At 44.9% G+C, this 71328-nt stretch overlaps 2 protein-coding genes across 4 annotated transcripts; one reads left to right on the top strand and one right to left on the bottom strand.

The window, feature by feature from the left end:
* Positions 1–11872: 11872 nt before the first annotated feature.
* Positions 11873–12565, bottom strand: LOC136051871 (tetraspanin-7-like). The gene has a single exon (XM_065741522.1). The coding sequence runs from the start codon at positions 12560–12562 to the stop codon at positions 11873–11875; it is 690 nt and encodes a 229-aa protein (XP_065597594.1). The 5' UTR covers positions 12563–12565.
* Positions 12566–24228: 11663 nt separating this feature from the next.
* TRABD (TraB domain containing) lies at positions 24229–55545 on the top strand. 3 transcript variants are annotated; one of them, XM_065743537.1, is made up of 10 exons: positions 24229–24360; positions 33713–33775; positions 36388–36466; positions 38963–39129; positions 40043–40183; positions 45996–46106; positions 47116–47255; positions 49422–49594; positions 50982–51093; positions 55311–55545. In XM_065743537.1, the coding sequence occupies exons 2-10, from the start codon at positions 33752–33754 to the stop codon at positions 55327–55329; spliced, it is 966 nt and encodes a 321-aa protein (XP_065599609.1). In that variant the 5' UTR covers positions 24229–24360; positions 33713–33751; the 3' UTR covers positions 55330–55545. The 3 variants fall into 3 exon arrangements, with proteins under 3 accessions (XP_065599609.1, XP_065599607.1, XP_065599608.1); XM_065743535.1 differs by lacking the exon at positions 55311–55545 and adding an exon at positions 52506–53355; XM_065743536.1 differs by lacking the exons at positions 24229–24360; positions 33713–33775; positions 36388–36466; positions 55311–55545 and adding exons at positions 38595–38831; positions 52506–53355.
* The last annotated feature ends 15783 nt before the right edge of the window (positions 55546–71328 follow it).

Here is a 71328-nt window from a genome sequence, read left to right as displayed (position 1 = left end):
TGATAGGTGGAGGCCTGATGGAGTTTGGTGGGACGCAGGGATTTCCCCCAATCTGGGTTTATTATGAATGATTCTGTTGCCAAGGGGCTGCTTTGGGACTCCCAAAGAAGGATGGAAGCAGGCACATGTCTCACCTGCAGTTTGCTCCAGCAGTGCTCTGATGGCTGAGGCTGCTTAAAGATAAACCACATCTCCTCCCCAGAGACCTGTAGGGTGGAACATGAGAGCACAGGCTATTATACTGACATTCAGTGGTACAAAGGTTGCAGCGATTCCACTTCTTTTTTTCCAATAGCTGACAAGAAATGTAGACTTCAGCTCAGCCCTTTCATTTCCTAGAAAAATATACACAAATAAAATGTAGTTGGATGTTTTTTATCAGTGGACAAAAGCTTTGAAGAGATATTTCCCCCTTTTCTTATGGCTCAGTATTTTGAGGTAGAGTGGGCTCTCTTTTCTCAGCAGCATCTTCGCTTTTCCATCATCTGGCATGAGCCTTGAAATGAGAAGAACTGTAGCCTCTTATTCTGATGCTTTTATTAAGACAGAGAACAAATTCAGAACCTGCATCTGAATTCCTTAGAGCTAAAATGCGCTGCTCAATGTTCACACGTTTCCTGATGGGAGTTGGACAGGTCTGCTCAGTCAGCAGTGCTGTGTGCATGTGCTAAGAACACACAGTGTGCCATTCCTACAAACAGTACACAATGAGTGTTTCTAACCAGCTCGTAGCAGCTCCTCTGTCTCTCCCCTGGAGACTTTAATACTGTAAATGGGGGCTACATGTGGAAATGTCTCCATTAACTTCAAAATTGCATTTGATCACAGTCAGTGCACTGAAGTAGAACTGAAAGAGCAGAAAGGAGCAACCATCTATTTCCTCTGATAAATTAATCTGAACGCAGACATTTCGTTTGTGACTTCACTGAACATGAACCAATCCTAACTATACTCATATCCATACTATAAGTCCAATTTTGTTGGTTAATGTTCCTACAGAATCCATTACTAATGTCATTATAAGAGATAAAATATTGCTGTTTGTTAACTCCGTCTAGCCTTGTTTTAATAAAGGTATTTGTTACAATCTCAGCTGTCCTCCAGGTAACTAGTATCAATAACAGGCTTCCTAAATGAGCTACAAGAGCAATCAATTAGGCGTGACCTTAATTGCATATTGCATTAATTATACATTCACCCAATGACAGCAATTAATATTCAAGCCTTGCCTGAAGGTAGATTTAAGAATCAGCAAATACATTCTCGACAGCTGAAAGCTGTATCACCTTCTACGCAACTTCAAAACTAAATCCAAATCTATCTTAACTGCAGATGACAAAAACAAGGAATTATGTTCCCACAGAGCTCTTGTAATAGGATCGAAATTCGTGTCAGGAACAGACAGGCAGACATTCCTTTACAAAGGCTGCTGCAAAAGACACTCCCCTGGTGGTGAGCAGCCGCGGTTCTTGGGCTAATGCAAGCTGTGTGTGGCTGTAAGCACTCAGCCCCGACAGGTGAGGAAGCTTTCCAGCTTTGATAAATAGTATATTAATTGTGCACAGAAAGAGCTTGCAATTATTTTCCATATATCTGCAGAGTGTGCTTTGTGTTTCCTTCATGGATTTAGAGTGCTCCCAGTGGCACTGCAATGAAATCAGTGCGGTTAACGTAATTGGATTTACCTTGCTGGGGGAACGGCTTGGCTTTCAGAAAAGGAAGGATTACTTTCCTTTCTGTAATCAACCAGACTCCTCTCAGCTGCGTGCATGGCAAAGCTTCAGCTTCCACCTCCTTTGCTGACCAACACATCCGCTGCACTCTGCCTGAAAACAGGCAGAAGCAACCCTCAGCTGAATGCATTTTCACACCATGTTCAGAAATCACTTCACCCTCGTGTGAAGCACAGTCACCTTGAGTGAAGTGAAATGGCTTTCCTGGTAAGAAGCAGAAAGAGAATTTCCAAGTGTGGTTACAGCAACAGTGGAGGTAATTACACCCAGTGGAAATTAGCTGGGAATGAAGGCCAGCAGAGCAGCTCAGTTAAGTCCCAGCAGAATGCATTCCCATCACAGGGCAGGAGTGAATGATGGAGAACAGATGGAAAAGGGCGTGGGGAGCAGCACGGCTGGGGCTGGCTTTGCACAAGCTGCACCTCTGGGTGGCATCAGGGCACCTGTCTGCACCCAGCAGCTCAGCCCTGCACTTCCTCAGGGGGCTCTGCATCTCCGTGCAGTCTGTCACATTTCTCTGCTCTAAAGTAGCACAGTGTGTGTGTAGACACACAGGGATCCCAGCAGCCCCCAGGGAAATTAAACAGCTTTTTCTAGGTGACTTCTTGTTGAAGATCAGTCTGAAGTTAAACAACAATACTTGATTCTGTACAAATCTTATTGATAGAGATGTGCAATGGGACCAGTTTTTCAACTAGTATGAATAGACAAAATTGAGCAGAGGTAACAGCCCATGTACAGCACGTGTCTGCAGCATTGCTGCGGGCAGGGCTTCTCACCTCTCTGTGCCTCTAGCTGCAAGAAAGGTGGAATTCCTTTTAACTGTATGTTTTCAGGTGAGCAAGGTCAGTCACTGAAGAGATGGGTATTTGATTGTGTCATGCCTGAACACCAGTGTAAGTGATCCATGAAATTAAAGGACATTTGGAAGGGCTGACCAATGTCTGCAACAAGCAAAATACTTATGTCAGCTCTATAATATCCAATAGAATTATATCACATTAATGTTCCTCTGCTGTGAGAAAAGGGCCCTCTGTGAAGATGCACCTGTGCACCATTTTAAACTGAATGGCAAACAACACTGGCGGGCACTGCAGTGACCTCTCCAACTGACCATGGCTGTCTGCTGTTTGGAGCCTTTGGTTGTATTCATGGAATCATCATGGAACACAAGACAGTGGTTTGCAAAAGAAGAAAAATACAGCTTAACTGTACTATAGTTCCATGCTCTTACTGCCAGAAATAATGATGTGCTCTGTCAAAGCAGAAATGTTTTCTTACAGTCATTTACTATACATGTTCTATGCAAAACATGTCAGATGCTGCCCCAGAGTGGGAGTTAAATGAGTAACTAACTTCTTGCCTGGTCTTTACCTAAGGGGCTTTATGTTCCCTGCTTATTTCAACAAGAGATGGATTTTGAAGCTGGCAATTGCATGTTCTACATGGAGAAGTTTGTTTAAAATACAGAACAATAAGGCAGGAAATCATTATAAATGGGCACTATAGAAAAGTTCCTGGGGTTGAAGAGCTGAACTTAAGTTACACAATTTCACACAATATTGATGTTTTCTCTTTGCTGAGTTTTCTTTATCGTCATGTTTTCACAGAGATGGTCTACTAACCTACTGAATTACTTTATTTCTTCCAAAATTTAAATAATGAGCTAAAATATTTATCTTCTCCTACTTCTTATTTCCTACTCTAAAAATTACTAATCTGCTTTCATGATTTAGCTTTACTCCTGCTGAGAATGTAACAGGGCACCATGACAGCAAAGAAAAGGGATAAGTGATGCCTTTTACTCTGAGATGGTTTCATTTTTTGGCACCCCAGATTTCCAAGATCCGTGTCAACCTTCTGGTTGTGTCTGCAGAAGTCCTGCTTCCAGAAGAGCATCGTCTCAGCAAGCAGTATTGTACAGCAGTGTGCCTAAGGGTACCTCCTGAGTTGACACCTGCTTTCTAAAATGCGCCCAAACAAAAATACTCAACTGTAGCCTCAAGGCACTCTGCTTAGTAAGTGATGAGGCGATGCATCACGGCATCACTTTGCAACTTTCTAGCCATTCTACTGAAGCTTAATGTAAATAAAATGTAACTGAAAGGTGCCAGAAAGTATCATAGCATATTTGCAATATCAAGTTTTCTCTTACCAGGTTTGGATTTGTAACACATTTGTAACTCACATTTATCCTGGACTCTTCAGAGTGTGTAACACGTTCCCACAACACAGAAAATAAGGCAGAACTGTGCTTAGTTCTATGCTGAACCAAAAGCAGCTGCGTGCTGAGGCGAGGCATCCAGAACACTTGACTGGTGTAGCCACATCTGTTACTATTCAGTGGCTATTGTTCAGCATTTGGTTATGTTTCTCCCGAAGTGTGATGCAGTCCTTCCATGAACCACTCTGTACACAATGAGCACAGACTCATCCGGGCTGGTGACCACAGTGAGTAAGTGCCAGAAGTGGCATGCAGAGACACTTCAGTGAGCTCCGCGGGAGCCAGCGCTGCAGCCAGAGCAGGGTTAGCAATGCCAGAGTGTGCTCTGCCCCAGCTAGACAGGAAGCTTTGCGGCCCAGGCTGGCAGATTTACACAGCACTTTGCTGAGCCATGGAGACTCACCAGCTGGGATGTCTGTCCTCAGCTCCTCTGGGCCTCTGCTCCTGGCTAAGCCATGCTTCTTCAGTCCCTTCTAAATGGAAAACCTCCACAAGAGCGGGTGAGGGAAGGACAACAGCACAATGGGGACTTGGAGCCCTCATCCGGAGTGCCTCCTCTTGGAGTGCCCCGACTCAGCCAGCCTGCCTTGAGAATAGGAAGAGGAAGGTGATGAATGATGTAAAAAATCTCCGGACATAAATATTAACCAAATTGTCCTGAAGTGGCTGGATAAGGTAGTGAAACAATCACTGCTTCTTGTCCTTGACATAGTGGGACTGAAATTAAACATTCATCTTCCTTGTGAGTAATGATGGGTTGCCAGGATCTCTATCTGGTGGAGTGGTGCTGTGACTGCCCAGTGGTACATCCTGCAGACTGTTTGCTCATCTAAGGGCTGTTTTTTCCCATTCCTCAGCCCTGATGTGTGACTATCGTGTCTCATTTCCTGTGAGCAACCACTGTGTGACCAAACAGAGTGCAGGATCTGCCAATGTACAGTTCTGATATTCAGAGAACTCCATGCTGGGTATCCTAAAATGGTGCCACAGACAGGTGAGGACAGCAACATGACCGGCTGCCAAGTTTTCTCCTCTTCAGGCTGAACAAACCCAGCTCCCTCAGCATCTCCTCATCTGTCAAGCTCCCCAGTTCCCACACTGTCTTGGTGGCCCCCATTCAGATAAGTTCCAGCTGGTCAGACACAGCACTCTAGATGCAACCTCACAAATCCCATCAACCGCTGATCCGAACCTGCTGGCTACACTTGAAAACAGACCAGGATGTGGTTAGCCACCTTTGCTGCAAGGCCATACTGACAACTCTTGTTTGATTCATATTCCACTGCTGCCCAGTTCTCTTCTGCAAAACTACAACTGGAACAAAATTCTAATGCTATGGACTTTGAAAGAAATCCTAAGGAGACTTATTTTATATTTCCTTTAAACTTCTAATGTCTACTCTGATGAACTGACAGACATCCGCAGTCAACATTCCCATTTCAGAACAGCTTCTTATTTCAGAACACATGCTCACCCACATCAGTTAACTGCCTTTACACCAGCTATGATCTCTCATGGCATCAGCATGACACAGACATCAACCTGCTCCATGTGGAGTTTTCTGTTTATCCAGACCATAATGATACAGCACCAAAAAATCACAACTCTTATAAGCCCTGCATAAATGAACGTGGATCTGGGGGGCTGTGGTGGGATGGGCAGTGATGTCTGATTTCTCTTTGCAGATGAGGACGCATTCTTCACGTAAGGTGTCTGTCCATCCAATACATTTGCTCTGTGGAAAGACAAATGCAAATACTTCATTTTTTTCCTGTTGTCACTTGTACTGCACCTCACTGATTAAATTCAGGGAGAATCACTGAAGAGGAACACTGCTGTGAGCAGCACCGGCAGCAATAGGATAAGGATTCTCACGCTACTACATGGTACTGCAGCCGGTTACCTTCAGAGACACCAGCTGCACATCAGAGCACATTTATTGGAGGAGGTCTCAGAAAGCATGTAGGACAACTGCCCCCACTTTTAACTGTAGACTAACACCGAGTCAATCATTCTGACATCTGCTCTCATAGGTAGATTGCTTGGAGTCCACATCCCAGGCAACACCATGTGTCACAACCAGAAAAGTCACCTGTCCTGAGCACACGCATGGCCATTCAAGGCTGGTGCAGCTCTGACAGACTGCTGCTGCCACATGCTTAGATCCTTCTGACTTACCTGGAATGCACCACTGAATGAAACCAGTCTCTGATAACATCTTGACTATAGGGACTCCCACTGTACAACCTGATCAGAACCAGGAACCTTAATGCAGCTAGGCAGCAAATGCCACAGAAAGACTCCGCTTTCCATAACAAGGCTTCTGTCTGAGCAAGGAGAGCCCAAAGCAAGCTGTGCAGGCACACGTACTCACAGCAATGCCATCTTCGCCATTCCCAGAACCTAGTTCATATCCTACTTTATAGTACTGCACAATCAGACTTCTTACAATCATGAACATAGGTCTCTATCAATAGTACTAGAAACCAGAAGAACCTATAGAACCTGCTTCTGAAATTCGATTTTAAGTTCCCAGTGGCTTCCAGCTTTGTGCCAACCTGCTCTGGAAGAGTTCCAAGTTAAATAAAAGATAACCTATCTGAGATGTAGAGTCAAATGTATTTTAAGTCCTATTTGAAATAGAATAGTCCTGTCCTGAAACCACGTAAACACCAGACAGTTAGAAATAATCAATACAATAAAAGCTGTGGTGAAGAACAAAGGAAATGCTGCCCCCAAAAATGTCACAGCTAAGGAGCTGACCAGCAGTGTGCTGGCTGTACTCGTAGTTTCATAATTAAAAACTGGGGAGGAAGCAGCACCAGGGGAATTACACTCATAAAGCTTAGATGAGCAAGTTAAAAAAAAAGGCTTCAAGGCAAGCAATTTTTTATATGGCAGAAGGCTCTGTGGGCAAGATTAATTTGTGCTTTATACTACAAATTTGATTCAAACAAGATATTGTACAGTGTAAGTTTGATGTAAAACAGTACTGCCTTTTTTTTTTTTTTTAAGGGTGACATATACAGTAAGAACTGGAGAAATTTTATTGTATCAACTTGCATGGAAAGAATGGTGTTTCAACACTGCTGCTACACCTCCTCCAAAAGGAAATCTTGAGCTAAAAATTGAGTCACAAATAAATGTGAACATCACAGGGACAAAAAGAACATCATACAGGATGGAAATAAAGCATGATGTCCTGACTGGAAGCACAACATATACAATGCATGATAGGAAGCTTCAAAACAGCACTCCCATCACCATTTCTACTTGTTAGGGAGAGCTGTAGTAAGCAGTTAATTTAGTAGTGGGCATACATTCCAATGACTTCAATCAGGTGATTTAAAACTAAGCTCTACGCTGTTTTCAAGCCATGAAGATCAACTTCTATGAGCCTGGAATATATCTGGATGAAAGATCTTAATTCTATCTCCATATTCTCTGGAAAACATCTCCTGACAAATTTATTTCACTCAATGGTACCTTTGAAACATAATGACCTACATTTATTAATCACGTGAGCTGCTCCAAGTCCACTTACTTTCCTTAAATTTAGCTTCTACCCAAATTTCCCAAAGTACAGTCATTTCAACAAACCATCAGCAACAACAAACTTGACCAACAAGCCAACAAATGGCACTCTTTTCCTTTGGTAAGAAACAAATATTATCTAAAAGAAAAATAGCGCTCTGAAAATATGCTGGTGCAACTTTCTGCCAGACTTTTCTGATGATTAAAAAACATAAAGGTGACTACCATGGCTAGAAAGGTGCTGCAACTCAAAGCCAGCAAAGAGGTTTCTTTTTTAAAACCAGTCCAACCAGCACCTCAGACCTGGGAGGACTGCCTGACTCATGGGGTGGGAAGCTGTACGAAAGAAAGAGGAGTTGCTTCGAGGGACCTAGAGGGCTGCTGAAACCTAACTCAGACATCATTATAGATAAAAACACTCTCTGAATAAGAAAAGGAGCAGTAGAAATGTGGAAAGGCAAAATAGACAGGAAAGCATGAACATGATGCATTAGTGGGATGTTTTGCGATATCTTCATGGGTTTCCAAAATGGGACAGGACTTGAAGACAAAGTCAATCAGCTCCAGAAACAAGTTATTGAGACAACAGCATCACAGAGAAATTGTGCCCAGAACTACAAACAAATGTCTTTGTGAAGAGGTAGAGCAGTCGCTTTCAGAATTCTGCTTATTACCTAGTCAGCCTGCTGTTTTGTTTCCCACCTTCAGTGAATAGATCTGTTTCCAGTCATGAGATAAGTATATTCAGTTGTGGATTCATGTTTTCCTTTCATGATTATCTGTCTGAACCCTGCACCAAAACTCCCAGTGCAGATGCAGACAGCCTCCACCTCCTCCAGCAGAAAGTTAAGGTTGCTTTGCAGAAATCATTAAGACTACTGTTGCTGACATGGATATTATGGGCAAGATCTCATTAATCCCATGTCCCTAGTCAGCCCTAGAACTGAGCAGGGATACTCCCAGCCCTCCATGCCTTGCGAGCTCGAAGAGCTACCAGAAATTATTAACTCTAAATATGAAAGATTCCCTTCCTGAGGTTTTATTACGGAGCACAACTTCCCACTTTAAAATGCTGCTACCGTAAGAGGAATGCATCTCAAGATTTGAGCTCCTAACTACTGTACTCTAAAGCTGGCTGCATGAATCCAGCCTAAGAACAACTCCAGACATTAGCACAATGGCAGAAAGGGAGAAGCAAGGCTTCACAAAACCTGCTCCATGAACAGAAATCTTTGTAGAATAATCAGAACATTTGAAATAATAATAAATAATGCTTACTTTGACCATTTGAATCCTGTAGCCCAGATAAGATTCTATTACATGGATTAAAATCATTAACAATGGGCAGTAGTGAGCATTCACTGCGAATGTGAAGGACAGAACATTATGATGCTTCAGCAGCTCCTATTTTTTTCTGTTGATGTTTTATGTGCAAATTTACACATCCCATCAGTAACTGCAAAGCTCCTGAAAATGCATGCTTACATCTTGCTTGATATGTGCAGACACTGTATGAGTATTTACTGCCTCATAAGGTTTCACTGGTTTCTCAGCAAATTTCAGTGGCCTCTTTCAGCTTTTCTTTTTTCAGCTGTCTGAGACACAAACTAGGATGCGATGAGGAAGCAACCCAGGGATGCCATCTCTTCTCAAGGTTCACCATCCATTAAGAATGCTCATTTTGAACTATGGTTATCTGTAACATGAAATTCAGTACACAAGTACACTGAATAACTGATGTAAAAACACTCCTGAAATTTGCAAGAGTCATATTCTTGATCATTGTTATGAAATAGTCCTAGTTTTATAACAGGGGTCTAATCTTATCACTGCTAATCCTAAATCTCAGTTTGCCCAAACAACAGCACTGTTGTTCCTCAATTGCAACGCAGCTTGCCCCCATTTTGGTATGCTTTTTAATTGATCAAATCACACCTAACATAGTTGTGAAAGATGGAATCAGGCTTTCTTAAAGTGGAAGTGACTTTGTCCAGAGGAGGATGACAGAAGACCAACTACATATTCCAGCAAAGGCTGAACGGTGCCATCCGCTTTAACATTTCCCAGTCACAGCTGTTCTGACCATTCAGAACAAAAATGAGATTGAATTTAAAACATTTTTTTAATTAAAATTTGGTTGCTGAACACAAAGACATTGAGACAACTGTAACAGCTTCTGGGAATCTGCTCATCTGGGAGTTAATTAGAAAAGAATGGCATTTCTCCCATTCATCTACAAAAGTGAACATTGTGAGTGATTGTTCTTCAACTAGCACCGAACAGCCAAGGAGACCTCACAGCCAGTCTGTGAAGTGCTCAGTGTTACAAGGATACATAACCTTTTTGTGAACATGTGCCAAGGTTTATCCTCCTCCAGTGAGCGTAGACCATGTGCAGAGCAGTTTCCATTTTCAGCTGTTGATCACATCAATGTGATGCCCTGAGACTCAGGCCTGGCCGCCACACAGGCACGCAGTGGTATGCTTAAAGCTGGGTCCTATCACTGCTGTGTGTTTAAAACTTCCTTAAACAGATTAAAACAAAGCACGCACCGAAGTGAATATGAACACGAGGCTGTAGACCAAGCAGGCTTCAGCCAGCATTCTTCGTTCCAACGGACAGCTGCCTGTCATACAATACAGTCTGAATCAATATCAGAAATAACTGAGCTACCCGTGGAGCTGAAGAAGAGCTGAGCAATATTCTTGTAGGCTTTCTAAGCTTATTGATCCAGGCGAAGACAGCTCTCATAAATACAGGGCAACTCCACATTCCTTTCCAATGCTCCCCACAATCTTTGCTTCACTGTTTATTTTTCTAAAGAAATAAATAAAAGCACTTCTGTCTTCACATTTCAATGTACACTTCATTTTGCTTGCACTTGAACCATGCGGAGACATACACAAATACAAGAATTGAGTTGAACTCAAGCAGTGGCTCGCGCTGCTTGTATTGCTACTTTATTTCTGCAGTACCATTTCCCATACAAATTACACTTTTTGCACACAACAGTGTTAAGACTGTACAAAATGACAGCGATTTTCAGAAAACAGCTGAGTTCCATTTGTGCACAGCTCCAAAAAAAAAAACATCAAAAACATGTTTGTACAGGGACATCCACAAACAACAATAAAATTAAATTATTTAATACAAGAAACAATAAAAAATATCAGTACTAAAAAAATGAAACATTTGCTCTAGAAAGAGATATTCCTAACACATATCCAGAGTTCATCTGGGCAGATGAATCGTCAAATGGCTAAGAAACCTGTTCACATTACAAGAGCAGTTCATGTGGTCAGGGGCTGTCATTAACAAGCCAAATTGCAGTACTGTCCCCACTTCAGAAACAGTTATAGTTTTACAGGTTGGACAAATTCACCACAGAACTGACCAATCCATTCCTCGCTCAAAAGGAAACTGGCAGAGAACAATTGGGTTTCACTACCGCAAAAGACAGTAGTGGCATTTCCAGGTATTTTCAAATTGCACAATTACAAGCAGTGAAAATACCTGAAATCAGAATCTTTGGGGGTTAAATACAAGTTTTGTCTTGGCTTCACCCCAGGAACACTGTCATAAAATCCCAGACGGCTACTTCTAAGAAGTCTAGGAGCTTTCCTCACTCTTCATCTCGTGCATTCTTTACTGGGGCCCTACTGCTAATGCCCTTTGCCCTGGGAAACTTCACTCTTCCCTCCCATCCCAGAGTCTCCTCCACCACTAAAGATTTCCTGTCCTGTTCCTACTTGCTGGCATTTACCTATTCTCTACAGGTTTGCTAGCGACATTCCTAATTCCTGTGGTGCAAATGTCTACAGCCGGACATCTTTGCAAGGAATTCACCAGAGTGAAGCACAGTGGCGGGGTGCATGCTGCAGGGCAGCTCCTCAAGCAGCCCTCATTGGCTGTTCCCAGAACCACCCAGACCCCACTCATGCACTGTAGTATTGCAGTGACACCGATCTTCCAGCAGCTCCCGATCTCAGAACACGCGCCCGACAAAATGCCCTGCTCCCACAGACCTTCTCCACTTTCCGGCTTCCATTTCAGTACCTCTGCCTGTTCACATCACCCAGCTCAGCTGTCACCCAGCTGTCTGTCCGGCCCAGGAGGGTGACGTTTGTCCATGCTGCTGCTCTCTGCCCTGTGCCCAAAGGCTTTGCCGTGCAATGGAGACCTGCTGACACTCAGGGGACACAGCCACGACGGGAAGCAGCTCCAAGAGGCTGTGTTGGTGGCATACCTGACACAGTCTCCAGCAGAGGAGCCGACAGCGGAGGAAGGGTGAAATGGGGGCGATGTTTTCCAGACGGGGGGCACCCAGATCTCCCAGATGCATGGAAGGGAGCAGGTGACAGGGCTCAGACCCTGCGAGGTCTCAGTGCGGGGCAGCAGCGCGAGCAGGGACGCGGGCAGCCATCAGGCAAGCCAGCACGACGCCGACGACCTGCAGCACCGCCAGCCCCAGGGCAGCAGTGGCGACGCAGAACATGTTGCTGCTGACAAAGGCCGACACCTTGCCGAAGCAGCCCTCCCGGTGCAGGCCGTGCTCGCCGGCCGAGCTGAGCCAGCAGCCCCGCCGCGCCCGGCAGCAGCTGAGCGGCACCGAGCCGTTATAGTGCAGCCAGTCCCGGTAGCTCTCCACGCCGCAGCAGCCCAAGGAGCGCTGCAGGGCGTCCAGGGCGTCCGCCCTCCCGTCGTCCTCGCCATAGGCGCTCAGGGCGCGGCGCAGCCCCACACGAAAGCCCCGCGCGATGTCCTGGCGGTACAGGAGCGCCGAGAGCCCCGCGGCCATCGCGGCCAACAGCACGGCCGCCAGGAAAGCGCCGTACGAGCGCAGGAGGCCGCGGTGCTCGGTGGCGGCGCCGAAGCAGCCCAGGAAGGCCCAGACGATGACGGCGGTGCCGGTGGCCAAGAGGATGGCGGGGGCTCCGGGGGAGTCGCTGGCAGACAGCGCCAGGTAACTCCCCAGCCGCACCTTGGCCCACAGGCCGACCATGAGCATGGTCAGCCCCGCCGCCCAGAAGACGAAGCTGAAAGCCATGAGAGACAGCTTCAGCACGGTCATGGCGTCGCTGAGGGGCTGCGAGCCGAAGACTTCCAGCGCCGTGCTGTGCCGTGAGCGGGGCAGCTCTCCGCCCCGGCCCTTTTCTGCGCCTGGTGCGGGGGCGCGGCCGCCGCCGGCGTTTGGCGGCACTGCGGGGCTCGACCTTCCCCTCAGCCACGGCCCTTCCCCTCAGTGAAGTGCTGAGGTGTTCCTGCGTTCACCTGCTCTGTGAGGAGGCTTGGAAGAAATAAGCCTCAAAACGTGCAGCTGAACGTTCTCTGTCGATGTGTCTGCAGGCCTTAGTCTGCCCGGTTGGGAACTGTTTTCCAGCCTGCCTGGCTCTGTTAAATACTCGCCTGATTTTCCCCACTGTTAAACTGAGCACCAGGAAAGGCATAAAATGCTCTGTGTTACAAATGGCCCATGGAAAGTCTGGCATGAGGGTTTCCTTTATGCATACCGGCTCTGCAGTGCAGCCTCATGGCTAAAGAAAATCTCCTACGTGCCACATAAGAAACAGATAAACTGTAAAGGAGGCAGGATGGCTGGCAGTGATAGCAGTCACCTCCCCGCTGGTATTTGTACTCAGTGACCAATTTCTCTTCAGTGCTTCTAGTCAGCACCGCAAGAGCTATGTAGTGCTCCTCAGTGTAAGATTTCATACCACCTCCTGCAAACAGAAATGACTCAAAGCCACCGCAAGACACAAAGCTGACCTTCATCTGTCTTCAGCAGCTCAAAAGATCAGTTTTGTTACATGCTGATGTGCTATCAGACTGCCATAAAATGTTTGCATTAAATTAAACATAAAAAAACAGTTTCTAATAAAGTATTTATTACAGTTTCATAAGCTATTGAGGGATCTTTAACCTGTGCAGTTTGCTGGACCACTACACACTTCAAGCTCTCAGTCTCTTTTTTTCCTTCTAAGGTCTCGTCCTGAGACAGTTCTTTTCTCATATAACTTGAAGTGAAACTGAGGTTTTTTTTCATTGGTGTATACTATAATCACATCAAGAATTTAGGTCCAAGAACCCTGTTGCTCATATCTTTATCAACTCCTTCAGTACTGTCTTCTTGGGTTTGTGTTCTGACTGTAATCTTTGTGTGGAAGTTTGGGAAAAGCTTTTTGTTAGTTTCTTTCTGTTACAGAACAGAAGAAAAGTAGTGCCACTTATATCAGTTTACCACATTCCATCAGAATCTTACATTTGTCAAGGCATTAATGCAGCAGAATCATCACTGAGGCATAATCTATTCTTAATTAGTGGCCTCAGTAATTTAAGTAGCAGGGAGTATATGATTCCTGCATTTACAGATTCCCCTCTTGCTTTTTCACAAGAGTGAGCTCTCCATCAGTTACTTGGCAGATCTGCACTAAGCTACTTCCTTTGATTCTCAGATCTTCTCAGCAGTATCCAAGATCTTTACATCAAGATGATTCAGAAATGATGATTTCCTGCTCTGGAAGTACTCCACAGTATATTGCATTTCTTTACCCATTTTAGCTCTAAATCATGTGCCTAAATAAAAGCTCACTTCAAAGATGAGGTTTGCTGGTCTGGCATTTGATAATCAATAGCTGGAAGTTCATGGTTTTCACAGTTTCACACCTAAAGGAAACCTATAAAGTTGGATATTAGGAAAAAATTCTTGTCAGAAGAAGTGGTCTTACACTGGCACAGGCTGCCCAGTGAGGTGGTGGAGTCACCATCACTGGAGGTGTTCAAGAAAAAGTAGATGTGGCACTAAGGGACATGGTTAGTGGGCATGGTGGTCAATGATTGGACTTGATGATCTTTCCCAACCTTAATGATTCTGTGACTTCATAATACTAATTTATAATTCTAGTTGTGAGGCTCTGAAGGTGACATTTCATGAAGAAGCTGTTTCCTCTGAAGCAGCAGGTCTCTGTTGGCCCACCAGGTGCGAGTCATGCTGGGAAGTCTTTGCCACCCTTGGAATGGGCTGGTTGTTGCAGAGTTGCCATCCACCAGCCACTTGTTTTATTCTCTTAGGATTTTACACATTTTAATATCAGCATTTTTCCTTTTGAATCCTTGAATTGCTAGCTATCCACATCCCAGCATTACCCACTGCAGTTTTTTTCTTTTTATCTCACACAGTTCTGTGTACTTTCTCTCAGTTGTTTCTCACAGCTTAGTATTTTTCTTCAGAAGTTTCTCAGAGCTGGTGTTATCAGAAGTAGGTCTTGCCCTGCAGACAGCTGAAACCTGTAGGAGGGCTGCACTAGCTATGTTGGACAGTCCTAGTAAGGGGCTACAGCCCTTTCTCTACGGAGCAAACTAGAGAGTTTGTCTTGGATTTCAAGACCTGAAGATTAGAGATCCACATTAGAGAAAGGAGATAAAACGCTTTTGTTATTAATTTTCCTTACAGTGAAAGCAGCTAGGCAGGGTGGGATATCTCAGGGTGTATTGTACCATGTAGGAGCAGTCAAGTACAGGACATGTGAGCAGCTCCTCTTGGAAGTCTAAAAGTGACTCCTTAAAGAAGTGTTGTGATCTACTGGTGCTATTATGAATATTTAATACATACTGACTATTAGTTTCACAGGCAGTTAAGTGCTGAACTTCCTCTAGAAATCATGTTAAGCATTCCAGGTTGGAAGATGCCAGGTGTCAATCCTTTTTTTAAATTAGGGTTAAATGGGTACATGGGGCCAAATTCTTCCCATTCTCATTAGCTGTGCCACTGGAGCTGTTTGGGTAAGTTAAAAAGCAGGACTGAGCTCCTTGAGTGTATGTGAAACAGCTTCAGCTCTAAAAAATAATGATGATAGAATTGCTTGATTTTTCAGGCTGACAGAATCTTAAAATAAAACATTGGCATCTCAGTAAGAAAACTTGAAGAATCTCATAAAAGTTAACTTGTGGTCAAATGTTCGTGATATTGCATTTGATATATGGGCTTATGGTTTGACGAAAGAGAAGTGATATTCCTTTACATGGCATCTTGGAAGGCAAAGTGCTGTGGGCTCAGAGATGCCCCACCAAACAGTGAGAGCAGCAGTACCAGTTATCCAAGAGGGCTTACAAACGAAGGCAGCAAATTTGGTGAGATTGACCTTGGACAACGCAAACTAGTATATCTTAGAGAAAACTGTTATGTAAAACAGTCTGAGGGGTATGTGGGTGATAGCAGAGATCTAATAAGGCTGCACTTTGCAATACTATTTGGCACAGAAAAGCAGACTGCTCAAAGCATAGATTGTCCTTTTTACTGCAGGATCAGGCAGTTGAGACTTCTACCATTGTGGTATGGGCAGTAGCTTCAGAAACAAACAAACAAAGAAACATCTCTATCACTTCACAGTTTACTTTTGGTGTTTGAGAGTTATCATTCTCTTTTGAAAATCAGAATTGTTGTGGAAAATGAGTTCCCTTGTTTTAGGTCTGTCTCAAGTGCTGTAAATCATGACAAAGACCAAAGATACCCTACTTGACTGAAGATACCTGCTTGACTCTATTTCTCTCCCAGCCCTTACTTCTCTTAATAGTGTCCTCCATGATTTTCTGTTTGAGTTCCTTCCTCAGGAGAGAGAATTAGTCTGAAGGTGAATGCATAGATTTCCCTTGAAAAATGAAGATTGCTGGTGATAAATCAGATTTGAAATTATATGGGTAGCTACCAATACCAGCTTAATTCACATAAGAGATGAAACTATCAGCTCCTGAACTTAGATTCTGAAAACTACACTCCCAACTCCCCGTGGCACTCTGGATTTGGATGCTATTTTGTATTTCTAGCTGTGCAATCTACTATGTGTACTAGTTCCTTTACACTTGGGATAGCAACCTGGCATCCAGCTCTCTCCTCAGTCTCAGGGGATACACAAAATCAGCCCTTCCTCCTGCCTTGCTGCCTGGGACTGTTTCTGCAGGTCTTCTCAAGGACACACTGGCTTAGCAACTCATGCAAAGCAGAGGGGAAAAGAAGTCCTTTCCCCACCCTTTGCTCACAGAGTTGTGCTTTAGCTGCCAAAATACCTGCATTTATTTGTCTTGGGAAAAACAAGAACTCTTGTGATGCCCTCGTAATGTCCTGCTTCTGTTACACCAGCATAGTGTTGATGCTGTAACTACTAATGGGTATTTTCTTGTCCTGTGATATACTTAAGAGCTCAATAAATACCCCACAAAAACATTTCTTTATGTTAAGGTCTGATTTTGTGATGTTCTGTCAAATATCTTACATCATAAATCCCATTTAATTCAGCAGGGAAAGTAGGTATTCAGTGTGAGGAAAGTTACCAGAATCAAGAGAATGAAATGATTTTTACATAAAACTGAGTGGTACTTTAATTGTAAATTGAATTAAATGGGATAGAAGTCGGAGCTTTTCACTCTTTCCCAGTGACTGCTGTGCAACGTGGATCTGGTGCAAGCCCAAGCAGGATGAAGAAAGAAAATGGACTAGGAGGAAGAGAGTATTTCTCCTTGATCTTCCCATTAGCTCTGGGAAGGGAATGTGTTAACTCATTTCCAGTTGCAAGTTCCTTTGGGTAATTAGAAGACCATGGAACACCGCATACTCCTGGTACCTTCACAGACCCCTGATACGAGAGGATATATTGGATCAGCTACTGCAAGGGGACTGTGTGATACACAGCCTGTGCAGACCAGAGCCACACAGCAGTGTAATTACAGCTAGCCAGCATATCTGAGCAGGAAATGTCTTAGCCTGAAGCAAGTGTGATCCCAGGACAGAGCCCAACCTTCTGTTTCTTGGAACATACTTTACAAAAACAGTAATAGCAGCAGTGCTATGTTTTTCATTCTGAACTAATTTTAGGAACAAAAGTATACTATCTTTATTATATATCAGCTACTTTACTATTAATAGCAAGGATCAGAGCTCCTTTGGATTAATAATTAACATCTAACATGTTTTTTAACCTTAAAATAAAACACACAGTGTAATTTTAGCTGCAGCTTCACAAGAGTTCCAACGATAACGTGACCCATGCCTTGAGCGAGTCTCGAGGAAAATTCGGTGCACTTTCCAGTTAGCCCACAGAAAAATATATGCTTATGTGCTGAATATCAGATATGTTTCAATGCTAATGTATCTAAATAGCACTCAGGCTAGAAGTGTGGGAAAGACTGACAAAATACCATGTCAGAGGAATTAAAAAATAAGCTTTCCATTTTAGAGAGCAATAGGAAGGCAAGATTAAGCATTGCCAAATTTGATATCCAAATTTAAAACTGCCTAAATATATTCTTATGTGTTCTCAATTTCCACTTGATGAATTATATTCTTAAGGTATTAAGTATTTCACATACTGGAATTTATATAAAGTGTATTTTGACTGCAGTTGGGTGTACTTGGCAGATCATTATTCATATAATACTTGTCTACACTACTTATCTACACTTATCAACATGAATTTCCATGTATAAGGGGGATTTCCAAGATCTGCAGCAGCAAAAATCTATCCCACCTTACACTTGGTTAGTATAATGTTTCATCAACTTTGCTGGCTTTGAAGATTACCTTACTGCTTTAAAACCCATTTTCTTTTCCCATCTTATCTTAAATAAATGCCGTGACACCAACTATGGATTCACCAATCCAGAACAAAATAGATTAGGGCAAATTAGAAAGCTGTGTGGCATAACACAACCACCCCTATTTCTGCTTTTATCACAACTTTTTTTCTCTCTGCCACGTTTCCAGGCTCTGACAGATAATGCCATCGCAGGCAGAGGACAGTGTGACCATGCACTCTGTTCTGAGTAGTTGAAGAATGCCTTGGGGCACAGCCTGTTATCTTGGGGTCACTGTAACCTTTGTCCTTGCTGAGGTGAACAGTTATGGAGTTCTTATAAAGCAGCAACATTAGAGCACCAGAAGACTTTCCAAGCCTTGGGGTCCAGATCCATGGACTTTTACAGCTTCCTTGTAGTGTCACGTGGAGTGTGCTGGCCTCAAGCCAGCATCGCTCTTGCCTGTTGTAGAGGTCATGGAAAGCCTTACTGAAAGGAAACAGTCCACATGCAAACAACGCATCACATGAGGATCATCGCCTTTATCAGGGCAACAACTTGTCAGCCTGCCTGTCATCTCAGATAATCCCAGACATGAAGAATCTTGTTTAGCTCTTCTATGATGGTAAAATCGTAAACACTCTTAGTGTAGTCTTCTTTGAAAAAATGTCTGTTGCACTATTCATAAAATGATATTGTTTGCCCATATGCATGAAGCACTGATCATCATGATAGCAAATACGAGGATTACTAGCAGCTTACTTGGATTTTCTTATAGGAAAAGACTGCTGGCCACTTTCCATTTTTTGAGACAATTTTTGTGCACTTTTAAGGTTACTAGTCTTTAACTACCCTGGGCTGAAATTTTCCATGGCAGATTTTTATCCAAGCATGAAATATATAAGTATATATATATATATAAATCACTTTATATATTTATATATATATTTATATATTTTTTAAAGGCATTTCACAGCTTTCTGCCTATTGCACCCACACTGCCACAGGTAGGGTGAGTTTGTATAAATCTTCACAAATTCAGCCAAGGTAGCAACCTTGAAGTGATGGATGATGGCCATTAAACCAAACTCCTTGGAGATTATTCAAAAGCCATCTGGACATGGACGTGGGCAGCCTGCTGCAGATAGTTGTCCTGGGGCAGAGGGGTTGCACCAGATGACCTCCAGAGGTTCCTTCCATCCTCAATCATTCTGTGATTCAATGAACCACAAGCCAATGAAGGGTGGAAGGAAGGTGCCCGTTGTGGTCACATGGTAGTTTTCACCTCATTTTTTGCCCTAGCAGAGTCCTTCTCAGACTTCTTTCCCATGTAAGTTCTCCGCCATTTCAAAAGACATTTGGTGTAAAGCGAAATTGCTGTGTCAATATCATACATGTTTTCAAGGCCAGCCCTTCACCTTCAGCTTAAACTCAACAAAGAAACTAAGCAGCATATCTCTTCCTTGCTGATGTCTCGCTCCTTTTCATTCCTACTCTAGGTATAAGTCTGAGGGTTTTCTGTACAAAATTTGAACAAGTTTTGTTTCTTGGATATTACACCTCTTCATTCCAAGTTCTTTAATAGGACACAGGCACAGATATTTTGACTTAAATAGATGGGGGATAATCAAATATATCGATACATGTCAGGATATTTAGGGTTTAGGTTCTGATTCTGCATTATGCAACTATTTATTGTAGTAAAACACACACAGACACAAGGTAATATTAAGGCAAGCTAATGACTGCAATCTTTTTGAGGAAAATAACACTTTTAAAGGGTCTTCAAGGATTCAACTGCTTTCCCTATCTAATTTATCAAGGGAAAAGCAACAGGGATTTGCAAATCAGAATATTTCTGGATATTAATAATAAAGAGATTGTAATCATGTCAACCTTGATTATTTTTTTAATCAAATGACACAGTTTTGGAAAACACAGTTAACAGTACAAAAACTCTACAACCTTAACTCATTTTCAGAGCCTTGGAGGCAAGTTGATTGCAGCACTGTGACTACATACATGGGGAAGCCACTGCACCATCTACCCCAGATTAACTTTGAAAGTACCCCAGTTTGCTTTGAACGTTCCCCTGTGGTGAGGGGAGAGCTCTTTCACTCCCCAGCGCAATCTGTTGCAGGACAAGCTGTATGTCTGTGCATATTGCAAGGCTAGCAGTGCACTCATAAGGAGGAAGTGATTTAAAGGAAAAGTCCCATTGCTGCAACTTTTCAATACAACCTTCAATTAAAGTTCTGGACCCATCCTTTTAATCCTTGTGCACGTATCTCACAGAATCATGAGAGCTGATTTTCAGTGATTCATAACTCTGCACTTTAATTTGTTTATATATATACTTATTACACCAAAAGGTTCTCATAAAGTCATATGGCTTTCAAGTCTGAGGCAGAATAGCGTGTGCTAAGGATTGCAAGTTGGCTTTAGTCCAGACTTTTCTGCCCTGTGGCTCTAATCCAGAGTGTTATTATTTGAAAACAACACTGCGTGGATTAATTGCTTGTGTGTAGGAACAAGACCATCTATAATAGTTCCATTGTCTCTCTTTGTCTTCCAAAACCCACCGGCATCATGTTCTAATGTGGGACTGCTGGGTAAGTCTGTGGAACAGAAATATTCACTGGTACAACCCTAGTCTCCCTCACTGGGGCACGACCCTGTTTTGCTGCTTTCCCAGCCATCCCTGTGAAGCAGCAGAAACTCTGCTTTACCTCCTGGGCTGCAGCATCAGTCCCTAGAGAAGGGAAGCCCAGTGCTGCTCTCACATCTGCCTGGCTGTCACATCAACCCAGCACTGCTCGCTCTGCATGTCTCCCACACAGATGATCTGAAACACAGCCGTGTGCTGACACAGCTAACAGATTCTCTACCCTGGCTCATGGGATCTCTCATCTTTATCAGAGCAGTCACAGCCACATGCAGCAGCTCGTGCAGTGCTGAAGGAACAAATCTGAGAACATTGCAGTGCTGCTGCGGGGGCAATCTTCTGACATGGTTATCTGCAATGTCTGCCTGCCTCGGCCTCTGTGTGAGGAATGAACAGGCTGCATCTCTCCCAGCATCAAAGTATGCTCTAATCCCCCTGTCAGCAGACTGCAAGCAGTGTCTATGATGCTCCCTGTCTTGGAGAGACATAAATACACTCCATAACGCTGCGCTCAGCGAAGGAAGTCTACCGGAGCTGGCCTTAGGATGCTCGTTCTGAGCGATAACGCGAGGGCGGGCGTGAAAGGTACGAGAGGAACCGGGGCCGCTGCGCAGCCGGACCGGCACTAACGCCCGGAGGCCGCCAGAGGGCGCCACGGCCCCGCGAGCCCGGCAGCGCCCGGGCCCCGCCCGCAGACTGCGCGGCCGCCGCGGATGCCGGGAGAGACAGGGAAGCGCAGCCACCGCTGTGTGCTGAGCGGGCAGTGCACACATCCTGGCAGTGTCACGCAGCACTGGCCCAGCGTCGCATCTGCTCAGCAGAGGCCGTGACTCGGGAGGTAAATGCTAATTTGGCTTCTCTGGGCTGATGAATCTTAAGGCGTGAGGATGTTTGAACAGAGAGAGAACTGCTGCAAAGGCATGGGAACAGGTTGTCCTTCATACCTGCAGTGAGGAGTGCAAGGATACTGCGCCTGCATCCAAGCGTTGGATGCCTGAACAACTTTACTGGTGCTGAGGGTTTATTAACGACCGTTTTGTGTGAATCCTTTATTAATGCAAGTTCTTGGGAACCTGCTGTGAATGGAAGAGACAAATGCCCACCCAGTGCTACCTGGTGATGCCCTGCAATCTGTCCTGGGGCTGATTCTCACACAATCTTTGTGTTCAGAGGACACAGAAGACAACAGAATTGCAGCTAATGCCATACTCACTGCTGTTGGTTCCCAAGGAGAAGAGGAGATGAGATGGAGAAAGGTGAGAGAGAAAGAAGGGTTAGGGGCACAGGATGGAGGTAGCAAAGGAGAACAGAAGAGGGAGGGCAGGGAGAAGTGTGCACCCTTTTCTGGAAAGACCTATGTCTAAGAGCAGCATATTTGCAGAAGGAGCCCTTCTGACTGTGCTGTGCCTGACAATTGTTCAGTGAGGCTCAGTTTCATTTAAAAAAAAAATGCATTTAGAGTTGAACACTGAGAAATCCATGAAACAGCTGCCAAACAGTCTCTTAACCATTGTCTTCCACTACTAGCCTCCAAGTAATGCCATGGGAACGATGACATTTAAAGAAGATACACTATTAAAAACAAACTTTTAAGGACCCAGTGTATGTGTTACAGTAGACCGCTCAGCAGACACTAGTGGCCCACCTTGTAATTGTAAATTAATGGGGCATTCAGCTACAACAAATCTTGGCACATGTGGACCAGAGCACAACTTGCAGCCACGCACACTCCAGCACTTAGGCCACAGCTGCCAGCAGTGCCAGCTAGTTCACTGCACAGCTCTGGCAGGAGGGCACCTCAGACCACCCGAGCACGCCTGCTAGCCCCTGGGATTGCTGGCCGCAGCAGGACCAAGGCCTTTTCTGTCTGATAAACTTCTTCCCATCTCTGTCCTCCCTCATCTCTGAGAAATGTTGTATACCACAGAGCAGGCAGAAACAGCCAGGCACTCCTGAGGGATTGCTTCATATCAGCAGAGACCTGCATCTTTGCTTGGTCCTTGTGAAGGCATGTTCTGCTACCTCTGCTCTTGCTGAGCCACAAGAAGAAGCAGTGCCTGAAGCAATTATAAGTGAAAGTGCTGATACTGCTGACACAATCAGGGTGCAGCATCATGAACTAGAGAAGAAGCAGGCTTCCAGCGTTCATGGTATGCCCACAAGCAGATGAACTGCCAAATCATATCAGATCAGGCAAGGTGTTTTCTGCAGGCTGAGACAGCGATCCTCAGCTCCGAACCAAATGTTATCATCAAATCTTCGCAGCTGAAGTAGTGGGAAGTTTGGGAACACGTCTGCAGTCTATTAAAGGGCTCACAATGTTTGCACAGCAGTGTTGCGGCAGAAGGGACAGCTCAGAAAAATGCCAACACTTCAGATGTTTAGCTGGAATTGAACAAACTCACTGCAAATAACGGGTTAAGCGTATGCTTGATGCATGGTCCAGTCAAACTAATCCGAATGAGAGGATAAAATGTTTGCTTGGCTGGGTAAGGGACACACACATAGGTGTGTGAACTAAGCTTCAGGTTGCTGAGCTGCGTTGCATGCTGCTTAATCAGTGCTGGGCAGTGATGTAACTGCTGCCTGCCTCCTGGCAGCCAAGCGGTGGATCCCATGACAGGGGAAGCTTACAGCCGAGTGAAGCTGAGCCCTGGAGGAGGTCAGACCATGAACAGACTCAGAAACAAGCAGCTGTGGTTAGTGGGGACAGGGTACACCTGGAAATGGCAGTGCTTGGGGCAGGGATTCCCCAGGTGCTAAGAAACCTTCTGGCACAGTCCCCAAAAGCAGTAACCAAGCTGCTGTTGTACAGCACAGTGCTCCATCTTTTTAGTGGTCTTCATCCACAGCCCCGGAAAAAAGTGTTTAAAATCTGTGAATAAAGTAAAAAGTCCAAACTGAAGTTCTCTTCCCAATATGACAGATACTGGATCGCTGTCTTCAGAAGTGCAGGAATGACTGCCTCACGCTTTTACCAGGCTACGTGTATTGTAAAAGCCCAGACCACCCTTCTCACAGCTGCCTAAGCTGTGCCCGCACAGCCAGCTCAACTATCACCGTGCAAACGGGAAGTGAGATCCCATCCGCCCCAACACGTCAGCACTTCACTGCCACGTGCTTTCAGCCCTGCCCCACAGTAACGCTGCCCACGGTACGTTCAAGAGTAAAGTATTTAAGAAAGGAGCAGAAAATGCATTCTATTCCAGTCGAAGTGTACTCAGATAAGCCTGTGCTCAGGTGCACTGTGTTTCACTATGACCTATCAGAGCAAAGAGAAGGGCAGGGACAGCTTCAGAAAAAGACCCCCACCCGTAACCTACTCCTACCTTCCGTAACGTACGCGCCCACCTAGCGATAGGAAGCACCCTGACGCACGGGCTGCGCTGAACAGGCCGTGCAAGGCGGCCTGCTCGGGTACTGCGGGCCAATCCCCGAGCAGCGGGGCCGGAAGTGCCGAGGGACTACAGCCCCCAGAGTGCCGCGCGCCGCCGCCCGCCCCCGCCCGGATGACTGATGCCGCGCGTTGTCCGACCGACGCGCTCGGTGCTGGAGCTCCGCGCCGCCGCCGCCGTCCGCTTCTTCTCGGCCCCGCACCCAGCGCCTCTGGGCGGCCCGCACCGAGCTCGGCGAGCGAGAGGGTGAGTGTCAGAGGCGCCGGGAAGGCCGCGGCGCGGGGCTCCGCGATGAGGCGGCGCCCTGAGATGGCCGCTTCCCGGCCCAGGTGCCCCGCGGCCGTGCGCTGCGTGCTGCCTTTTCCTCTCCGGAGCTCGTGGCTTCTGTGAAATACGGGTGTTCGGGCCTGCGGATGGTTACGGTGAATCCAGGCTGGGGCATGCTGGTGGGAACGTGCTGCTTTGGGAAGAGAGCAGTGGTTCTGTTTGGTAGCGCTACGTGGCCGTAGGAGAGGCGAGGAGTGCCTGCTGGCCTTAGCAACGGGTTGCTGGGGTGCCCTCGCCTCCTCCTGGGTGTAGGGGTGCGCGGTGCTGCGGGCACTGCTCTCCTGCCCACACCCCCTCTTGGCAGCCAACAGAGAAGAAGCAGGGAAGGCAGGCAGGTTTCAGGATTGTCCCTGCTGTATTGCACAAAGGCACTAAGCCTCGCGCAACTGTGGAAGAATGCACAAATTTAATTAGCTTAAGCTACGTGAGCTTATTAAATGAAAATGCTGCGTTTGGTCATGGCCTTTGTGCCCTGCTTTTTGGGGCAGCTGACTTTTGAGTTTTGCTGGCTTAAGCTGTTGGCTGTGAGTTTGTCAGCCAGTCTCAGTGGTGCCCAGCACACTGTAGCTGTAGGCTCAGGCATTATCCGGAGCAGTGACGGGAGTTGGAGCTATTACAGTCTCTCTTCCATGTGGTAAATATAATGCAACATTGCTGCTGCCACCGCCACAGCTGTGAATAATGCACAGTGGTATTGGCATCTTCTTTTTGGGACACTCATCTGAGTGTTGTTTTTTTTCTTTCAGTAGTACTTTTCAGAAATAATCTTTTTTCTCCTTATTTGCTATGTAGCGAAAATGACAGAAGAGATCTGGGGCAGCCTTAGAAAATGGAGGAGGAGAAGAGAGAAGGACAGAGATCAGAGTGGAGCAGATGTAATGGAGCTATGTGTGACTGCAGCTGTCTGAAGTGACACCGCAGCACGCACTTCACCCACTGTAAGGGGGGTCCTGCACCTCCCCCTGACCTGCCACAGTGAACCTCTGCTGTTCAGAGCACCTCTTGTCTCCCAGGGAGATCTCACTAGCATGGTGGTAGTCGTGACTGTTACTGGGTTGTTGTCTGCTGGTAGCTTTCTGATACAAATCACTTCTGAGATCAGACCTTCAATTATTGAAGGTTTTAGTGAAGGGCTGCTCCTGTTTGAGGTGCTATGAACAAGGTGGTGGTGGTGCTGCAGTTACATGTTGGGGCTTGTAAACTTGTAGGGTGTTTTTTTTAGAGTTTTTTTTATTTATTTATTTTTTCTGTCTGTAAAATGACTTTGAGATAGATAACTTTCAGTTTTAACCAGAATCTAGATTGGTATGAAAATGTGAATGCGTTCAGTGACACTCTTTGCTTCCTTAATAACAGTAGCAAATATTTTTTTGGAGTCTCAGAGTGTGTTTTTTCCTTTTGCCTCCATCCTTCTCCTTTCTTGCCCATTCAGTTGACATGCTGGCCATTATGATTGGGTTCACTGAAGGATGCAGTGACTGAGCATCTCAGCACACGTGAACTGGAACGTGGTGTTGACACCACGTATCATGCTGTGGGAGACAGCCCTGGTGCTCCAGCATTTCTGTCTCCTACTTTAGCCCTGCAGCTTGTCTGCAGAACCACCTTATCTGTGTGGGTAGTGCAGCACCACACATCTGCCTTGGGAGGTGTGTGTCTGTGCAGGAGGGGCATGATGCAGTGAGCCCACGCCACACTGGGCAGTAGCAAACGCTTATGAAGGTGGAAAATGGTCTCTTGTGTGATGTGCAGAGAGACTGGGTCGTACCCCCCTGGGATTTGTACCTCATGTGTTGCACAACTGGGAGCATAGCTCCTGGTGCTAAAATAGCTCCTGGTGGAAGGCCTCTTTGTGAAGGAACAGAGTCAGGAATTGCTGAGGGGAGGGGTTTTGCTTCTTGAGGGCTGCAGATAGTAACAGAAATAATCTTTGGGGGGAATATCCGTTTTTCAGTTACTGGCTGGCTTCAGGCTGCTTTATATAGTCAGTAAGCAGCACACCAGCAGGGCAGGATGGCTTTTCTGGATGCTGTGTATTCCTAGGACTGGTGTTGGCATGGGGCTTCTGCCTCTGGGGCTGATGGGCTGGGATTAGTGTGCCTTCCTGGTGCTTTGTCTGGGTGTCCTGAAACTTGATGCTGGATCTCCAGTTCCCTGCTGCAGTGAGAGCTGAATCTCCTGCCTTGTTGCTAGCATGTGAGCAGGTGTCACATAGCAGCGTTTTCAGCTTTTGTGATCGCCTCAGCATTTTGGAAGAGAGTCCATCAGCTTGTTCCTGACTGGAGACCTGGATGGAAGAGATGGACAGAAAAGCACTGATAAATAATGTATTTGGCAGGTGGGAAAACTGTTCTAAAAACCCTCAATTTTACCATCATAAGAGGGGTACGTAAGTGTTCATAATAGAGTCAATGAATGATAGTGCCTACCAGTACTCTTAGGACCCATCTCCTGAGAGCATCAGGCTGCTGGTACTGTGCCTACACTGGAATAAACACAAACACAGACTTTAAGGCTCCTGTAGCTGTTTTGCAGTTGGTTGTAGCAGTACTTCTCACCTCCTTTGCTGGCTGTGTGTAGGTAATGAAGTGGGTGAAAGCATTGCTTCTTGTGGGGCTCACCAGAGCTGTGCGTGCAGCAGCTGTGCAGCTTCCCTGTTGTTCTTTGCTGAGAGTTTCCCAGATCCAAAAGTAGTTGGGTTGATTGATTGTTTTGAATGGCCTGAAGGGAGGAGGTGCACTAAATGGATATCTTATCTCAATCTGCTGATTGTGGGGGAGTCTATTAAAATAGTTTCAATTCCAAATCTTTCCTGAATCCAGATGATTCATACCAGAGCAAAACAGAAAATTAACGTGGGTAATTGTGTGGGTTCTAGGACAGTATGAGTTTTAGGGTGGCTGATCAGACTTGGGCTGCGTCACTTTGGTCTTTCTGCTCCATGTTTCTAAATTTAGCAACCTCTGTACTGCCTTCTCAAACCATATAGATTTGTCCTGTTGTCCATGCTCAGTCCACTGCACGTAAGCATTCTGACCTACCTTGTCTCATATTCACTCAGTTCAGCGAGTGGCTGTAGTCAGTGTAGTAGCTATCATTTCTAAAAACACAAATGTGACAATGCCTTCTCTTTCAGGGACAAAGAATGATAGTGTTCTCAGAACGTCAGATAAAATGTATCCAACTCACCGGTGTCCCGGGGCAGATATTCTCATGTTCCCTTACCTCCTTTCCAATAAATGAATGTAGATGTTTGACTTCTGTTTTAGTTCCAAAGTATGCAGGTGGACATTGATTCTAGCATGCAGGTTCCTGCGTCCAGGTGGCATGCATCAGCTCATTCATTCATGCTCAAAGGGTAGAATCTGTGTTTTGAAGTTTATAAACTTCTGAGTCATGAGAAACCAGACCTGCGATCTCCAACCATCTGTGATCACAGAACCAGTTGCTCAGTTGAGTTTCAAAGGCATGGGTTGTGTCAAAGAAATATGTGCAATATGTCAAGCAGGTCACCTTGGTGATGGTTTTGAAGTAAGTTCCAATTCCGGAATTTGTGGCTGTTGCATTATTTGGCAGTCAGATTTCTGCTAATGCTTCCTTCTGAGTAGGAGCAGTGTATCAACAGAGAAAAGGGACACCATTTGGAGCCAGCGTTTGTTTGTTTGTAAACACTACTGAGATTCCTGTGCATGAGCATGAGAGGTGCTTCATCAATCTTAAACACTTCATCTGCTGCAGTGGAAGCGGGTGCTACTGAAGCAAGCATGTATCTATTGACTGATTCAGCCTTTGTTCATGCATAGATATGAGATGTGGAGGAGCAGACAGACTTTCTGTTGGGGGTTATTGTGTTACAGGTCTGGTCAGGAGCGTGTGCATGTGGTTGGAGTCCAGCGTGGGCCAGCTGTGCTTGGTTACAGCAGGTCTGAGGTATGCTAGATTCACTGTCACTTGGCAGCTGGCTCTTGCAGCATGTTCAGCCCTTAACCCAAGCACTGCACTTCCGTCAGTGTCTCTGAGCAGGGGTGAGTTGTGCTGGCAGGATACTGTGTGCCCCAGGGCTGGGGAGGGAGGAAAGCTTTCTTCAGAAGCACCAGTGACGTAGGAACAGTGGAAAATTCACATTGCAAAACTGAAATGCTTGGAAAGCTCCAGTAGGATCTGAACTTTTATCTACCGCTGGTGTGATCTGTAGGTGTACTTAGGTATTCATATATCTCAGTTCTGTGTATGTAAAGCGAAGAAGCAAGTGTGGTACCATCTCAGGGATTGTAAGATTAACATTACTTCCACTGGGAGCTGTGGATACCCACCCTCCTCAGTGCTACTGAATACTGGAAGTATTTAAAGCAGTGACGCAAACGGATTTGTTCAAGGGGGGAAAAAATTGAACACAAGAGTTGCCTTTCTCTTTCAGTAAAATGTGAGACAAATTGTAGAAGTTCTGTGGTTCTTACTGTTCTTATTCTGACAATCTCAGTGCAACACAGAAAATACGGAACAGATATATAAGGCTGTGAAGTACTTTTTCCCCTTTTGCAGTGTCAACAAGTTGAGGAAAACAAATGCTGCTTCTGATTCTGTCTATCTCAGAAGGAACAAAATATTCAATAAAAGTCTTTTTAAAGAGTAGCTGACTAGCATGTTGTACAGGGAGGAACATGGGAGTTTTTAAAAAAGCTTTTTTATTGATTTACTTGAATCGTTGTCCGAAGGCAGCAAATTTAGATGAGTCAAAGGGTCAAATTCAGCAGGAGGACACCTTAATGAAGTCATTTTCTGCCCTTTACTGTGTCTGAATTTTCTCTCTGGGGCAAAAAGTTGAAATAAATGAGACAGGGCACTTGTTCTTCAATGGCAGCCTGTGTTCTAGTCTGTAAATTATCCTGATAGCACCCCTGGTTCGTGTGTGTACCCTTTATCTCTTTGATACTGAGAGCTATGAGTTTCATGTCCCTGAATATGCAGCTAGAACCGAAGTGCTTTGGTCAGCTGAGGCTGCTCAGTGTGAGCAGTGACACAACAGTTCATGAGTGGGTTTCCCAAAGCTCTGCTGGAGCTGTTGTACCTGATGAGATCCGGAGGACTGACGTGACATGGTGTGGCAGGGAGCACTTAGTTGCTCTGCCTTTGTTAGCTCTGTGCAGGAGGAGTAGTGGCACTTATGGAGAATGTTGTGCTGTAATCTCAGTGATGTAGGGGCATGGTATCACCCCTGTTCCCTGGTGCTGCTGTCTGTGTGAGTGGCTGCCCCATGTATGCTGCCACAATGAGTGGGCCTCAGTGGGAATCAGTGCCTGCAAAGATGGTGATTTCAAGCTTGCAGTTCATGAGGTGTTCTCAAAAATTACTGTGTTGTCGCCTAGGCACCTTCAGACTTGAATGAAGGGCTTTGTTTGCTCATTTGTATATACATGAAGAAGAGTTTTTTTCTTTTTTTTAATCATCCAATGAATGGAGGGACCCCCTAGAGTTTAAAAATATATATATTGAATCACATTCAATTGTCAAGTAGTCCTTTCAGGATAACAGTGGAGGCAAAAGGCAGGCTGGCTGGTTGAAAAGCACCGGGTCAGGCTCTGTGTTGTTTCTTCTGGCTCCAGGAGCTCTCAGTGATGCTGCTGGCAGGAGGGCTGTGTCCGGGAGTAAGGGAGTCAAGTAGATTAGAGAGCAGAGCTACTTGCTGTCTCTCATCTGGAAGCTGCGTCTCCCATCTTGTGTGAAGGAAATGTTACGAACTGAAATCCTGAGCTAAGATAGTATCTTAAACTGTGAGGACCTCTTAATGGCCTCTGAAGTAGCTAGAAGAGAGGGATTTGATCAGTTTTGTGTATTTCTGCCAAATCTTGTGGTAAGTAGAAGAGCTTGAGGTAATGAGATGTTGTGGTGTACCTATTACCGACCACAGTAAAGAATTGTCCAAACAGCTTGGTTTGCTTATAGCTTTACATCTCTTGGTTGAATTTCCCTCTGTTCCCTGGCAGGTTCTGCCCACATCTTCTTCTCAGCCCTTCCACCCTCTGTATCTCCTCATCTTCAGTGACCCTTTTTTTACAGAGGCAATGCTGTGCAGTTGTCCCTCCTAATGAGTGAGACTCCTACTGCCCTGCCAGGTTTGTTTAAAATTCACCTACGGGTTAGCAAGCACAAACAGGCACTGCCTTGTCAGCTACCTTCATTTTTTTATTTTTATTTTTTGAGGAAATTGTACCTTTTAAAAAAAACAACAGCAACAAAAAAACCCTCATGCTTTTCCAAATCTTAGAGCTTGATTGGACAGCCTTACAGCTTTCTTACTCATGTTTGCTGGGCTTTGATGTGAATCAGCACCCTTTGTCTTACCATTGGACACAGTGGGAGGAAGTGCTTGCGGATTCACATGCTTCAGTTCCTTATCTCTGTAACAGCAAAGAACATGTAGTCCTTTCTCAGAGGTTTCAATATTAACATTTCAAGTATTGTGGGATGCGGATATATTTGAAGATAGATATGCAAAGGTGGTGAATTTTCCACGTGGATGAGGGAGGTCAGCCTGGGTTGCAAGGTACCTGAGCAGTTCCTAGATCATACATCATCTCTGTGTTGTGGAGGACACTGGCCAGCTGTAACCCTGGTATTGAAGTGTTTTGTGTCTGTTCTTGCTTGCATTAAGCAAGAGCTTGAACGCACTCAAGTTTTCACGGCAGTTGTTCAGTTTGTTTGCTGTTGCCAGCCAGTTGTAAGGATTTTCTTAAGACTGAATAATCTGAACTAAGCGTGTCCTGAGTGTGTGTGGGAGATTCAGAAATGGATCTTCTGCATGGAAAGTTGTACTTCTAGTGAAACTAGTACAGATGTAAGCACTGAAGGACCACCTTTGATTCCTGCAAAGACTGTCTCAGATTAAAAATGCAGAGTGCTAATTGTCACAAGCAAACTTCAGAGAAGCATTCTCTTCAGTATTGCACACACCACTTACCCAGTGGTAAGAAGGGGGTAAAGCTTTCTAAAATGTCACTTACTGGATGGAAAATCACCGTGTGCTTCTGTCTAGAACTTTACTCTTCAACTGAAACTTTCAGATTACTATTTTTAACACATTCCTGTTGATAAGAAGCATGTTTTCAAACCCAGGCGGACCTTCAGCAAAGCCTAGAACTGCAGTTTGTGTTTAAGGTCTGCTGGCAGAAAAACACACTTTATTCTATTTAAACTTCAGAGCTGAGTTTCAAAGTGCACCCTGAAGTGATGTAGCTGGGCATGTTGTGTGGTGTGTTTTTTGCTTTTTTTTTTTCTTAAGAGAACAGTGTTGACTTCACATACCTGCTCCATGCAGTCCCTTCTGCTTCGCTGCCTCAGCTGTTCATGCAGGTGTTTGCTCACCTGAGCTTGAAAAGCCATAGGGAGGGGAAGTAGGGTCTCTCCAGCCTGGAGTGGTGCAACTGAGGCAGGACAGTGTGAGGACATCCTGCTGTGCCACCAGGGTCCCTGGCTGGCCTGTCACTGGGCTGTGTGACTGCCAACAGCCACGTGGCTGGGCTTGCACAGAGGTTGTGAAAGCCATGCAGCACAGAAGAGCAGCTTAGCTTCACCTGTCCTTCCAGCTTGTTCTCATGCTTGGTTTTCCTGCACTTGACCCCTTGGAAAGGATAAGGTGAGGTCACAGTTTTATCTTTCACAAGGCTTTCGCTCCAAAGAACAGCAGAATCCAGGCTCTTGGCTGCTTGGCATTTGTCTCACTTGCCCCACAGCTGTGCTCTCCTGTCTGCTGGGCCACTAGCACGGGCAGTGCCAAGGCATGAATTGCTGGAGCTGCTCCATACCACGCACAGGAAGAGGTGCCAGCTGTCCAGATTACACGTGCATACTGCTTGCTGCCCAGCCAAGTACTCTTTTTATAGAAATGTCTTTTATGCAAAGCTAGAAAGCAATACAGCTCGCTTCAAATCTTGCTGGAAGCCAGGACAAAGTGCTGATCAGACTGAGGAAACTTTTGCATTTGGCAAAGTGGAGTCTTTTCTACTATGGCTGCATGCTGGAAAGCAGCCACCAGGCCCCAGCAGCTTTCCTCCTGATGTGAGGCAGGAACCAAACATGTCCCCTGGCAGTGGGGCTAGAAATGTGTTGGGCAGATAAGGGATCAGAGTTCTGCTGAGCTCTGCTCTGACTGTCTCTGCCTGACAGTCTCTGAGATGCATGTGTAGGGGAAGGAACGAGATGTCTTGGGAGACATTGCTCGTTGCCTCAGGCAGAGAAATGAGGGCGAGGGGAAAGGTTATAAAACCTAGCAAGGTGTCACCAGTGTGTGCAAAGCTGCCCAGCACAAGCAGTAAAATTTCTCTATGGTATAACAGAACACTGTTGGCACGTACAGAATGGGTCAGAGGGAGGTAACCCAAAATACCTTAGTGTTTTTTTTATTTCTACAAGTGCTTTGGTGTTTAGTGGCATTGTAGTGAGAATAAGCAGAATGAATTGCAAGTTTAGCATCTTGTGCAATGAGGGTGCCTTCAGTCAAATCCTAGAGCTTTGCTGGCTTCAGGGGTAACTTCTCAACTTATAGAATATATACAGGAGAAAGTCTTAACACACACACAAAACAGCAACACAAGAATGGAAGCCATGTGCTAAAGATTTGTAAACTCAGTTCCCAGGTTTTTCACACAGATGTGCCCTTTCTGATGTCCTGGCCCTGACATATTTGTAAACTTGTACATGATAATATGACATAGACCAGATGATAATGTGTGCAGTTCCCTTGTTGATTATTAAGACTAAGACAGCCTTTCTGTTCCTTGCTGTGATGAAATATAGAAAGTTCCAAAAATTACATTAAATTGTCTTAAATTACCTTGTTTAGACGTAATAGAGCTGCTAACCCAGCTGAACAAGATTTTTGCTATTGCTGAAACCTTTTTGACAGCCACTGTATTTTAGACTGCTTACAGATGAACTGGAAGAAAAGTCAGTTTTGCAGAATTTAAGACAGAAAAAAAAGTTCCACGTGTTCTCAGTATGTGCAGAAAACAAAGTTAATGTTTAGAGACAACTCAAAAATTGGATTAATGAGGCAAACCAGCTTTGCCCTGCTGATGTTGTAGTGTTTTTTCTTTCCAGTAGGGTTGGAAAGGTGATATTTGTATGTATTAATTTTGTTGCTCTTATTTCTGCAGCTTCTGTCAAAGAATCTGTAGAGCTGTCTCTGCTTCCAGCCCTTCTTCTGGTTCATAAATGAATATTATGGGTCTTGTAATCAATGTTTGATTCTCATCACTCCTTTTACTCTTTGCAGTTCTTGTGAGATCGGTGAAAATAAGCCTACATTCCAGGGATGCAAGAGGAGCAACAGCCTGAGGTAGGAATTGGAGTTGAAGATTTTCTTCTCAGTATGATTGACAGAAAGGTTGAGACTCTAAGATAGCCCTACTCGTGCTGAGGGGAGGTCTGTGAAGTCAGGGATCAGTGTAACACCCCTTTAAAAGCAGAGGAGTGAAGGACTTGTTGTTAATGCTTTGCCACATTTACGTTCTTTTCAAGGTCCTTTTTCTTACAGCTGCAAGAACTTAAACAGATCTTCTGTAGTAACTGACTTGTAAGTGAAGAATGTACAAAATAGACTAACCTGTTAGTTTAAACTTTTTGAAGAGATGTCTTTTTATATTAAATTACACAACTTTGATTGTATGCAGGTTGCTCTGAAAGTAATGCCTCATATTTATTTCTGTAGAAAATACAACAGATACAAAGAGAACTATAAGGTGATTTTATAGAGCACATTCTCAGCTATAAAACAGTACTTTTCAACACAGACACCACTATTAGCTGCACGTTTTAGCTAGTGATGAATAAGAGTCTGCATGCCACGCTTTTAAAAGCCTGTACTAGTGGTGACCCACTGTCCCTGGCACCACTGCTAAAACACACGACCCACTGCCTTGCTGTGCTCTCATCCACTGTTTGGTCTCAAGTTCAGCAAGCATGTAGGAATGTCAGTGAATGCTGTTTATTTCCACATGGAGGAATTCATTGGCACACCTTTTCTTGACATGCACTTCTATGTCAGACACCATTTGTCTGTCTGCTTCTCTGCTGGCATCTGTGACGTGACAAAAATCTGCCAACAGAATATTGGCAAGAAGGTTCAAGCTCAACTGCCATATTCACCGACATACACCTCTGATGTGCTGGGCCAACATCATAAAACAGGAGACATTACTTTTTTAGCAGTCTTCTTATATGAATTATTTCCACTGTACGTTCTTTATGTACCTTGCCACATTAAGCTCAGGTGCTTTTTTGTTCTTTCTTCCATTTCTTCTATTCTTTTGTGTATTTTTCCAGTGAAATAGGGAAAGTTTAGTTAAATTTTTTGCTAGGAAGAATGAGCGTTGGTCATGTGTTCCTGTGTCCTGTTAGCTTCTTAATAAATAAATAAATAAGGGGGAGAGGCAGAAAGCAGACTCATTATGATAACTACACCAGCATAAGTGAGTGAATTAATTCTGTATGTTGTATGTTTTTCACAGTGTTTTTGTGACTAGATTTAGGTGTGCAAACAGCAGAGTCAGGCCATATGTTGTGATTAAAAAAGCTGAGCTGGTGTTGAATTAAATCTGAGAGTGTAATTGCAGTTTGTAGCATAGTTACAGTTTGCTGTTGTCCATGAACAGGCATTGCTTTGTAGTGAAGGATGGTACATAGCTGCAAATGCTTTCAGCATAGTACTGTGAACCCATTGTACTTCTTGGTCTTAATCCAGCAAATACAGTAATAAATTTTGCTTTACCTTCAGTGGGGCCACAGGAATACACGTAAGATTTATTATCTAAAAATTGCTGTCTGAAACAATGGAGTATAAAAAGAAATTACTCTTGTTGAAAGCCCTTAGCAGTAGTATGTGCTTTGTACAGACCCATTTCAAAGCTTGCCAGGTTAAGTAGGAAGTTTAATGAAACTGGTCACTCTAGCTGGAGAGCTTCCATCCTTCAGGAGAGCTTGGCCACCCGCTTGCTGACTCTCTAATACTGCCTTTTGTTTGGAAAGTACTTGAATGTTTACGGTTTCACATCCTTTCTAACTTTTTGACTTAGTGTTGTTAAATAACTTCAAATTCTCCCAGTAACCATCCTGAGTGAGCTTAGAATTAATGCAGTTGCCTAAAGGTAGATTATGGTTGAATGTTCTTGAGTCCTTACATCATCATCTTTGCCAGTTGTTTTTCCAGCTTGGATGGCACAGGCGGAATTGTTTGAATTTTATGAAAGGATTTTAAAATGTGCATGCTAGTTATAAATAAGAATGTTTTTTTCTAGTCAAAGACATGATATGTACCTGGAATGATAATATTTTAAAGTCAGGCTTCGGAAATCTTCTCTACCCCCTTCTCACCTTTGAGTGGGGAAAAATATGGAACATTTTCACATCCTTCTGACTCTGATTCCTGCTGTGTTTGAAAGTCAGTGTATGCCAGGATTTTATAAGGCTGAGTCTTCCTGTTGTGTATTTGCTCACTCAAACAGTATGAAATAGCTGGACGGACTCTTCACAAATGGACTTGTGTATACTTGAGAGCTATTAGTCTGTCAAGAATGACAAAATTAATGCTGACTACTTGGTAGTGAGGTGAAATATCCTATATGAACAGTGGGAATGGTGTTATAGTCAGTGCACATTTTGGTTTCCAACACAGAAATCTATATCACCATTAGGGGTGCTGTAAATTTGTTTGGTTTATTCTAGAGTCAGATATTTTTAAGCTTTATGTCAGGTGTAAGCACTGTCTCTGCTAAACAGCTAGGAGAAAAACAGATGTAAAGCCACAGATGTTTTGCACTGTTGACACTGCTTAAATTATTTAGTTGCTTGAATATTGTATGTAGGCTCAAACAGAGCAAACTTACAAGAGGAAAGATACATTAAAGCATTTCATTATAATTTCCAGCTTCCTTTTGAATTTGTTTCATACAGGCTGCTGCAGATCCAATGTCCTCCTCTGATGTACCAGAAGATGGCCCAAAGGAAACATCAAGTGTATCACAGAGTATCTGTATGTTTCTGGTTGGGCTGGGGAGGGTGTGTCACATTGGAAACATGTTAACTGAAATGTTCTTGCCTTTTTCTTACCTAATAAGGACAGGGGCTCTATGCAAAAGGGCAATGCGAGTCATGTTGGCTTAATCTGTTCATGATTTGTAGAAAGGCCCAACTGCATAAACCAAATTTGAAAAGAGCAGTGATGGTCTGTTTGCTGCTCTCATGCTTTCAGAAGAATGTAAATTGTTTTGTGTAACAGATGCATTCACTTACTGTTTTAAGTTTGCTAAGTCAAAGATAGACAAGCACGTTTGATTCATTGTTATGAGATCTAGTGTTACAGTGTTGAATCAGTTGTTACCGATGGAGCACTTTATCCATTCCATCATAATGATACTTTTTTGATAGGAAGGTCAAGCCCACAGGATATGGGAATAAAAATATTTCAGCCAGAACTGTCTTGTAAAGACTGGGAGAAGTATCAGCCTTTACCTTTCAGTGAGGAGGATCAGATGGTGACAGTCCTTCCTCTCTAAGGAGGAGAACAAGTACTTCTTAGGATTTGCTTTCTGTTTATTGATACATTGTTGTGACCTTAGTATATGCAGGCCTCCTTTTGAACAATAGAGACATTCACGTTGTGCTTTCTGGCAAATAATAGGCCAAGAGCTACCTTGGAGCAAATTGCATGCAACCTGACTCTAATGCTGAAGTTGCTTAATAACCACAGCTTTGAGAAGAAACAATCATGGGAGCAAACTGAGCATTACGTAAAGCTATGGGAAAAGCTTAATGAAGAATTGAGACCTAAAGAAGCAGATTGGTTTCTGTTTGCTTTTTTCTCCAGATTTAGAAGTTGGTCTCATTTAAAACAACAACAAAACCCACAGCATTCCTATGAATGTTTTCTTGATTATATTCGTAATTGATGATGTCTGTTACTTTGCTGTTATAAGAGCTTTTTTGCACATGAAACATCATTCTGTCCAGTTCTGAACATATATTTGAGGTGAAGGCTGAAAAAAATTAACAGAATGGAAATCCTTTAAGGGTCATTGCATATGCAGAAACCACTTTCAGTTCAGGTAATCTGAGCCATAAATGATTGAAGGCAAGAAGATCCTTTGGAGAAAGCACCATGCATGCTTTCCTGGTTCTTACACACTTCCTTAAATACCCACTTTTGACTGTTCTAGGAGACCATATATTTGATCTAAATGGCTGCTTTTATGATGCTGAGAGCACTACAAATGCAGTGGCCTTACCCTTTCTCCTTCCTTTTACAGTCCTGTCTTCCTCTCTGCCTCTTTAGCATCACCATCTGCTTTGGCAGCAGATCAGACTATGCTGATTGTAACATGCCATGTTCTTGCATATTAAAAATGAAGTAGTGGGCTGCTGAGATGCTATCTAAGAAGGATGCTGGAAGATGCCTTTGGTTCTGTTTTGGTTTTGATGTGCAGTCCTTTGAGATAAATATTTATAGATCTAGGGCAACATGAGTAAAACAGGGTCATGAAAAGATAGAGAATGTGTGGTAGGAGATTGTATTGTGTGTGTGTGATATCCCACTTGTAGCTGCTTGCTGACCTTTTTCTTTTGGTATTATGATTCTGTTTCTGGGTTTGGACCACTTTAAGTCTCTGCTGACTTGTGCAACAGCTTGCCATGGAGACAAAAAATCTGTTTTCCTCCTCAATGGCTTGTTTGTTTCTTTTTTAATAAGATCCATTACAGCTTAAAGGAAGCTCCTGCATAGTTACTTTATTTCCTATTGATGTAAAATTGAAGCTTCTCTGTCTCAGTTGATGCAGCTTTCTGGCATTCTGCAAGCAACTGTGATGGAACTGATAGATCTTCCAGTTCCCTATGGCAAGCTTGATACTGATGGACTGAATTCATATTATACTGGAATGGTCCTGGTTTATTGTTGAAACCGTGGGAGAATTGTTGATTTCCTGACCCAAATGCCTATTGAGGTTTGATTTTTAGTTGTATACAGATTTCTGGTGTGTCAGTCACACAGAAGGCTAAGATTTATATTGGTAGATATCTTACATGCTCCAGCATGTACCGTTTACCAGCGTTCTCGTAGCACTGTACATGTGTTTCTATCATTTATACAGATACGATTCCAAAAAGGAACATTTTTGCTCTAGAAATGAAAAAATGTTTTTATCTGATTTAGTATATACCTTTTCTAAGTATTCTTTGCTTCTCTGTCCGCCTCACCTGCCACACAGCTTCTCTTTCTCTTACTGAACTGCGTGGACAACCTGTCCCAGTGTCCACAGGGTAGGAAACCTGGACTGAGACCCATGCTTGGAGGCAGCCTCTCCAGTGGTGGCACTCTCAATGATGTAGCCTCAGAATTGAATGTAAGATTACAGTGGTAAATCAATGGCCTTTTAGCTCTACTCTGCTGTTCAGTGGCGACATTTTTGTTTTCTGTCTTTCCTACGTGCATTTCATAATCATCTGTGCTTTTCTTTTTTCTTTACAATTGCAGCTGATGCAGATGCGTTTAAAATTCTTCTAGAGATGAAGATGAAGAAGAGGCAGAAAAAACCCACCTTACCAAGCACTGTGACTGAGCTTGACACAGAGGATGGTTCTAAAGTATATGTGGTTGGAACAGCCCACTTCAGTGACAGCAGCAAAAAAGATGTAGTGAAGGTAGTTCTGATGTGTAAAGCTTTCAGCAGTGTGTTTGCTAATCTTAACTTCTTAAAAATGTCACAAACCAGAACCAGGTCCAACTCCTTTCTTTGCTTCAACCTCTAGATCCTGTTTCTCAAATGAGCTGTTGGAGGACTTGACAGTACAGTGGGATGAGCAAGAAGGCAGCCATATTGTCTTAATTTTTTTCAAGAAATACATTGCTTTCCAATCTCAAAATATTTGTCTGCCATCTTAAGAGCAAATGCAGACAGTCTTAGTGTTACTGTCTGCTTACTGTGACGGGGGTATGATGAAAGGATGCTAAGCCTTAGAAAAGAAACTGCAGTTCTTGGCTTCTTTGTGCATGGGGTGTGTAATTGTGAGCTGTAAAACCATGCTGCCCAAAACTTGAGAATGTAGTTCAAAGTACAAGCAGATCAGAAACACTAGTGAAAGTAGGAGCTATTTCATACTGAATTTTACGCAAAGTCTGCAATTCAGAGTGGCTTTATTCTCTGGACTACAGGAGGGAAGGAGTCTTGCTCCAGAATCATCAACTCTGGCTCATAATAAAGCTTTTTCTATGTCAAATTGCAAGTGGACACAGACTATGGGTAAAGGGTCTTCACTAATGTGAAAGAAAGAAGCTGGACATCATGATTTTCTTTTTTTCTCCCAGCATAATTTGTTGTCCTTCTTCCTGCCCCAAAGCATCCATAACTGGAGCATTTCACTGTCATTTTCTTCATTTTTCTTAACAAATAGCTACTTTGGGAAATCTTGCTTTCTCATTGTTATTTTATTTGAAAATGATTGCTGAAATGTACTTTATGTCCCTTTTCTCATGGAAGTATCAACATTGACTGTAATTCTGTTTAATCATTCCTAATCTGTTGTAAAAAAAATAATAATAATTCATCTCTTTCAGACAATACAAGAAGTGCAGCCAGATGTGGTTGTGGTGGAACTATGCCAGTACAGAGTTTCTATGTTAAAGATGGATGAAAAGACTTTACTAAAAGAAGCCAAAGAAATAAATCTGGAAAAACTTCAGCAAGCTATAAAGCAGGTATGATTCCCACAGTGAGAGTTAAAGATTGAGCAAATTACTCATGATATTACAACTATAAAAGGTGTTTCCCACTAGTTGGGAACTTTCTGGTGTTTACCTAGATGTGGATGCCATGGTGGGGGTAAGATGTGGTATTCTGGTTCTAGCTGCAGTGCTGTGAGTTGCACTGTTGAATTGTATGGGCAGGTGTTGACCTGGGCAGGACTCTTCCTGTGCTTAACAGTTGTTCTACTTCCAGGCCACAAGTACTTAATTGTAGTGTTCCACTAATCCATTTAGATACGGTTACTATCCCTACCATCTACATCTATATTATGGCTACTGAAGAAGTGCTTACTTTTGCTATTGTCTGTAGTGATCCATTCAGTTGCTTTCCTCCTCCTTGGTAGTGTATTTCTTCATGGTGGTCAATTTCTTGTTATATATATATATATATATATATATATATATATATATATATATATATATATATATATATATATAACTTGAATGGTTATTGCCATTCCAGTTGTCTTCACAGAAGCTGCTTATTGGCTGTAGGCATGGAAGAGTAGATTGCTGTTCAAATTACTGCTACTCTGGCAGTTTGCCACTGTTTCGGATGTGTAGGTACATAACAAATGTTGTCCTTTAGTTTTCAGTTTCTCTTTATTAGCTTGTATTTAAATATTTTTTTTTTTTTTTAGCTAAGCCCAGTGAAACAGCACGTAGTTGATTTTGGAGTGATCGTGGGGTGTTTAAGTAGAACAGTAATTTTTGGGAAAGTCAAAAGCTTTTCCCACACCAAACTGGACAAACAAATTCACAGATCTTGGTTGTGTGGTGCACACACATCGTAGTTATGTATTGGAATGATTTTGTTGATGTAATTGGGCAATTTCCAAGACTGCACCCCTCACAGGAATATACAATGTACCCCTGTAAAGAGTGTGAGTGGCTAAGGGCAAATCTGTGGTGTCTGTGTACATGCACAGTGTTTCAGTACAGCCTTTCTGTCTCATGCAGTTAGGCAATAATGTACCTTTCCTGTTTTCTTTATTTATGTCCTATCAGAGGATAGAAGATTGCAAAACGTCTGCATATTGCTTGAGTTGAGAAAAAAATTCTCCTGTGTCAATTCATATTGGCAGCTTTTTTTATCAGCAATTCCTACCAGAACTGAAAGTGATCCTCTGTTCAGGCTGTGTTGGTTCCAGAATCAAGAGAGTGTCAAGGATCATTGCTGTTATAGCTCAGCATCGGTCTCTGTTCTCACAAGGAGTGAAGCAAATAATAGTATTTGGATGTTGTGCCTTTAAACAATGTACTTTTCCATGTATGATCTCAACAACAAAAAATAACTCCCTTGTTCCCTTCTCCTGCAGTGTGAGTTGTATAGGGAACACTAGGAAACACAGTCCAACTGTCTTGTGCAAAATTAGTGTCTTTGCTTTTCCCCTACCACAAAGCCAACAAGCCACTAAATTGCTCCACCTGCTTCACTTCTCACCTCCCATTTCACAGCAATGGAACTGGCACCCAGGCCAAAATGTTACAGAACAAGTTAAAACTGCTTATAACTTTCATCCTAAGGTATCAAATTAGAAAAGCAATACTGTGTCTGTCTGTAATTGCTCTGAAGCAGTAAGAATGCATGTCATGCTTGATCACTGAAGTTGGAAGCTGAGCAGAGTGTTAATGTGAAACTGTGGCATGCTTGCAATGGATTCCTGGTATTCACAGCTTATCAAGCATCTGCTGGGGGGTTTGAAAAACGCTTCCTCCAGCTCCACCTTGAATTTCCAAACTCTTAGAGTGGTTTACAGAGAACTGTCTGTTTGCTTTCCATTAGGCAAAACAACCTAGTGCAGACTGAAGTCTGGCTCAAATGTGTGTTACCTGAACAGTTGGCTTAAACCAGACTGGTAAGACTGGTTTGGTCATCTCTTCTCAGCTTCTTGGCTTCATGTTTCTACTGTCCCTTTTGTGTCCCTACCAGAGTTCACATGGCCGTGTGGCTGGCTGAATAGGGCATGCTTTTCAGCTGTGTGATGTCCCTGTGTTGCTCTCTGATTGCTAGTTCTGACACAAAGGAGGAAGAAGGAAACTTTGGTAAAGGAGGAAGTGGGCTGGTGGCAGCATAAGCTGAAAGAAGCTAGTTTTAACCTACTCTTTTGGGATGAATGTACCTGTGTAGGAATATACTGTAATGATTTTTATTATCCTTCTGGACAGTGAAAAAGCTGTAATTAAGCTATGCAAAACACAACCCTTCATGCTTAGTTTGCCTACAGGATTTTCTATTAAATAAAATAGATGCACTGTGAATTGGTAGGTGAAAGGTACCATATGCGTAGAGATCTTCATAGGCTGCATGCTCTGCTACCTTGAAGGCTTGTCTCCAGTGCACCTGCAGCAGTAGTAAAACTAGTTCCAATCTGCCCTGGCCTGGCTGTGTAACCCTGTACAAACATCCATGGCATTTAGTGTCAGTTTGTTGTGTGGTTTTGTTTTTATTTTTCTTGAAGAAACACAGGGCTAAAATACACACTGCTTGTTTCTGCCTGCAGTTCTGCAGTTGGGATGTTGGATCTGTAACTTCTGACACAGTCAGAGCAGCTGCAGTGTGTGCTCCTTAGGCTGCGTTCCCATAAATAACATAAGGACGGCTGTGCTGTCTGGAGGAAGAGTTGTTTGCTCCAGAAGGCCTCTGGCAGTTGCCAGTAGTAAATTCCAGGAGAAGAGCATGGGAACCTGTAGTCAGACCTTGCTTGGGCAGTCATCTCTTCTGCCATCCTGTTTGCTGGATCCATGCTAGCCATGGCATTAACTATAGTCCTGCCTTCAACACAAAAAGCTGGACATGAGCCAGCAGTGTGCACTTGCAGCCCAGAAGGCCAAAAGTATCCTGGGCTGCATCAACAGAGGGGTGGCCAGAATGGTGAGGGTGGTGATTGTCCCCCACTACTCTGCTCTTGTGGGGCCCCATCTGGAGTACTGTGTCAAGCTTGGGGCCCTCAGTACAGGAGGGATATGGAAATGTTAAAGTGGGTCCAGAGGAGGGCCACAAAGATTATTGGGGCTGGAGCACCTCTCCTGTGAGGAAAGGTTGTGGGAACTGGGCTTACTGAGCTTGGAGAAGAGAAGGCTCTGGGGAGAGACCTCAGTGTATTTGAAGAGAGCTTATAAGCAGGAGGGGTGTGACTTTTTATGTGATCTGATGGTGATAGGCAAAGGGGGAGAGTGGCTTTAAACTAAAAGAGAGGAGATTTAGATAGATGCTAGGAAAATATTTCTGACTCACAAGGCTGTGAGGTGCTGGCACAGCTGCCCAGAGATGTTGTGGATGCCCCATCCTTGAAGGTGCTTAAGGACAGGTTGGGTAACCTCTGCCCTGGGCAACCTGAGCTGGTGGGTAGCAACCTGCCTGTGGCAGGAGGATTGGAATTATGTGATCTTTCAGGTCCCCTCCAACCAAAGCCATTCTGTGATCCCGCATCCATTCCCAAGCCTCATGAGTATGTAGTGTGTTTAATCTCTTCTCCTGTGGTTGTTATTTCTGACCACACTTTCAAGTATTTTGCTGTCATGACACTCATCCACTAAAGACAGCGTGGTAGCTTGTGTTTATGTATTTGTTCCTTTCTTGAGAATCCTTCTCATTTCACTTGCATTCTGCTTACTGAGAAACACTGAACTGACAAAATTGGTGCTTCATATTCTGTGTTCTATGTGCTAGTAGCTCTGCATCCCTCTGCCTGGGCAGTGGAATTTCTTTGCATTGTGCTTCACTTCATGTTTATGGCTCTGAAGTGGGTGCCAGTCCTTTAGGATTTAATGTTTTGCTGTGGTCATCTTTCCTTTGTCTGAAGTGTAGTAATCTGGTATTGCTAACAGTCTCTCTTAGTGTTTTGTTTCTATTGTTATTCCCACATTTTGCTCTTTATATCCACTCTTTCTGGCCAGCCAGTTGCAGCTGGTTGGTGCTATGCACTGCTGCTTGCCATCTTCTATGTGACAAGCATCTCTGTAATGCTGAGCAAATCTGGCAAGCACTGAGCTCCATGCATGTTAAAGCAAAAATGACTCAGACACTTCAGAGGTGCATCTCTTTGTTATCCAGTGGGGCAAATCATTCCATCACTGTAGAAATGTGGACTTAAGATACATCAATCCAGTTCTAAAGGGTGGGGGAGCCTGCAGATGAGCCAAGTTTGTATTATCTTAGCTTTCTGCTAACAATTCACTGCTAAATTATGTTCCTGAGCACCACATCCAGACAGTTTTTAAACATATTCAGGGATGGTGGCTCAAGCACCTTCGTGGGGAGCCTATTCCAGTGCTTAACAACCCTTTCTGTGAATAAGTTTTTCTTTATATCCAACCTGAACCTCCCCTTGAGCACCTGGAGGCCATTTCCTCTTGTCCTGCCACCAGTAAGAAAAGACCAACCCTCCTCTCACAGCAATTACCTTTCAGGTATTTGAAGAGAGCAATAAGGTTTCCCCTTGGCTTCCTCTGCTCACCACACCATTCCTGATACAGATCAGGATGCCAGTGGCCTTCTTGGCCACCTGAGCACACTGCTGGCTCATATTCAGCCGACTGTCCATCAGCACATCAAGGTCCCTTTCCATCGTGCAGCTTTCCAGCCACTTGTCCCTAAGCCTGTAGGGTTGCCTGGGGTTTTTGTGACCAAAATGCAGGACCCAACACTTGGCCCTATTGAAACTCATACAGTTTACCTTGGCCCATCAATCCAGTCTAGCCAGGTCCTTCTGTAGCACACTTCTACCCTCCAGCAGATCAACGCTCCCTCCCAACTCAGTGTCATCTGCAAACTTTCTGAGGATGCACTCAATCCCCTCATCAAGATCATTAATGAAGATGCTAAATAGAAGCTGCCCCAGTACTGAGCCCTGGAGGGCACCACTGGTGACTGGATGCTGACTGCATTTAACTCCACTGACCACAACTCTTTGAGCCCAGCCATCCAGCCAGTGTTTCACCCAGGAGAGCACATACCCATCCAAACCATGGGCAGCCAGCTTCTCCACAGAGATGCTGTGGGGACAGGATCAGAGGCTTTACTGAAGTCCAGGTAGACCACAGCAACAGCCTTACCTTCATTCACTAGTTCTATTCAGTAAAGAAGTCTGCATTGTTAAGTGTCTGTTTTAAAAAGTAATAGGCTGTGCAAGGAGGGGCCTTTGGTATGCTTGTAAGTGGGAGTGAGTCAGACTCAAGGTTTTCCTTCTAAGGTTTCTTGTGCTGAAGTCATGTACATCATCAAATTCTTGCGCAACCTTGAATTCTCTGTAGCCTAACTTGTGCCCAGCCCAGTGCTTCACTGGGATTGTGGGAGTATTTATGACTAGGCAGCTAGCTATTTATTTTTTAAACGTCTCTATAGCATGATTGTAAATTCAATGGAATGCAATTTTCTGTTCCTTTTTTTTTTTTTTTGTAACCAAATCAAGAGATAAAAGTGCAGTATGTATGGTAGAACAGCTCGTACATCTTCTTCAGTCAGGTAAAATAGAGTCAGAAATAAATCTGGCTACTCCCCTGTCTTTTCATGTCATCCTTTTTTGTTGCTGTTAAAAGGGAGGATAGAGACTGCACACCACTGGAAAGCCTCTTTACGACTGACAAAAGCTGAAACAAAAGAGCTGCATTGATCAGGGAATTTGCTTCAAAAAATGTTTTCAGTATCCCTCCTTCACTAAGATATTTGATGTTTTTTCATGACTGTGAACAGCACATTCTTCTGAGAAATCCGCACAGTATGCTGATGTGTTTTTCTACCATTTTTCTTCTTTTCCACCAGAATGGAGTCATGTCCGGACTGATGCAAATGCTGCTTCTGAAAGTGTCTGCTCACATCACAGAACAGCTGGGGATGGCCCCAGGAGGGGAATTCAGAGAGGCTTTCAAAGAGGTGCGATCATGAAATAGTTTTTCTGAGGTCCAATTATTGGCCTGTTGCTTCCAGAGTCAGCAAATAAAGGCATTTGTTAGAAAGGGGCACTCTGCCTATGGTTTAGTTAAAGCCTATAAGGTGGTAAAAACCATCTTTGGTTTCAAGGTGCACTAGAGAATATGAAGATTCATAGCCTTCAATTACACAAAAGTTACTCCAAAAAGGCTTTAAATGATAAGTGGTGTTTTTGATGATGTTAGTTTCAGTTTATTTTGTTCCTGTTGAGTAACTGTTTTTGCATCTTGGTTATGGATCTTGGTCATATCGGTGGTGGTGTCAGGATTTCAACCTATGGCAGCAAATCTGTCTGGATGAATTAGAGTTGACTAGCTCTGTTTCCTCTTCTGAAATGGTTGACTGAGATTTTTAATTAGATAAGCTTAGAATTTCTAGATTTTTTTTTACTGTTCTGTGCTAAGGTGTGTCAGCCTTAGAGCAAAGTCTCACCTGGCACTGCTTTCTGGTATCTTGTGTCAGTTTTTGTTTGATGAGCTGTTTCTGGAGTGCATTTTATCATGACAGACCAATAGGCTTGTGATCCTGACAAAAATCTGGTTAAAAACAAAATGACCAAAGTCATTTTCCCTTGGAATTCATTCAGACTTGAGAAGATACTGAGTCCCATCCGTTCATTTTAAGCAGTTCTAAGCAGAAGCTTTCTACCTAGGTAAAAGAAAATTAAAGGTGGTATTGTGACTCGGTGTGTTTTACTATAATTCCTACTGCATCTTGTAGCTGATGTACTCCTGTAGGAAGTCGTATACTGAAAATTTTGTTTACTGCAAGGCCAATATATTTCTTGCTGTATAACTGTGACAATACTTGTTTTTTTTTGTTTTTTTTTTGTTTGGGGGGGGGGGGGGCTGGCTAAAATGACTTAGATCACATAATAAAACAAACATTATCTTAATAGTGCTCTGCTTTGTTACAGTATATGCTGAATAGTAATTCGTACCTTCTCTTCCAGGCTAGCAAAGTACCTTTCTGTAAATTTCATCTTGGAGACAGACCCATCCCTGTTACATTTAAAAGAGCAATTGCTGCACTTTCTTTCTGGCAAAAAGTCAAGCTTGCTTGGGGCCTTTGCTTCTTATCCGACCCAATCAGGTATGAATAAACATCCCATATGGTTTTCTGAGGTGAATTGTTCAGCCATTCTGTTTGACGTGGTAGGAGCCTGAAGTTCTTGTACCCAGCCTGATATGGTAAAACCTCACATGAGTGAGGGAGAAAAATATACAAACTATCCTTTAATAATTCTTATTTTTAAAAAGAAAGCTGGCTCCCCTGCTACATTTCTTTGTAAGATAATATTTTGACAGAGTAATTCTAGGTTGTTTATCACTTTGAAGTAAAAGATTTTATGCTGAAAATAAAATCTCTCTCAGTACTGCTGTGTGGGTGTAAATGAAAGAGAGTGGAATGATAATTTCATTCAGATCTCCAAAGGACTTGGGTCTGCCATACCAAGTCACGTTTACATCAGAGCAGTCTGAGAACTGAATCTACATCATCTGCTGTCTGAGCAGATGTTGGGAACGAGGGAAGACATTTGAAATCTCAACAGTGTGTCAAAATCTTAATGCTGATGGCCTTTACAAGGAGATGCTTTTGGGTTACTGTCTTACAGTAGTACTTCTCAGACTATTCCCTTGCTCAGATTGGTTTCCTGTGCCCTTTAAATAAACCACTCTGCCAAGTTTGCTTCCTCTTTGCTTCTGGCCACCAGTAGGTGTGAGAACCTGCTTGAACTGGGTGACAACATGCCCAGCTGTCATCCTGAGTTCCATCTGCTCCTACCAGACTTGCTGTGGTGGGAGGCTTGCCAGAAGCAGGTTCCCAGTGCATGTGGGCCGTGCATCTCAGTGCCTCTCATACTCTGTAACCAGAACTCAGCACAGCACAACTCATTGAAGTGATTGATGTCAGTTCTTTCAGGCACTTGAAATTGGGCCAGGGCTGGAGCTAGTAGGGACAGCCAAGCCTTGTTCCTCAGTCATAGCATTTACTTCAGTGTGGTTACCTGTAAACACTTGCTACTTTATCTATAAAATGTCACTCTTGCTTTCAGTCCATTAACTACAGTTAATGTACAAAGTTTTATTACTTATAAATCTAATACCAATACGAAACTACTTGCAGTTTCTTGGGGGCACTGGGGAATGTTTCTCAGCAAATTCTCGCATTCATCCTGATGTGATATTTTTGGTTTTCAACTGTAACATATTAATTATACTTAAAAATAAATGATCTTCATTAACATAATAATAATTGATATTACAATTGATTGACCTGATACATCAATATTTTAAAAATAATATGGGTAGGAGTTTGTAAAGAAAGGTGGCTGTCATTCAGAAGCAGTTGGGGCAGGTGCTGCATAGATGAGCCCACTTACTCATCAATGTGAGAGTCTATTGAAAATGCAGTAGTAACTCAAAATCAGATTTGTCAGTCTGTTTCCATGATCTGTGGAAAGCTACCAGTGCCTTTTTTTGGTTGTCTGCCCTTTGAAGCATCCTTTCAATGTAAAACTTACAAAAAAAAAAAAAGTAAATAAAAATTTTGGTATGATTCTCCAGCATGCAGTGATGCAAAACTAGATGATTTTGTTGCCAGACTGTACCATTGCTGTGGCTGCAAACAGAAGGTTAGCAGCACCTATTTAATAACATAACAATAATGCAAAAACTCATTAAGTTTGTTCCTGCAGTTCTTAGTTATTTCCTGCTCATTTCTGTTCTTTCATTCAGGGAACTGATTAATAACTTGCTTCCCTGCTGAAGACCTGTGATTGACACAAGCAGTGCAGAATCCTTTCCACCCTTGCAGACTGTGCCTGGCAGTGTGCTGTTTCATTCCTTAAATAGAACCTTCATGCATTCAGTGATCAGATCTGCTCCTCAGGAGCACTCTGTTGCCTGTTTTAGGCTGAATATACAGTAAAAGTGGGACACTGGTAACTCTTTCCTTTGATGCCCTGGTGTTTTTTCTGCAGTTGTCAGCCTTTAAACTGGGAAAGGTGAAACTTAGGTTGAGCTGCCTAAAGGCAAGTGACCTCCACTTTGCCTTTCTCTCACTGTAGAGGCATTGTTAAGAATGCAGTTTTTCAGGCTTATGCTGATTGTTCCTCTTGTTGAGAGGAGAGCTGTCTGCATGGGTTTATGTGAATAATGTGTATAGTGTATAGTGCTTGATGGTTTTAATTGGTTTATCTGCATTGGACTTCAGAAGTGTCACACAGGTACTGAGAAAACGTAACCTTTCTTTCAGTAAAGATGATGTGGAAAAATGCAAACAGAAGGATTTACTGGAGCAGATGATGGCAGAGATGATTGGAGAATTTCCTGATCTTCATCGAACAATCGTCTCAGAACGAGATATTTACTTGACCTACATGCTGAAGCAAGCAGCAAAGAAGATAGAACTACCTCGGGCTTCAGAAAGTAATTGTTTTAAAGCAGATATGTTAACCACTGTGTTCTTCGTGTGCTATTACAAATCTCAGTTCCTTGTGGGAAAACTGGTGATCTGTGGGTTCATGCAAGACAGATGCCACATATCACAGAAGATTATAGTGCTTGAAAAGTTAGGAGGCATATGCCTCTCCTACTGCAGCCACCTATAGAAGAAATCTCACAGAGTAATAGACTACTAATTATGATTCTTTTCTCACTGTGCTATTTAAACCTGCAAATGCTGATTAGCCTGACAGCTTCTTCAAAAGGCAGCATGTGGCATTGCAGCACAGCAAGGGGCAGTCTAGACGTGCGTTGCCTGTCTCACTAGCTCACCAAATTCATTGTCACCTGGTGAAGTTTCACCAAAAATATGTTGTGAGGAGGTAATGTTCTCAAAGGAGCCATAGAATCATTAAGGTTGGAGAAGACCTCTAAGGTCACCTAGTCCAACTGGCCATGCATGCATTCAGTCCTTCAATTGAAGGAGCAGACTAAAAAGTTAGTTTATTGTTATTCTTTGCAGGATCATAAGCCACAAAAAAAGAATTGTGTAGCACGTCCTCTGTTGTTCTTTTTTCCTTTCTTTAAATCTACTTTAAGAACAGAGTTTGTGAATCATACGTTCACTGAATACCTGAGAAACTGGGAGGGTTTTACATGCATTACAGGGGATTTAAAAGAAAAGATGAGACTGCAAAAGACAAGAATGTGAATGTATCACCTGTCTGACAGTCCTCTGCTGTAATCTCTTAGTAAATGAGACAGTGCCAGGGCTTGTTCTGTTAAACTGCATGTCACTGTTATTATTACTTAGACATTACTCTCGTATTAGTCTCATGACACATTACCAATTTTTTCACTGGGGGAGAGGTAATCCAAAATCTTGTAGGATGAATGCATCAGCTTCTCCTGGTGTTGAGCAAGCTGGCTGATAGATGGGAGGTGAGAGTGTTGTGGCTGAGTGGTCACTGGATGGCTGGCTGCTGCACACTGACAGTGCAGGTATTGCTGCTGCTCGCTGAGGCCAAGTGAGCTTAACAGGGTCAGGTCTGATCTCAGGCCCGGTTCTTTGGCTGTCCACATCGGCCAGGCTGCACCTTCCCATGACAGGGAGGTGTGCCAGCTGTCCAAAGCTGTGAGCAAAGCTCTGCTCAGGAGACAGCAAAGACCAGGGCCAAGAAAAACAACAGAGAAGCAGCAACGCAAAAGGCAGTGAGTGAGATGTGGAATGTTTGTAATTTTTGATGTGTGATAATAAGAGTCTCTGCTTCTTAGAAAATGTTGTCTTGTAATTTTGCATGTTCCCTGTTCATTTATAACTTGAAACCAGTTCTTGTGCTGATGTGTTTCTTTGTTTCCATCTCTTCCCTAGCTGAACCTAGAAAATACATCCCTGCTGTTGTAGTTGGTGTGGTTGGGATGGGTCACGTACCTGGAATTGAGAAGAACTGGAACTCTGACTTAAACATCCAGGAAATAATGAGGTAAGCTGTCCTTCCCCGTGTCTTGCCATAGCAGCTTCACTTCCTGAAAGTCAGCAAGGATTGGTTTGTTTGGAGGTTTCTGATCTTTTGTCACAGCTTAAAGAAATGTCACTGCTGTGATCACCACCCCAACAGCTCCCTGACCTGTGCTGGCTGCGTACAGCAAAGGAAAACAATAAAAACAATACCTGGTGGCATGTTGAGGGAAGGGAAGGTGAGAAAATGACACTGTCTGGAAATCTGTCAATCCACACCAAAGGCTTTTCATTGAAAATTCAGATGTGGTCTGTAGAAGGTGGCAAGAATGGGCTTCTGGCTTCGCGTGCTGCACTGTGGGCTGATTTAAGCCACAGATTTTCACTGCAGTGTAACTGTTAAAATAGATGCATGTGCTCTATAAAAGAAGAAACTGTTCAGACTGCATCCTGTAAAGCCACGAAGTCCAGGACTTAGAAATGTTGGAGAGATTACAGTGTGACCTGGTAGTGCGGGGAGGGCCTGCAGTGCTTTAGGACAGCTGAGTGGAAGAGTTACTGGTATCTTACCTAAGAGCTGAGCATTGTGTTAACTTCACTTTTTAAAACAATATAAAGCAAATGACATTTGAAAGATGACTGCTAAGATCCTTCTCATTGAAATCTTTTTCCATTCGTGCTGCTGCACTGCAGTTGCAGAATGGTTACATCTTTGTGTTAGTGGCTGCCATCTACTGAAAGGGAGGAGTTCTTAACACTTCTACAGGTTTGTTTTTATGCGTTGGAGAACGATCTTGGAAATCATCTGAATCAAAAGCAAACACATTTCTCAGGTGCCCAATCTTTGGGTTCTTTCTCTGAACCTTACTCTGTGTGTTCTCTTAACTTGCAAGGTCTTGCTTTGCCCCGATTTAAGCAAAGGGATGTGAACTCAGTTTAGCTGCATCGTAATGTTAGCACATCTACCAGGCTTAGTGTGCCTGTCGTGTTTTCACGCTGATTGTTTCTCAAGATATTAGCAAACGTTTTCTTGATACAAACAAACAAAAGCTTGGGGCTGATTTGAACCTGCAAAAGCCTTTGGCTCTGCAGGTAATCACACAGTAGCGTTATAATCAGTTCTGCAGGCAGCACTGGCTTCTGGCGTTCTTAAGAGTTCTTGGTTATTTTCATAGAGATGGGCAGATGAAGGTTCACAGCCATTAGGAGCATCTTACATAGGTGGGAATGGCTTTAATAATATTACCAGTAATAAGGGCGGTGAATAATTTGGATGCAGTGCTTAAAGGTGAAAACGCTCCTTGCCCATTCGTGACACATCCGTCCCCTGAGAGCCTCCTGCCCTACAAGGAGAGCAGGAGCAGCCCTTGTTTGGCAGGAAGCTGCCTGTCTGCTCCAGCCCTGCAGACGTTCACTGTTGTTGTCTCTTTGCTGCAGTGTGCCTCCGCCGTCCGCTTCAAGTAAGATTTTCAAATTTGTCATAAAAGCGACAGTTTTCGGACTGATGGGCTACGGCTGCTACCGAATAGGCCAAAGGACACTTCAGGTTATCCTCTCGATGCCAGCAGCGCAGAGCTACCTTCAGAAGCTGACAGAAATAAGGTCTCAGCATTGAGGGTAAGCGGAGGCACGACGTGAAGTGGCTGAAAAGGGCGATGGGGGTGACAAACGTGAACCGGGCTGGAAGAAGGAGGTGAAGGTTCTGCTCAGAGACGACGGGTGCGGAGTAAAGCTGAGTGCTGTGTAATAAAAGATTCGATACTGAACTTACACCAGCTGTGATCTGATGAGTAAGTTTGATTCCTGGTGTGTTGCATGACACCACGTGATTCCAGATTGAGGCAAATGTAATGCATGCACAAATATATATTATATATACCTGTATGGTGTGTGTGTATATATAATATATATTGATGATGTAGTACAGACAGTGTAAGGAGTGTGTGCTCGTGACTTCTTTTCCAGAAGAACAGAACACCACCGAGTAACCAAATTGGCTGCGTCTGCTGTGAAATTCAGGGACACTTGATGGAGTGATTCTTTTCCTTTCCTTGGGGGTAACAATGCCTAGCAGTCACTTCTGGTGCCAGACACTTTTACACGTGATTTAGGAGGGCGTCTTCTCAATGTGTGTTTTATACTTAAAACCGTTGAGGCTTTTTAAAGACTTGAAAGCTTTCCAGAAGCATCAGAATCGTACAGGCTGCCGTACGCTCGCCGCTCGCATCTCTCCAAGCCTTACTGAAGAGCAGAAGTGCTGCCTTTAGATCGCGTCCCTCCTTACCACCACCACTTCAGCTGTCTTCTGCGTAGAGAAGGTAGAGCCACGCCATCAGAATGCAACTTGTGTCAGATGTTTACAGGACGCTCTGTTCCTTTAGAGGAGGTTATTTAAACTGTGTTGCTTGGCCAAATCCTGCTGGATTCAGTATTGTAAATTGGAGACTAGAACTACCGTATGACTTCTGTTTCTCGGACCTTTTGTTATCGGACACGGCGTCTGGAACTGATAGCACCTGCTCCTCATTTTTGATACGTGAAAATATTTTATTTATCGATGTAATTTCTCAGTGGATGAATATTTTAATCTATTTAATAGAAAAGCAATGTTCAACTTAGTTTTTCAAACTAGCGATAGCATTTTCTTTGGGTTACTTGCTATTTATACATAGATTAATGGGTACTTCAGACTGCTGTGGTTTTTAAGATTTTCCAGAACAGCCATCTGCCACCCATCGCCCGTCTCTGTTATTTTCTCTTTCAGTCCTAGGCTGATATGTAACAGGAGGGTTTGGGTACCCTTTGTATGGGATTTTCAATGGTTGTGAAGTGCCCTCTGCAATCAGCTGCTCCCAGTTCCGCAGTGCAGACAGCTTTGATTGGCAGATCGGAGTTTTCACCCGATGTATTGGAATGGAAGAGTCCCCTTTGCTCCTCAGGCTCATACACAGTCTCTCGTTGACTAGAGTGGGGCTTTTGTTTTTACTGATTTCTTTTGGGACTGAAAGATGAGAACCGGTGTGTGAGGCAAGAGGAGGAAAACGTCACCTTGTGCTTTGTGTCTCCTTGCTGTTTTCCTTTGGTTCGGTAACATCAGTGGGCCATTCTCAGCAGGGTGAATGTCCGGAGCACTGTGCTGGAGGTCTCCCCCACGGCCCATTGGTCACTGAAAGCACGTATGCGTGCCTTCCAGGCAGCGCTGTCCTTGAGCTTTCAGGATGCACTGAAGGGTGTGATGCCCTGCATTTCTGGATCTGGGCCTTACAGCTGTGCAGGGAATAAACCCGAGCAAATAAGAATGGTAGCAGCTGACGCTTCATGCAGAGCAGGATGGAGTCAGGTCCTCGCTTTCCGCGCTCGGTGAGGATCCCCGGCTGTCTGTAGCGAGACCGAAAGCCACATCTATGAAGTCTTCATAGAACACGGAGTCACTGCCTCTGTTTTGCTTCCTGCCCTTTTCTGTAGAGGTTTAATGAATTGTTTACAGTTCAGCAGCCCTATCTGAATAATTCCATCCCATGTTACGTACGTTATTAAGAGATGAAAGCAGACACTTGAGCTCCTCCTTCTCCTGGCTTTACTGACATACCAAAAGATTGTCGCCTCGTTTCGTTGCTTTTTTGTTTTGTCCTGCATTCGGTTTTGTTTGGGTTATTATTTTTTTTGAGACCTTTTTAGCTGTTAGAGTTCAACTGATACTGAATTGATTCTTGACGTCTTGCTTTAAGGTATCTTTGGATTTTTAAGGTATCTGCAGGTATGTTAAAAGCTCTGTAGACCTTTGATATCTGTGCTCAGGTAATTTTGCACAAAGGAAAACAAATCTAAGGAAAATTTTAGACACGAGCCTTAACCTCGGGTGGGACTAATGCTAGGCAATTGTCATGGAGCATTCTTGCAGACCTGTTTTGTGCCCGAAGTGTAAGCTGTCCGTTTGTTACTCAGTCGTTACCAGCAGTTGCTAGCTTCACTCTGTTGTTTCACTTTCCTTCCTTCCTCTTTAAGCATATCAGCAGCTTGCTGAAGGAGGCTGTCTGGGGGCAGAACGCACAGTTTCTTCCCGCTGCTGCAAGCTGGCAGGTCACAGTGTGCACTGTTTACTCAGCAGCACTTGAAAGCCCGATGAATCTACAGATCTGTCGGTGCTGTGAGTCCATACGCGAATGCTCCGTGTTGTGTGTGCGCTGTGTTGTTCCGTCTGCATAACAATCAGTGTTTTAGGTCCGTTCTTTTCTGTTCCAGTCAGCCCTCCCTGTGTTAGAGCATCCTGTGAAACTGAACTGTTGATCTGTCCCAGCCCTGCCTCAGCCTTATGAAGCCATACTGTATTTTTTTTGGTGACATGTACATCTGTTCCACGAGTTTGTACATGCAGTGTACTTTGAAGTATTTTTAACAATGTGTGCCTTTACTCGAAAGTGATTTAAAGCGAACAGCAGTACGTTCTATGACATAAAAAATAAAATATTTTAGCCACCGTTTCTGTTGAAGGCATTTATTTTCCATGTTAGGTGGTGTTTTTGAGAACTAACACTGGTTAGCACAGCACTCTGACCATCCAGCACATTCCTCTGAGCAAAAGCTTCAGCTGGAGCCAGTGCCTCCCGCTGAGGGCCATCTGGCTTCCATGATGAGGTAAGAAAGCCACTTTTTCTGCCTCCTGCACATTATCGGAGAAGAGGATGCATTTCCCTCTCCTACTGAACACACGGAGACTTAACTTCTCCAATGGGAGAAGCATCTAAATCCAGAGTCCACAACTAGGTGTGCTGAGTGGATTTCTTTCTCGGTCGCCTCGTTGCAGTGCCTGGTTGTGCCAGGTTGCAGCCCAGCACAGCACTCGAGCCCAGACTCGAAAGACTGTGGAAAAGGTGTTGAGCTGGCAGCAAGATGTTTAATCTTCTGCAATTGAGCCAGGTATGGCCACTTATTTGACAGGGGGAGGGGAGCTGTTGCTAAAAAGACCCCAGTTTGTGCTGTAAACAAGAATGCAGCCAAGTGAACAGCCACCACTCGTCAGCCAGCACTCCGTGCCTCTTAAGTGTGCAGTGCAGAGGTCCTTGATTCAGCAAAAGCCTCCAATGCTTTGAGCTGTTGTCCTAAATTGTCAAGTGCTGCTGGGAGTGGCAGCTGCCACCTCACGGACAGCACTGCTCCATCTGCCAGCTGGCCAAGGCTGTGTCTGCACCGCGTTCTTTCCCGCACTCAAACAACTTCAAAAACTGATCTAGCAGTGAGCTAGTTTTACTTGCGTGTCCCTCTGGAAGCTGTGTGTTTTGAGAAGCATCTATCAAGTGCTGACTGGGAAACATCCCCAGTCAGCCCCAGGTGCCAGGCAGTAGTGGGAGCTGCACGTGGAAAGAGATGCTGTCGCCTGTGGAACTCAAAGGTCTCGTGTAGGTGTTTGCCTGTTTCTAAGACTTTGATGAACTTTCATTCTTAGACTTGAGTGTTGAGCCCCTTAGACTTGAGTGTCAGCCCCTTCAAAGCAGCGTTCTGGTAGTATGTCCCTGCTTTTGGCTACGAAGGTGATTTTGTAAACTGGACAAAAGAAGGCAGGGTGCCCTCTTCATGTGAGCGTGCCGCTTGTTGCACACTGTGTCTGTGCAGCCAGTGCGGGGCCGTTGGCAGCTCCAGCGGGGATCACAGCCTCTGTCATTTGCCACACAACGAGCGCTGAGGGCTTCTGCCTGTGCCCAGCACCAGTGTGCTCTGGTTTAACTGGGAAGTACAGGTAACAGTAATGGTTGAGTGCCATCTACCGACCGCACGTGGTGTGCTATGAATAGCAGCGAGCGGGGACCTGTGGATGTTCTTCAGAGAAGGTTAAGTGCACAGACCTTGGAGAGAGCTGGGTTTTGCCCATCACCAGCATTAGCTACAGCACTGCAACGCAGGAGAACCCTGAGCAGTGATGAGTGTGCAAGAAGTGTGATTATTTTGCCCCTTCTCTTGCTCTTCTTTAAGTTGAACACGCTATTGCTGAGGGACTGCTGTTCTCTGAAGGCAGCTGGAGATTTTCTCACCAAAAACCACCTGTCTGTGCCCACCCTGCTGGGCTCCTGGTGCACCTCTAACACGAGGCAGAGTGGGAGCACTGTGGGGACCCACAGGAGCATGGATGGTTTCTCTGTTTCAGGAATTTCGGCCTGGCTGCTCCACACTAAGGGCCATCTGAGCATTGGCACACGAAGCACAGCATTGCTGGACATGTGGCATCCAGGCCTTGCTGTCCTGCACGTGCTCCCTTGGGATGCCCAGGCCTCCTGCCCACATACACTGGAGGAGGACTTGTGGCACGCAGCACTTCTGCAGCACGAGCCACACACAGCGTGTGCCTGTGCCAAGCTGTGGCACTCCCTTGTCAGAGCAATTACTCAAAACGAATTTGAGATAAATTGTTTATTGGCTGATGAACACACTACAAAGAAAGTGGTGTATGGGAACTGCCGAATCACAGCTTGAACCACTGATTGGTCACCTGAGGCGAGCACCGAGTCAGCCACAGGGGCACAGGTGAAGGTGATATACCTGTGTGATTGGAAGGGGTGGAGCCTGGCTCTACCTCTCCCAAACCCCATTTAAGGGCTGACCACCACCAGGGAAGGATTTCTTCTCGGAGATCCCTCCCGTGTGGAGTCCGTGGCAAGCCTCTATCATCATAAAGGTGAGCCACTCTCTTTTGCTAGCTATCTGTGTACCATCTATATAGGCCTACTAAAATATACCATCTTCCATACTATTTTCATTGAGTACCATTCTTGGGGGTTATTTACTGTACATGTGGGAAAACAAAGAAGTAATCAGTAATCTTAAGTAACGTGCCACTGACTCAGTGACATAATTACACAGAGCATTACACACAGCAAGAAGTTACGAGTGGATCTTGGATCTGTGGAGGCACACACACACTGCCTGCACCAAGGGTTGGGAGCAGGTTTTTACAGAGCTCTGATTTAGCAGCAATTTATGAGCTATTAGTACCTTTAAGATAAATAACATGATTATGTTGTTTGATTCTTAGTAGCACTTAACCAGCAGTTAATTATTAGCCAACTTATTAACACAATGATTCAACAGAGTATACTACAGTCAGATACAGATGTTTAGTTGCAGATTTAGTAACAGTGAGGTTCACTTGATGCTTCCATGCAGGGTACTCGAGGAGAATTCTGAAGTCAGCTGTGCACACAAGGACCTTTTTCCTGCTGGATTACTCGCTCCACATTCATTGTCTTTCAGCAGATGAGGCAAACCATCTCAAAAGGGCTCCTGTTCTTCAATGTCAGTCAGCAGCAAGCTGTAAGAAATGTCCCGAGAGATGTCCCAGCTCGGGGGGAGATGGAGCAGCACAGCCCGCTGCTGCACAGCTCGGGTACCTCTCAGATGAGGCCATAATCGGGAACAGGATGGTCAGGGCAGCCCCAGATTTTCACTTGAACAAAGGTGAAAGCACAGCGGTGGCTTATGCTGGTCTGGGGGCTGCCTCACTACGCCGAGCTGCAGTTCTGTTCATGCTGAGGTGCAGGCCTGTTCCTCCGCGCTGACTCGATGAGGAGCCCAGTCAGTGACTGCAGATGTCCTCCACTGTCTTGTGCATGGGTCAACGCTACTGCCAGCTGTAGGTGTTGGCACTCCTGCTGCTGGCAGACCCATCCTCTGCTTGTCTTCAACGTTGTCCTTCATTCTTCAGCATTCAGGTCCTCCTTTTTGCTGTTCTCACATTGCTGCTCCCGCACTCAAACAACCTGCCCTCCTCACTTTCCTACAGCTGTACCTGTGGGGTTTTTTTAGCACCACTACTGATGCAATGGCAGCCTTATACAGTGCCATAGGAGGGACACTGCTGCAGGCAGCCTGGCTCCCCACATCCCACCTCACCTTGTTGTTTTCCCATTGGGTTTTTCCTCATCCAATTATTAGACACAACTACTCCACCTCAGCCTTGATCCTTCTGTGAGCTCAGACCAAGTATAAATTTTAAGCAGCCCTCACAGCCCAGAAAATGGATTTTATCCTGGGCTGCATCAAAAGCAGCATGGCCAGCAGAGAGAGAGAGAGAGGTGATCCTGCCCCTCTACTCTGTGCTGTGAGGCCTCACCTGGACTACTGCATCCAGATGTGGAGTCTTCAGTACAGGAGAGATGTGGACCTGTTGGAGTGCATCCAGAGGAGGGCCACAAAAATGGTCCACGTGACAGAACATCTTTTCTGAAAGGGCAGGCTGAGAGCTGGGGCTGTTCGGCCTGGAGCAGAGAAATCTCTGGGGAGACCTGAGAGCAGCCTTTCAGTATCTAAAGAGGGGCTGTAAGAAAAAAGTGGATGGACTCTTTAGCAGGTTCTGTTGCAATAGGATAGGGGGAAATGGTTTCAAACTGAATGAGGGAAGACTTAGATTGGATATAAGGAAGAACTTTTTTACAATCAGAGTGGTAAGGCACTGGAACAGGTTGCCCGGAGAGGTGGTGGAATCCTCATCCCTAAAGACATTAGAGGTCAGGCTGGATGGGTCTCTGAGCAAGCTGATCTAGCTGAAGGTGTCCTTGTTCATTGCAGGGGAGTTGGACTAGATGACCTTTAAGGGTCCCTTCCAACTCAAATGATTCTGTGATTCCTTCTTGGTAGCTTTCGTACCAGAGAGCTGCAGCACAGCTGCCCCTCCCGCAGCTCTGCTATGCACTGCTGCAGACTGCCTCGAGGCCTTGGCTGCTCAGGGCCGTGTGCTCCAGCGGGACCTCTTGCTCACAGCCACCCCCTGGTCTGACCGACCTTCTCCAAGGACACACAGACCACTCTGGAGGCTCATGAGCTCATTCCCTTCCGGCTGGGAACCACTGCGACCACCAGCACAGCAGCGTGCGTGAGATTCAGCTGTGCATGTCAGCACTCTCCTTCTGAAACAAGCAAAGCATCCACAGAAGGATAAAGAACACTACTACTTCTGTCGTAACTAATAGCACTATGTCATCCTCCCACTCTCCTGATAGAGGTGAGGCAACATGTACACCAGCTGCACTCCCAGCAGTTACAGCTGGGCTTCCCATGCTGACTTGCTCCACAGGTGCGTAACAACATTCTTTGGCCCACAACAGATTGTACAGAAGTAGTACGTGCGTTTCATTTAATTACGCATTCCCAGCAGCGGTTGGTGAAAATTCTTTTGTAATACAGGACACCTTGTAACCCTACATGAGAAAGGAGTCAAAGTATTACAAAAGCATTGTGCCGCCAATTTGTTTCAATAGCCTGAGCGCAATAAACAGAGACCCAGTTTAAGCCATCAGAGTTTGTTGAATTTCTGTGTTGTTTTTTTAACTTGGTAGTTGCTTTTACTACGTGCCACATTTGGCTGTCCCAGGGAATTACCACTCCTGTTGTCTTGTCAAAGTTTGTAAAAGGTCTGAAGTTCGTTCCAGATTCAGCATCCTAGAACAGTTTGGTCAGGTCTCTTGGTCAGCCCTAAAAGCCCCTTTTCATACTGAAAGGCCATGATGAGGTCTCCCAAGAGCCTCCCCTTCTCCAGACAGAACAGCCTTGCGTACAGTTTGCCTTGTACACTATACAAAAGCTCCTGCCATTTTCATACAACCGTATGGGAACTGTTGGATCACAGCCTGAACCACTGATGGATCACCTGAGGTGAGCACTGAGTCAGCTGCAGGGGCACAGGTGAAGGCAATGTACCTGTGTGACTGGAAGGGGTGGAGTCTGGCTCCACCTCTCCCAGACCCCATTTAAGGGCTGACCACCACTAGGGAAGGGTCTCTTGTTGGAGATCGCTCCCCTGTGGAGTCCTAGGCAAGCCTTGACCATCAGTGACAGGTGAGCCTTTCCTTATTTACTGGTTGTCTTTATACCGTTGGGATAAGCCATACAAAAATACACCATCCACTTTCATTATTTTGTGTGGGTGCTATTCTTTTGGGTTATTCACCCTACAGCAATGAACCACAGAATGGTTGAGGTTGGAAGGGTCCTCTAGAGGTCATCCCATTCAACACCCATACTCAAGCAGGACCAGTCATCCAGGATCACACCCAGACAGCTTCTGAACATTTCTAAGTATGGAAGCTCCATAACAATATGCATAATCTATGTACATACAGGTTACGCTCTGTATTCTACAACAGTTCATGTCTTTCATGTCAGTTCCCCGTTTCTTCCCCTATGTTACAGGCTGAATTAATATTTACTTTTGTCCATTTCAAAAATTTGTGAAAATTTGTGGCTGCTTACAGACAGTGTGATTTTAGTTTTGAAGATGCTGTCTCTGAAATCACATCTGCACCATCTGAACACCAGCAGGTGATATAATTGTCCCCAGTAGTATTACACAGATTGCAAAGGCACCACTTGAATACTTGAATACACCGTCCCTAGCGCTGTTCAAGAAGCGTTTAGATGAGGTGCTAAGGGATTTGATTTAGTAGTTGGGTAGGGATAGTGATAGGAGGATGGTCGGACTAGATGATCTTGTAGGTCCTTTCCAACCTTATGAACCTATGAATCCCACACAACGACCCATTGACTGTTAGGTCAGGGTCTGACCTGGTGACTGAGCACCTGGTGAGGGAGTGTGGCTGGTCCAGGGAGCACAGGCAGATGGTTTGCATCTGTGCTCCCTGGGTGACCAGAAGGGGTTGTGTTGGGGGCCTAAAGACCCCTGATTGAAGAGTGATCCTGGGATGGAACAGAGTATACTGACAGTTTAAAGGGAACTGATATTTGTGGCTGTGGTTGCAAATGTTGCTGCGGAGACCAGCTTCAGGGCAGGTAAAACTGCACTGGGTAGGGGACCTAAAGCAAAATGGACAACAAAATGGCTCTTTTCAGGGCTTTTTTGAAGCCCAGCAAAAGCACTGTGCTGGTTCTGGGGGCTAGCAGCTTGTGGGTGGGCTGCTGAGCCAGCAGGGGTGGAGCTGGCACTCTCTGGCTGCAGGGGGAGGGTGGGAAGGATGCTCACCTGTGTGACGTGTGAGCAGGTGGACGAGCTGCTCAACTTGGTGGTGGAGCTTAGGGAGGATGTAGAGACTGTGGACCATCAGAAAGTACAAGCAAGAGACTGACTGGTGGAATGACTCTGAGAAAGACACAGAGATTGTACTCCCCTCCCCATACCATAGCGGACACTCTCCCTAGCTGTAGTTGAGCAGAGAGAGCCAACTTGAGAGGAGAGGAGGAATGGCAGCAGATCCCAGCTTGGCAATACAGGCAACCCCCATCCCAATCTACCTCTGTTCCCCTATGCAATTGATTTGAAGCCCTGAAACTGGAGGGAGAGGTGAGTGGGGATGAGGTGGGAGAAGAAGTGCCCCTTGAAGCAGGGGATGCCCTGCTGGCACTGCCTATTGCATTCACCACCAGCATGTTCCTTCTCTCTCCTTCTCAGCAGTTTGCCATCTCTCAAGGGTCAATAAGTAATAGTGTATTATCTTATGGAGTTTCTGCTTCTCACTTAACGGGATTATCTAAAATGGATGCTGTCATGGTTTTATGATTTTTGGTATTGGTACTCCACATCATAACTTCATGTGGTGCATTGGGAATTAAAGAGTTAATGTTCCAGCTCCATGGATCATTGATAGTTATGGGTATACATGTCTCAGAAGAGAAGAACTACGTACCCCAGAGGACTCTGTGTTGCTTTGCATTTTTCCATTTTCCACTCAGAGGGAAAGATAAAAGCTGTTTGCGTGTCATGAGACACAGGCACTTCCCTTTCAGACCGACTCAGCAGTGGGTGCTCGCTGCCGTCTCGCCTTCAGCGTTAGTGTAAGGCCTTTGGTTTATCAGACACTCTTGCTCATTTTATTTGACTTATTAGCTTCAATTCCAATTATATTGCATTATGTTGTGTTATTTTGCTTTCTGATATCTTATTTAGTAAATTAGCTTTCCTCTTCAGATCATTGCCGCTGTTTTGTTTTTAGGCCCATCTCCCTCTTCCTTTTCTCCTTTTTCCCTTCCCTGGGTCATGTGTCTGTGGGTCCCCCCACACCAATCATCACAGAATCGGGATGAACCAGCCCGTAAACCGTTGACAGATGCCTGTGTGTGTACGAGCGTATGTATGCGTGAATAAAACCCACAACCCTCTGTGCTGCTCTGAGTGCATGGTCTGCTTGCCATTAGTCCTGAGACATCCTGATGCTCAGATCCAAACGTACCCTGAAACAACCCTGACAACAAGGATGAGATTGACTGCTGAGATGTTGACAAATATTTAAGGTGCAGGAGGCCAAGGGCTGAGGCTGGACTCTTCTCAGCAGAGTGTGGTAATAGGATGAGGGGAAATGGCAACAAACTGATGCATAGGAAGTTCCACACAAATGTGTGCAGTGACAGAGCACAGAACAAGCTGCCCAGAAAGGTGGTGGAGTCTCCTTCTATGGAGATGTTCAAGACCCACCTCCAGGATGCCTACCTGTGCAACCTGGGCTAGGGAGCTGCTTTGGCAGGGGGTTGGATTCGATGATCTCTACAGGTCCCATATGCAGAACCAACCCATAAGGATGCTGCCTCCCTGGGAGCTGTGTCAGGTCACCATAAAACTCCCAGGTCTGATTCGTTCTGCTGATTATTATTTATCGAGAGGGTCTGGGGAATGGGAAACTCCCCTTTAGTCAGGGAAGAGGTGGTCCATGAGCACTTAGGCAATGCTAATGTTCATAAATCCATGGGACCTGATGGGGTGCATCCACGGGTGCTGAGGGAGCTGGCGAAAGTGACTGCTGAACCGTTCTTTATCATCTTTGAGAGGTCTTGGATAATGGGGGATGTGCCTGAAGACTGGAGGATAGCCAATGTTACTCCGGTCTTCAAAAAGGGCAAGAAGGAGGATCCAGGTAATTATAGGCCAGTCAGCCTCACCTCTGTCCCTGGAAAGGTGATGGAACAGCTTGTGCTGGATGCCATCTCCAGACAATTGGAAGAAAAGGAGGTTATCAGGAGTAGTCAGCATGGGTTCACCAAGGGGAGGTCATGCTCGACCAACCTGGTGGCCTTCTATGATGTCACTGGCTGGATGGATGGGGGGAGGGCAGTGGATATAGTCTACCTTGATTTCAGCAAGGCATTTGATACTGTCCCCCATGACATCCTTATAGCAAAGCTGAGGAAGTGTGGGATAGATGAGTGGACAGTGAAGTGGGTTGAGAACTGGCTGACTGGCAGAGCTCAGAGGGTTGTTGGTGGTGGTGCAGGGTCCGATTGGGGACCTGTAACCAGCAGTGTCCCCCAGGGGTCCGTGCTGGGTCCAGTCTTGTTCAACATCTTCATCAATGACCTTGATGAGGGGATAGTTGCCACCCTCAGCAAGCCTGCTGATGATACAAAGTTGGGAGGATTGGCTGACATGCCTGAAGGCTGTGCTGCCATTCAGCGAGACTTGGACAGGCTGGAGAGCTGGGCAGTCAGAAACCAGATGAGGTTTAACAAAAGCAAGTGTAGAGTCTTGCACCTAGGGAGGAATAATTGCATGCACCAGTACAGGCTGGGGGATGAGCTGCTGGAGAGGAGCTCTGTAGAGAGGGACCTGGGTGTCCTGGTGGATGACAGGTTGACCATGAGCCAGCAGTGTGCCCTCGTGGCCAAGAGGGCCAATGGCATTCTGGGATGCATTAAAAAGAGCGTGGCCAGCAGGTCAAGGGAGGGCCACAAAGATGGTGAAGGGCCTGGAGGATCTCCCCTATGAAGAAAGGCTAAGTGAACTGGGTCTGTTCAGCCTCGAGAAAAGAAGACTGAGAGGGGACCTGATCCAGGTTTATAAATATCTGAGGTGTGGGGGATAAAGTGGCAAAGTCAGACTCTTTTCAGCAGTGTGTGGAGACAGGACAAGGGGGAATGATCAGAAACTGCAGCACAGGAGGTTCTGCACGAATATGCACAAGAACTTTTTTACGGTGAGGGTGACAGAGCACTGGCACAGCTGCACAGGGGGGATGTGGAATCTCCTTCTCTGGAGATATTCAAGACCCACCTGGACGCCTACCTGTGCGACCTGGTGTAGGGAACCTGCTTTGGCAGGGGGGTTGGACTCGATGATCTCTTGAGGTCCCTTCCACCCCCTGTGATTCTGTTATCTGCTGGGATAGTGGCACATTGGGTGGCAGACAATCCAGGAGATTCCTGGAGTCCATTGAGGACAGCTTCCTGGTCCAGGTAATAGATGGACCGATCCAAGGTGAAGCCCTGCTGGACCTGGTTCTCACAAATGTGGAGGAGAGCATTAAAGAGGTTAAGATTGGAGGCAGCCTGGGCTGTAGTGACCATGCCTTGGTGGAGTTTGTGATCTGGAGGAATGTGGGCCTGGCAAAAAGCAGAGCTAGGACCTTGTTCTTCAAGAGAGCAAAATTCCAGCTGCTCAAGGAACTGCTGAGTGAGATCCCCTGGGAAACTGTCCTTAAGGGCATAGCTGCAGAACAGAGCTGGCAGCTCATTAAGGACACCCTTCTGAGAGCACAACAGCTCTGCATCTCCCAGCAGAAGAAGCTGAGCAGGGGAGGCAGGTGACTATTGTGGCTGTGCAAGGACCTGCAGCTTAAACTGAGGGAAAAGAGGGAAATGTACAGGAAGTGGAAGCAGGGTTGTGTAGCCTGGGAGGAATACAGAGCTGTTGTCTGCATGTAGAGATAGGATTAAGAAAGCCAAGATGCAGATGGAGCTGAACTTGGCAAGGGATGTGAAAGATAACAAGAAGGGGTTCTACAGGTACACAGACAGGAGGAGACAGGCCAAGGAGTGTTCCCCCCCTGATGAAAGGTAATGGAGAGCTGGCTTTCTCAGACATAGAAAAAGCTGAGGTACTCAATGAGTGTTTTGCCTCAATCTTCACAGGTAGTCAGACTTCTCATGGCTTCCAGGACCCTGAGCTTCTAGGTGAGGGTGTGTGGAGTGGTTTCTGTCCCACTGTAATGGTGGAACAAGTCCAAGTCCTCCTTGTGAAATTGAATGTGTGTAAGTCCATGGGACAGGATGACATCCATCCTAGGGTTCTGAAGCAGATGGCTGATGTGGTTGCTGAGCTGCTCTCCATCGTGTCTGAAAAATCATGGCTGTCTGGTGAAGTCCCTGGAGACTGGAAAAAGGGAAATATTACTCTCATTTTTAAGAAAGGGGGAAAGGAAGACCCGGGTAACTACAGGCCAGTGAGCCTCACTTCTGTGCCTGGGAAGATCATGGAGCAGATCCTCCTAGAAGCTATGCTAAGGCACATAAAAGACAAACGAGGTGATTCAAGACAGCCAGCATGGCTTCACCAAGGGCAGATCTTGCCTGATCGATCTGGTGGCCTTCTATGATGGAGTGACAGCTTTGGTGGATGGGGGAAGGGCAATAGATGTCATCTACCTGGACTTCTGCCAAGCCTTTGATGTGGTCCTTCATCACATCCTTCTCTCTAAATTGGAGAGGTGTGGATTTGAAGGATGGACTGTTGGATGGATTAGGAATTGTCTGGCTGGACACAGTCAAGGGGTTGAGATTAATGGTTCTGTGTCAGGGTGGAGGCCGGACACGAGTGGTGTCCCTCAGGGGTTGGTCTTGGGGCCAGTGCTCTTCAACATCTTCATCAATGACATAGACAAAGGCATCGAATGCACCCTCAGCAAGTTTGCAGATGATACCAAGCTGAGTGTTGCAGCTGATAAATTGGAAGGAAGGGAAGCCATCCAGAGGGACCTGGACAGGCTGGAGAAGTGAGCCCATGAAAACCCAATGAGGTTCAATAAGGCAAAGTGCAGATTGCTGCACTTGGGTCAGGGCAACCCCAGGTATTTATACAAACTGGGGGAAGATATCCTTGAGAGCAGCCCAGAGGAGAAGGACTTGGGGGTCCTGGTGGACGAGAAGCTGGACATGAGCCAGCAGTGCATGCTTGCAGCCTGGAAGGCAAACTGTATTCTTGGCTGCATTAGAAAAAGGGTTTGCCAGCAGGGAGAGGGAGGTGATTGTCCCCCTCTACTCAGGTCTTGTGAGGTCCCATCCGGAGTACTTCATCCAGGCCTGGTGGCTCCAGTACAGGAAGGATGTGGAGTTCTTGGAGCGGGTCCAGAGGAGGACCACTAAGATGATCAGAGGGATGGAGCACCTCTCCTATGAGGAAAGGTTGAGAGAACTGGGCTTCTTCAGCTTAGAGAAGAGAAGGCTCTGGGGAGACCTCACTGCGGTCTTCCAGTACTTGAAGAGAGCATATAAACAGGAGGGAGAATGCCTGTTTACGAGGGTGGATAGTGCTAGAACAAGGAGGAATGGTTTTAAACTGAGACAGGGGAGGTTTATGGTAGAGATTAGGAGGAAGTTTTTTACACAGAGGGTGGTGGTGCACTGGAACAGGTTGCCCAGGGAGATCGTGGATGCCCCATCCCTGGAGACATTCAAGGCCAGGCTGCATGTGATGCTGGGCAGCCTGGTCTAGTGGTTGGTGGCCCTGCACATGGCAGGAGGGTTGAAACTAATGATCATTAAGGTCCTTTTCAACCCAGGCCGTTTTATGATTCATACGTGGTGAACAAATTGATGGACCAAGAACAACAGTTCCATCAAAAGCCTAGGGAGAGCATAGCATCATGGTTATTGAGATTATGGGTTGCAGGAGCAGAGAGTGTATTGGTTAATGGGACAGAAATGTCCAAATTGGTACCTATAACTATACACCTGGCCTTTAGGCAAAGGTTATATGCTGCTGTTCAATACAATGAAAACCATTCCATTATAGAATGGTTGATGGCAGCATGCCGCTTAACATGGACAAATAAAACAGAAATACCTCTTCATATCTGTTTATGGTCCTCTATGGAGGACCTCCAAATTTATATTTGAGAACTGGGTATGAGAGAGGCAATGTACTCAGACAGATTTGAGAGCCCAGATACGGAAAACTTCACAGTGGGAATGAGAGACCTAATATTACAGCAGGTTCCTTCCCATCTCTATGGAACACTGGTCTCAATACTGAATCCTTTAGTGGCTACTGGCCATTGTCCAACAAGTGGCCCAATTAGTAACAGACCTGGGAGAAACAGTGCATACAAACAAGGCTCAATGTCTAACTGGTGGAGGAAGCTGAGGCCTTCCTAGTTAGAGCCAAGAAGGCTGCCCCACGGGCACCCTGATTGGGCCCCATACGGGTATCCTGGAAAACAATGTTTAATGACCTGATAGGGGCTGGGGTTGCCTTTGCTAAAATTGATGGGCAGCCCCATCCTATTTTATTGCATTTATGAAAACGATTAAGGAATGATCAAAAATTTCACAGTGCTCCCAGAAAACTGAGAGTATGAATAACACAAGAAACACCCACCATGACCTGGAATTTGGCTGATTTGATAGTGCCAAATAGGAGAAATAAACCTCCACAAGTGACTCAGTCCATGATGCCTGAGCTGCCCGTGGTGAAAGATCTCGAGCTGGCCAAGTTCATGGCGTAACAAGGGACATTGGGTCCTCCAGACTGGACCAGAGGCCCTATGTAGAATTAGAGATATATTGGATGGAAAAAAGATAATGGTTTTGGTAGATATTGGTGCAGAAACATCAATAATATATGGGGATCCATCTAAATTTAAAGGCAATAGAGTGATGATTAGTGGGTTTGGGAGACAGACCATTCTGATCACCCAAACATGGTTAAAATTGGGGATTGGGCATCTCCCACCCTGGGAGTATAAAGTGTCTGTTGCCCAAATAGCAGAAAACATCTTGGGTATAGACAGGTCAGGATGAAATATCCAGGATGGTGCAGTATTTTTTTCTAAGTGGGCATTATAAGACCTGCACACAGCCCATACAATTCCTCCATACGGCCAATGTGAAAGTTAAATGGAACACAAAGAATGATGATGGATTATAGAGAATTGAATAAGGTCATGTCACCCATTCATGCAGCCATACCCAATACTGCTTCCCTAATAGACATGCTAAGTAGGGAAATCAAAACTTACCATTTGTATGGGAACTGCTGAATCACAGCCTGAACCACTGATGGACCACCTGAGGTGAGCACTGAGTCAGCTGCAGAAGCACAGGTGAAGGCAAAGCACCTGTGTGACTGGAAGGGGTGGAGTCTGGCTCCACTTCTCCCAGACCCCATTTAAGGGCTGACCACCACTGGGGAAAGATTTCTTCTTGGAGATCCCTCCTGCGTGGAGTCATTGGCGAGCCTCAACCATCGTAAAAGATGAGCCATTCTTTACTTACCAGTAGTCTGTGTACCAGCTGTATAAAGCCTTACAGAAATATACCATCCTCCACAACATCTCCTCTGAATTCCATCCTTTCGAATTATCCACCCTACAATGCCTGACCAATCTAGGGTAAAAATATGTGGTTAGACATATGGAATACAGTTAAACATAGGACTGTATGTGTCTACCATGTTTCTGGTCAGCAACCCCTACAGTCACCAGGAAATGATAGAGCCAACGCGCTGCCCCAAGTTAGATGGACTGAGAATTCACCATCTGAGAACGTAGCCTGTGGGAATACAAAAAGTATATTTAGAGCTGCAGCTGTGGAACAGGATAAACAGCATAAGAAAGGAAGGCTGAGAACCAAGGACACTTCCAGAAGAAGAGGAAAACAAGTTCAAGTAAGCTGCGTGATGGCAGGCCCTAATTGGAGGAAGAGTACATGGCTTGGGAAGATTCACAGCCCTGATTGGATAATCGCCTGTATGCATGGTTAAGGACTGTTTTGGGAAGTTATATTGTTGATATGTAAAGGCAGGTGGGAAAGTTACAAGCGAGAAATTGTAAAAGTATATAAGGGATGTTAAAACCTGTAATAAACGATTTGGATCATTCATATCTGAGTCCGTGCCCGAGACACTGCAATAGCCTGCTGGTTACACCAAAAGCTGCGGCATGCTGGACAGAAGACAATGTGGGCAGCTGCTAAAGCATGGGGGCTGCCCGTACAACTATCCAACATTGCTCAAGCATGCTCAGACTGCGATGTTTGCTTCAGGATGAGATCGAGGTTGTTGCCCAAAACAACAGCCCATCTTGCTAGAGGTCACAATTCTCTACAGAGATGGCAGGCTGATTACATTGGGCCCCTCCCTTGGTCTGAAGGGGCAAGCTATGCCCTAACCTGAGTTGACACCACAAGTGGGCTAATGCAGGCCTATCCAATACCAAAAATGAACCAGGCAAATACCATAAAAGCACTCACAAGACTGATAGCTGCCTATAGGACACCACAAGTCATTGAGAGCAACTAAAGGACTCACGTTATGGGTGCAATGATAAAACGCTGGGTAGAAGAGAACAACGTTGAATGGTGATTCCACCTGCCATACAATCCAACAGGGGCAGGCCTTATTGAGCATTATAATGGTATTCTCAAGGCTGCCCTGAAGACAGTCTCTCAGTCTCTGCAGGGGAGGACAAAGAGACTCCATGAAACCCTGCGAGACCTGAATGAAAGACCTAGAGACACCAGACCCGGTGCCTTGAAAATGTTACAAACAACATGGGCCTCCCCACCTCGTATCTAAATTATGGGCACTGATAACGGGGTAAGACCTCAGATTGGTAATGAGAACAATCTTCTGCTCCCTGCCCCTGAGAACCTAAAACCAGACATCAATAGAATAAAATGGCCTTGGAATGTGCAGGTAGGACCATGGTGGTGTGGCCTACTTGCACCCTGGGGGAGATTACTGGAAGTGGGAGGTTTGGTAGTCCCTCCATTAATTGGTACCTGGCCTGCCAATATTGTGGTCAACACTCCAGTCTTTATTGCTACAGGGACCTCTATCATGTCCCTATGACAGATCAGGACACCCCTTTTAGTGCCTATAAGAGACTAATATTTTATACCATTGCCTCAAAGTTTGCTGATGAACATGTTCGATCATGTCCAAGCAAGTCCTGGGCAAGGGTTGTGAAATCCTTTGTCTAAGGAACAAGCAGATAGGCGTGTCCTGGGGCAATGAAAGAGAGATAAGCTGCAGCTCAGTGGCTGCTGAACACTCTTTTGTGTGGTACTCATCTCCATGGGGAGATAGCCATCTCAGGAGATGCTTGCCTGGCACTCTAGCATGGGATTTGCCACATAGGCAAGAGAAATGGAGGATAAAAGAGGGATCGACCACCATGAGATTGTTGTTGGTTGGTGTTCTACCATCTGAACCCTCACAAGCTGATCACTGTTCGCTGCTTCTATGGTGCTGACCCTGTGCTGCTTCTCCTGTGCTGACCCGGTGCCGCTTCTCCAGGACAGCTGCTTGCTGCTCAGGGCTGCCCGTCGCTGCTGCTGT

Source organism: Cyrtonyx montezumae, unplaced genomic scaffold, assembly GCF_038088225.1.
Source record: "Cyrtonyx montezumae isolate F1298 unplaced genomic scaffold, pur_monq_1.0 scaffold_3, whole genome shotgun sequence".
NCBI classification, from domain to species: Eukaryota; Metazoa; Chordata; class Aves; order Galliformes; family Odontophoridae; genus Cyrtonyx; species Cyrtonyx montezumae.
This window is presented reverse-complemented; position numbering and strand designations above follow the sequence as displayed.

Excerpts from the sequence above, each read along its gene's own strand:
- LOC136051871 (XM_065741522.1), bottom strand. The coding sequence starts at position 12,562 with ATGACCGTGCTGAAGCTGTCTCTCATGGCTTTCAGCTTCGTCTTCTGG.
- TRABD (XM_065743535.1), top strand. The coding sequence starts at position 33,752 with ATGCAAGAGGAGCAACAGCCTGAG. Across the intron at positions 47,256-49,421 it reads TTCTTATCCGACCCAATCAG|TAAAGATGATGTGGAAAAAT; the intron begins GTATGAATAAAC and ends CCTTTCTTTCAG. Across the intron at positions 51,094-52,505 it reads AACATCCAGGAAATAATGAG|TGTGCCTCCGCCGTCCGCTT; the intron begins GTAAGCTGTCCT and ends TCTTTGCTGCAG.